The sequence below is a fragment of the Hylobates moloch genome, unplaced genomic scaffold, assembly GCF_009828535.3.
Source record: "Hylobates moloch isolate HMO894 unplaced genomic scaffold, HMol_V3 SCAFFOLD_1, whole genome shotgun sequence".
Taxonomy (NCBI): Eukaryota; Metazoa; Chordata; class Mammalia; order Primates; family Hylobatidae; genus Hylobates; species Hylobates moloch.
In genome coordinates this window covers 166,351,937-166,424,025 of record NW_026652276.1, presented here as the reverse complement: position 1 = coordinate 166,424,025, position 72,089 = coordinate 166,351,937, and the positions used below count along the sequence as shown (strand labels likewise).

Below are 72,089 nucleotides of genomic sequence, written 5' to 3'. Positions count from 1 at the left end.
TGTGTGTGTGTACACATACATTCAGCATCTGCAAAGCACAATAAAGCAAAACACAATAAGATGAAGTATACATGTACTCACTTAAAATGGCACAATGACCTTTTAACATAAGAATGTTTGATACTGTCATTTTTATTTAAACTTGTCAAGCTTGAATGCCAGCAGATTCTCTGAACAATAGTTTTCAGGTAAATAAAAAATGTAATTGTATTGTTCTTTAAAAATAGCAATGAACATAGCATTACAGTGCTGCTTTTTTGCCTCATATTTCATCTCACCTTGACCACATGTGGTTAATAAAAGAGTACTTATTATTATTTATTAAATTTTATTTCAATCGTTTTCGGAGAATAGATGGTGTTTGGATATAGGCATAAGTCCTTTAGTGGTGATTTCTGAGATTTTGGTGCACCCATTACCTGAGCAGCATACACTGTACCCAATGTGTAGTCTTTTATCCCTCACTACCCTCCCACACTTCCCCATGAGTCTCCAAAGTCCATTATATCATTCTTATGCCTTTGCGTCCTTCTGGCTTAGTTCTCACTTATAAGTGAGAAGAGAAGATATTTGGTTTAACATTTGTGTCTTACTTCACTTACAATAATGGTCTCTGACTCCATCCAGATTACTGCGAATGCCATTATTTTGTTCCCTTTTGTGGCTGAGATGTATCTATATCTATATCTATCTACATCTGTATCTTAATCGCATTTTCTTTGGATACTCCAACCTGAGCTCTTGTATCTTCCTTGTTAGTCAATCATAATCTGGATGAAGTTTCGTCTACTGTGCACAGATCTTTCAGCATCAAAGGTGTTGGAAGGGCTAGGTACGGTGGCTCATGCTTGTAATCTCAGCACTTTGGGAGGTCGAGGCAGGCAGATTACTTGAGGCCAGGAGTTCGAGATCAGCCTGGCCATCATGGTGAAACCCTGTCTCTACCATACATATGCAAAATTAGCAGGGCATGGTGGCAGGCACGTCTAGTCCCAGCTACTTGGGAGTCTCCTGAGGCAGGAGAACTGCTTGAGCCAGGGAGGCGGAGGTAACAGTGAGCCAAGATCATGCCACTGTACCCCAGCCTCGGTGACAGAGTAAGACTGTCAAAAAAAAAAAAAACAAAAACAAAAAAAACAAAAACAAAAAACAAGGGAAAAACCATTGGAGCAGTTTTCTTCATCAGTGACTTAGAATCTGCTTTAACCTGAAAAAATAGACTAGTACTTGGGATATTTCTTGTCTTTAAGATTTTTTGTCTTCATAAGTTTGAATTTTATTTGCAGGCATACCTCATTTTATTGCACTTTGCAGATTTTTCTTTTTCTTTTTCTTTTTTTTTTCTTTGAGACAGAGTCTCACTCTGTTTCCCAGGCTGGAGTGCATGATCTCGGCTCACTGCAACCTCTGTCTCTCGGGTTCAAGTGATTCTCCTGCCTCAGCCTCTCGAGTAGCTGGGCCTAAAATTGCCCACCACCATGCCCAGCTAATATTTTTTTTTGTATGTTTAGTAGATGCAGAGTTTTGCCATGTTGGCCAGGCTGGTCTCAAACTCCTAGCCTCAAATTATCCACCCACTTCAGCCTCCCAAAGTGCTGGGATTACGGGCATAAGCCACCGCACCCCACTGATGTTGTTATTTTTTTAAAAATGAAGCCTTGTGTGTGAACTGTACATTAAGCAAATCTATCAGTATCATTTTTTCCAATAGCACGTGCTCACTTTGTCTCTCTGTGTCACATTTTGGTAATTCTGACAGTATTTCAAACTTTTTCATTTTTATTATATGATCATGGTGACTTACAATCAGCGATCTTTGATATTACTATTGTAATTATTTTGGGGCACCACAAAACACACCAATATAAGATGGTAAATTTAATCAATATCTGTTGTATGTGTTCTGGCTGATCCACTGAGCAACCATTCCTCTACCTCTCTCCCTTTCCTAGGGTTTCCCTATTCACTGAGACACAACAATATTAAAACTATGCCAATTAATAACCCTACAATTGTCTGTAAGTGTTCAAGTGAAAGGAAGAGTTACACATCTCTCACTTTAAGTCAAAAGCTGAAAATGATTAAACTTAGTAAGGAAGACATGTCAAAAGTTGAGATAGGATGAAAGCTAGGCCTCTTGTGCCAATTAGCCAAGATGTGAATGCAAAGGAAAATTTCTTGAAGGAAATTGTAAGTGCTACTCCAGTGGATACGAGAACAATAAGAAAGTGAAACAGGCTTATTGCCCATATGGAGAAAATTTGAGTGGTCTGGATAGATTAAACTAGCCGCAACATTGCTTTAAACCAAAGCATAATCCAGAGCGAGGTCACAACTTTCTGGAAGTCTGTGAAGGCTGAGAAAAGTGAGGAAGCTGCAGAAGCAAAGTTTGAAGCTAGCAGAGATTGATCTGTGAGGTTTGAGGATAGAAGGTCTTCTCCATATCATAAAAGTGCAAGGTGAAGCAGCAAGTGCTAACGTTGAAGATGCAACAAGTTATCCAGAAGATCTGGCTAAGATCATTGATGAAAGTGGCCACAGTAAACAACAGGTTTTCAGTATACATGAAACAATCTTCTATTGGAAGGAGATGCCACGTAGGAATTTCACAGCTAGAAAGTCAATGCCTGTTTTCAAAGCATTCAATGACAGACTGACTCTCCTGTTAGGAGCAAATGCAGCTGGTGACTTTAAGTTGAAGCCATTGCTCATTTCCCATTGTGAAAATCCTAAGGACCTTAAGAATTATTCTACATATTCTCTACCTGTGCTCTATAAATGGAATAACAAACCCTGGACAACAACCTATCTCTTTACAACATGGTTAACTGAATATTTTAAGCCCAATGTTGATAACTAACGACTAGGAAAAAAAAAAAGATTTCTTTTAAAATATTACTGCTCATTGACAATGCATCGGGTCACCCAAGAGCTCTGATGGAAATGTGCCAGAAGATTAATGTTTTCATGCCCACTAACACAACATCCATTCTGCTTCCAAGGATCAAGGAGTAACTTTGATTTTCTCCTATTATTTAAGAAAGGCATTCCATAAGGCGATATCTGCCTCAGATAGGGATTCCTCTAATAGATCTGGGTAAAATAAATTAAAGATCTTCAGGAAAGGATTCACCACTCTAGAGGCTCTTAACAACATTTGTCATTCATGGGAGGAAGTTAAAGTGTCAACATTCACAGGAGTTTAGAAGAGGTTGTCTCCAACATTTATGGATGACTTTGAGGGGCTCAAAACATAGTGGAGGAAGTAGCTACAGATGTGTCAGAAGTAGCAGAAGAATTAGACTGGAAGTGGAACCTGAAGATATGACTGAAATGCTGCAATCCCATGATCAAACTTGTATGGAAGAGGAGGTGCTTCTTACGAATGAGCAGAGAAAGTGGTTTCTTGAGATGGACTCTACTCCTAGTGAAGATGCTGTGACAATTGTTGAAATGACAACAAAGGATTTAGAATACTGTATAAATCTAGTTAATAAGACAGCAACAGGGTTTGAGAGGATTGACTTCAATTTAGAAAGAAGTGCTACTGTGAGTAAAGTACTATCAAACAGTATAGCAAGCTACAGAGAAATCTTTCATGAAACGAAGAGTCAATTGATATGGCAAACTTCATTGATGTCTTATTTTAAGAAATTGCCACAACCACCCCATCTTCAGCAACCACCACCCTGATTCATCAACAGCAATCAACATCGAGGCAAGACTCTCCATTAGAAAAATTATGACTTACTAAAGGCTCATGTAATTATTAGCCTTTTACCAATAAAGTATTTTTAAATTAAGTTATGTACTTTTTTATACATAATGCTATTGCACACTTAATAGATTACAGTATGTTGTAAATATAACTTTTATATGCACTGGGAATCCTAAGAATTTGTGTGAGATGTTTTATTGTGATAGTCACTTTATTGTAGCTGTCTAAAACCAATCCTGCAATATCTCTGAGGTATACCTGTATGTTGAGTCAGGAGACTGGTACTTAATAGAGGAACTTTATCAAAGTTTTACATGCAGCTTAGTGGTAGAACTTTGCTATTGCATTTTTTAGAGATGGTTTTGTAATGAGGCATGTAAAATATACAACACCTCAAGGGGCATCAAGCTGAAAACTTTTGTAAGCAAGATACTTGTTCAGCTCGACCTGGATAATTTAGCCACTTTGGCAAATACTCTCCTAGATTAAGTAACTGAATTTGTATATTATTTGAACTGGAAGGAATATATTGTTAAATTATTTATTTCAGTAAAAATTATTACAGATATTTAAACTATTAATTACATTGTAGAAATGCAAATATCAGACTCATTTTTATTTTAATGTTTGAGAATTGATGACATATCTCAAGGGCACACATTCCAAGGTAATTGTAGTCAAGATTTTTTTTTCTCCTCCTTTAAAATGTCTCAGGCAATTGGGCTAAAATGCTTATTAACACTAATAATAAAATTCCCCAAAGGTTCTTATTGGTTGTTATTTTACTCATCAGATTTTATGCCAATGAAACTCACTACAATTGTTAGCACATGACCAGCGAAGTGTTTGTCTGCAGAGGCTCTGCTGAGCACAAGAATGTGAGTAGTTGAGAGTGAGTCAGTGAATGTGCTGGATGTCCTGCAGGTGCTGCTGATGTGCCATTTCATCAGGTTGGCCTCCACACCATCACATTTCCTATTTCCTCCGCCAAGCTCAATTGACCTCAAGCTTTTTGCTTGGCTGGCTCATCTCCATCCTCCCAGCCTCAGCCCCTCAGAGAGGCCTTTTCTGACCTCCCTGTCTAAAGGGCCTCCCCAGTAACTCTCACTCTTACTGCCCTGCTTATTTGTGTCTTTATCCAAATATGGTTATTTTTTAATCTATGAATTTTGCTTCTTTCTCGCCTGTTTTGCACTTCATTGTAGCACTAATGCCCAGCAATGTGAATGGCGCATAGAGTGGCTTATTAAATATTTTCCTTCGTGGGTGAATAAATAACCCCCTCAAAAGTTGTGTGATATAGATAAAACTATCCTCAGTTCAGAGAAAAGGATGCAGGGCCAGAGATGTTATATGACTTGCCAAACAGTCAAAAGTGGAAAAGCCAAAATTCACACCTAAGTGTTTCTGACTCAAACTTTCTCCTGCCCCACCAAAGCTTGCACTGACTGGCTTTTTAAGAAATGTGGGTAAATTTCATTCTTAAAATTGTCATAATATCATCAGGTTTAGTGCAAACAATTGTTCTCATATGCTAACCTTGTATAGGCTGTGTAGCACCTGGAAAAAAACTTAAACGTAAAAAAAAAAAAAAAACAAAAAACTTAAAACTCTTGTTTAAGTGAGTTAACATTGCACTTACTTCACTTGTGTGAAGGTGCAGTTTCTTTGGCTTCTACCCTTCTTTCTCCTAAAAACATAGTGTTGTTACTGATAGTCTTGATATTCCCACTCAAATGTTTAGACCTTCCATACACCTAGGGTAGTTAATTCTTTCTCAAGTTACTTTCTTGAGTTATGTGGTGGTTTTGCAATAAAACAGAAAAAATACCCATAGTACCATTCTCCGCACTGACTTCATTAATAAATTGGGCAAAACTAAATTGAGAGGAAAAGTAGCATTAGCCAATAACTTAACCAGTGTGTCTTTGAAGAAACTGAATCTTAAAATCATAATAGATTTTTAAAATATGGATTTAAGTTCCAGTTCTTTGCTTTATATGTTCTCCACTAATGAATCTGCTTATAATATATTTCATGAAGCAGATAGGTACAATCAGATATCAAATTTCATTAGCCTTCTGTTTCTGGTAGCATTTTCACAGATAAGTGAATGTTCATTATTCAATGAATATATAATGAAGTGAATATTTTTCCAGCAAATCTCAAAGAATAGCTGATATATATATATATATATATATATATATATATATGTCATTAATGCCGCCCACCAAATATTCAAATAGTTCTCTTTCCTTCTAGTCATATGGTAAGATTTTCCTTCTCTCCCCTCTTGAAGTTTGGGTGGTCGTGAGATGGACTTAATAGTGAAATGTGAACAGAATGTCATGGATCACTTCTGAACAAAAGTATAAAGCACTATTTGTGGCATTCTGTTTTTCCTTCCTTAGTGATTGTGAAGCTCAGAGATAGGACCTCCCTCAACATGGGTATTCAGGATAACATGGATCAGAGTTCCCCAGCCAATATATGATGGGCATGTAGCCTGAGCAAGAAATAGACGTTGACATTTTAAGCCATTGAGAATTTTGTGTGCTTTGTAACAGTTGCATAACCAAGCATTTCTTGCTGGATTAAAAAAAAAATCTTGTTGTTAATTGTATTTCCTTCAAGTAACATATATGTGTTTGAGAAGCTAAAGTGATTGAGAAGCAATCACAATTGAGATGGAATCCAGGTAATGATGCAGATAACAGCACTGGACTATAAGGCAACCAGTCATAGTTTCAACTTTGCCATCACCCACTTGTGTGATTGGTCAATTCAATTCATATAACCTTTTTGTTTTTATCATTTAAAAAATAATAGTATGAATTACATTGCTCCTAAAATACCTTCCACAACTATTAATATTTCTTATAATTATTATTATTGCTATTATTGTTTTACTGCTTCTTGTACTATTTGAAGCAGGTAGATGTTAAAAAAATATAATTTAAAGTTAACCATTTGATTTAATTCTTAAAGAATAAAAATTTATTGTGAATTTCACTTTATTCATAAATCTTTTTATGAAGTTTATGCAGTTGCAGATTAAAGAATTTTTAAATGTTGATAGTCTATTAAACATCTTCCTATGAGTTAAGAAGTTAATCTTGCATCACTTCTCAGCCTTTTGGCTAAGATCAAGTGAAGAGTTAATCTTACATATATTTTACATATATATTCAATCTCACATATATTTTATAGTTCTCTACTTTTAAGAAGCAATTTATACAGATAAGGAACTGCACTGTATATTATTGAGCTTGAAAACATTCATCTGGTCATTTAAAACTTTTTGATAAAGGCTATATTTCTCCTCTCTCCAAAACAGATCTTTAGTGGTTATTTTTGTGTGTCGATTCTTATTTATTTAAATTGCGATTTTAAAATAATTACATGTAAGTGGGCATAAAATCATCTCAAATAAATAGACAAGGACAGTTGCATGAATAGAAACTGTGAGGATATTCAATAGCTGCTGAATGACAATTAAGGATAAGTCAAAGGAGGGAGCCCATTTTCTCTTTGGATAGAGTTTTGGCACCAATTAATAATTAATTCTTCCTTAATTAAGGGAATAACATATTCCCTTATCTTTTAAAACCTATAATCACAAATTAATAGGGATAACTTGAGAATCCACCAATAATAAGGCTTTCTTTAAAAATATATATGTAGCAGAAGTAAAAGTCATTATGTTTTATTATCCAGACTTATGAAAAAGACTGTTGAGGGATAGCACCATGTCCTATTCCCACCCCTCAAAAATAAACCTAATGGTTTGTGGATTGACAGTCTTTTACAGGCCAAAAATTGCATTGTGTTGCCAATATGAATAATGATCAATATTTTTACACTGAGGCTCTTTGGAAAATAAACATTTGTTCTATATTTAATCTTCCTCCCACTTAAGTTTGGGTTTTGTTTATTGTTTTCATTATTAGAGTTTAAATTACTTTTGATATGGATATTTTCCTGAATTAATGAGTGAAAGAAAATTTAAGTGCAGTTGTAGGTATTGTAGAATCAGATTTTATTTGGTAGTATATAAATTTACTACTATATAATGGGTATATATATATATATATATATATATATATATATATCCATTTGGAATAGCATCCAGTTTTCTTCCTCTAGAACTATGATAGTAAAATGAAACTTTTTAAATCAGTTTATACAAATTAGTCTGTTTTATGTGTATGTAGGATGCAGAAAGATGTTGAAATGATGAATTAGCATCAGCATGTCCCTAATCAGCTGCTACTTATGACTCACAAAGGAAGAAGCATCAGTGGATGGACCAACAACATCATCAATATCATACTCCTAAGAGGTGAGTTATCTAGTTAAAAAGTGAAACACACTTCTCTGTAATAAGGACACATTGTCTGAAAAACAAAGTATATAATGCAGTATAGTCAGATTTTGAACAGAATATAGTCATCTGCAACTGTTATGATCGGCAGTCCTGTCTTCACAGATAATTGTTTATGTAGCATCAAGACAAATTATTAATCATTCTTAAATTGACAAATTACAAATTTTTTACAAATCATTCTTAAAAAAAAATTAACTCCACCCACAGTTCATGGGACTTTTTCTTCTCCAAGTTAAAGTGGCAAATATGTATAAGTAATATATATGTACTTATCATTTAATTCATTTACTGTAAGCATGAGCAACATTGCCACATCAGAATCATATTTTTATTATTTTTAATGAGGACAGCTAAATAAAAAGCCCATTTCTCAGGAAGTGTGTTTATTACTATTTAAGATGATCTAATGGGGCTCTGTTAAGTGGAATATTTATAAGATGAATTTGGAAAAATGACTAAAATATTAAGTGTGGTCCTGACTCTTGCTGTGATATTTTTGGTTGTTACTTTGTTTGTTTTTTGGGTTTCATCACTTTAGGAGTTCAATATTATAGTTAAATGAATTATATCTTCTGTAGTAATGAGTAGATAATATTTCACTATTGTATATTGACACAAATTTACTCAATCAACTTATTGAATATTTAATTTTTCATGTCATAGGACTATCTATTTCTTCTGCATTTTACAGTGGTTAGAAAAATCTGACTTTAACAATTATTCACATAAATATATTTTCTAAGGAACTGTGGTATTTTCTATTTGTTTTTAAATTTTTAGGTGAAAGAGGTGATAAGATTTTACTATTTGTGTCCAATAATGGCTCCAGAAATTTCTGTATGGAAGGATCTAAGGGGAAACCATCTGACTGGAAAGAGGGATTGAGTGAGAACCTGAAGCTGCATTTGCAAAGCACTTTAAATAAAACTGAAGAAATACCAAGTGCCAGATTTAAAAATTGGCTTCTGATATTTGGAAAGCTTCCATAACTTGTATAAGGCTAAATTCCTCCCTGGGCCCCATGCTTATAACTGTAAAACCTATGAGCTTAAGTTCCTAGTAGGATGTTAAGGGAATGTTGGAAACCTCCTATTATTGCTGGAGGAACCCCTTTCCCACCCTATGACCACAGGAGGGCTCAAAGGAGAGCTTCTTGGAGTCTATTTAGAGCTGCAGTCCCTAAGGAAAGGCCCCATGCCTTGAACAAGGTTAGAATCTCTCTTCACAAAGCCCACAATGGTGGTGGTGCCTACTAGAGTTGTGCTGTGCAACTGTGCTGCCTACATTTTGCCTAAATGGTAAACTCTAAGATACATGCTTCTTCTCTCTCTTCTCTCTCACCTCTTTCTTTTCATGTTGAATTTGAAAGCATATATTTGCTTAGTTTTTTGCCTGCCAGTCTAAGTCATTATTTAGCCTTCATTGGCTTTGCTACAGAATGCATTCTAATTAGATAAACCCCAAACAGATGTTACAGATTACAGGTAATAGCTCTGTATAAGTGAAACTAATTTGAGAAAAAATAAAAAATTGGTTTATAAATGAATCATCATATTTTAAATTATTTACTTAATAGGATTTAAGGATTAGAATAAAAACCCTATACTTTGGTCATTTACTCACTTCTGTCTGGCACAAGACTCAGACCTCGGCTCTCCGTTCCTCTCTCTCTAGCTCTTATTCTTGGCCACGGGACCAACCCTCACAGCGGCACTCTATGCAGAAACTTCCTTCCTAAATTGGAACTCCCACTTTGACCACTCTCCTTTGTAAACAGAAATAAAACTGAATTCTGCATGTTGTCCCAGAGGCCAGATGCTTGTGTCAGTCTTCCATTCTTCCAGCTTGAAAACATATCTGACACTTTCTTTAATGACCACCCCATCATATTTATTGACCAGTACCTGTGGAATCTTTCTTTGTGGTGGTTTCATTGACTCCTTTACCTGATTATATGCTACTTGCCCACTTAGGAACCTTCAATTCCCCCAGGTGTACAGGCTCAAATTCAAGCTCTTTACTAGCATCTGAGGCCGTAATGGAATGTTTCTTTTACTTAAACTCTTTGTCCTAGACTGGTTGTTATTGTCTGAAAATGTGGCATCTGCAACTTTGTTTCTTTTTTATTTTCCAGACAGGGTGTCACTCTGTTGCCCAGGTTGGAGTGCAGTGGTATGATTGGCTTACTGCAGCCTCCATCTCTGAGGCTAAATGATCCTCCCATCTCTCAGCCTCCCCATAGCTGGCACTAAAGGCATGTACCATGATGTCTGGTTAAGTTTGTATTTTTTTGTTGAGAGGGGTTTTGCTATGTTGCCCAGGCTGGTCTGGAGCTCCTGGGCTCAAGCAATCTGCCCACCTTGGCCTCCCAAAGTGCTGGCATTACAGGCGTGAGCCACTGTGCCTGACCTGCAATCTCATTTTTAAGTCTTTGCTCAGACCAGCACTTCCACTTGGAAAGATCTCTCTGGTTCTCTTCATCTATCTCCTTCTTGCATTTCCTATACAATATTGTCCATGTTTCATTTCCCCCTTGATGCATTTCTCATTACGTTATCATACATTGTTAGAGTTTCTGAAGTCTCTAAGAATTTGCCTTTACTAGTCTGTTGGCTTGTTTGACTATTTTCATATGCTTTCTTTTCCTCTTTAATATCTTGTTTAAATTTTCAGTTTATAGATTACTTAAAGTAAAAAACCATGCACCCATTTCCCAAGTTTTAGTAATTTAAAAATTACTGTTATATGCAAACTTACATAATGAAAATTAAGGGTATCAGTCAGAGTTTGATGTTAGAAAAAATGGTTTTGACAAACTTTTACAGAAAATGAATCTGTTTGAAGGGAGTCCACATATTCATTCTGGAAGCTTGGAGATCAAGAATAAAAAATGGATAAGGACAAACGAAGGTTGGCCAGAGAATAAGAAGTATAGCTGGTCATGGTTCAAAAGCACCCAATCACTGCAGCTGCCACTAGTGGACACTTAGGCTACTGTCTTCTCATGTCTGCCAGACTGTTCAGCACTAAATGCTCAAGGCCTCTGCCACTGGATGCCACAACTATCCCTGCAAAATAATTGATGCTGCTGCTTCTGCCATCGATAGTTTTTCAGATTCCTGAATCTTTGGAAGTCTAGTTGGTGGTATCCAACTGGTCAAGTCTGCATTCTGAGCCTATATTTGGCTTTCAGGAAGACAGGAAGGGAGTATCTTCAATCCCTTTGGCTTCTGGAGTGGGAAGGGATACACACACAACTAGGGAATGTCTCATAATAGGAAGGATTGTCTGGATGCTGGGTACATAAAAACAACCAATGTCTAACACACAGGCCTAGCTACGCCACTGTTCAGTGCAATGGCAGGGATTTACCACCAACTTAAAATGTTTTATACATACTTTTGTATAAAAGTATACTTTTATTTCCTGAAAGCAGTGACATTTTCCCATAAGTGTCATATCATAAATTAGTGAACTTTAACATTCTATCCTAATTTTCATAACCTTGTCTGCCTTTAAACATGACTACAAGATGGGAATGGTAATGTCAGCAAGAACCTTCCTTCTCCCCATGACACATCAGCAACCACATACGAACCAATTCTTGTTGTGAGAACTTCAGAAACTGAGGGGCTCCTGCACTCCAGGCAAGCATGAGACCGGCACATTGAAGCCAGTAAGAAAATTCGACTCTCCTTCTCACCGTAATCCCTACCCCCAGCATACTGCCATATGATTGGGAGGAAGTTTCCATCTCTCAGCTTCCCCCTGGGGAGTTAAGGAAAGGACTGGATCATATATCCAATGTTCTAATTCTTCTGAGGGTTGCTCAAGGAACTGGCTTCTGTCTCACTGGCCTTAGGTTCTGACCAGACCCAGTGTACTCTAGATGCTGGGAGCCACTGAGAAAGAACAAAGACTGTCATTTAGTGCAGCCCACATGCACTTGCCACAGCCCCTCCACCTGGCTCAGTGCAGAGCAAGTGGTAAAAAAAACCCAGGTTCCAGCTTCTCCCTGGGGAGGGAAAGAATTGGACCATGTGAGCAACATTCCAAATTTTCCTACCTACAAGAAATAGATAAATTCCTAGAAATCTACAATCTACCAATACGGAATCATGAAGAAATAGAAAACCTGAACAGATCTATAACTTGTAAGGAGATTGAATCAAGAATCGGAAATCTCCCAACAAAGAAAAGCCCAGGACCAGATGGCTTCACTGGTGAACTCTACCAACATTTAAAGAATTAATGTCAATCCTTCTCAAACTCCCTCAGAAAATTGAATAGGAGGAAGGCTTCCAAATCCATTTTGCAGGACCAGCATTATCCTGACACCAAAGCCAAAGACACTATTTTTTAACAGCAACAACAGCAAACAACTATAGGCCAATAATCCTGATGATCATAGATACAAAATTTCTCACCAAAAAACTAGCAAATTAAATTCAACAGCATATTAAAAGAATCATACACCAGGATCAAGTGAAATTTATCCTTGGGATTCAAGGATGGTTCAACATACAAAAATCAATTAACCTGATACATAATATTACCAAGATGAAGAATAAAAATCATATGAGAAAAGCATTTGATAAAATTTAACACATTTCCATCATAACTCTCAAAGAACTAGCAGTAGAAATAAATTACTTCAACATAATAAAGGCCATACATGGAAAGCCCACAGCCAGCATTATATTCAATGGGAAAAGTTGAAATATTTTCCTTTAGGACCCAGAACAAGGCCAGGATACCCACCATCGCCACTTCTATTCAACACAGTATTGGAAGTCCTAGTGAGAGCAATCAGGCAAGGAAACATTTTTAAACGCATCCATATCAGAAAGGAAGAAGTAAAACTGTGTGTGTTTGCTGATGATGTGATCTTATATATGTTGGCGTTCTCGTTTTACCATTTTTTTTTCTTTGAAGTGAATGGCAAAGAAGTTTTTACTGCAAAGCGAAAGTACACAAGAGTTCAAGTGTAATTGGGAAAGTCGCCATTTATGTATCTTAGTATCACTTTTAGTTTTCTGTTTTTGTCTCTGGGCTTCATTTTAGATAGTTTCTTCAATTCTGCCACCTGGAGATTTCCCCTTGTTTCATTTATTCCTATGTGAATTTTTTGTTAATATTTGTAGTATTTTATCTGTCATTTCTATGTGTTTGCTCTTGGGGGTGTTTCTACACAAATTCAGCCTACCTTTTAAATTTCTCCTAACTGCTTTTCATAGTGACCAACTCTTCCTGGGCTGCCCAGGATTTTCCCAGTTTCAGCACTGGAAGTCTCATGCCCTGGGAAATCCCTCAGTCCTCTACAGACTGGGATGATTTGTCATTGAATTGCTTTTTATCATTCCACACTGTGAGAGAAGCAAAAGGTCATTAATTGTTTGCATTACTTCAGTAGTGGGTTGTCTATGAATTCTTATAAATAGCAAAAAGCTATCATGTTCTCCCAAGTAAAATCTTTTCCAAGTAATGTTGTGGCCCACACTTCCTGAAAAACAAAGCCTGATTCAAGAGCTTATTGGGAAGTAAATTTGGGAAAAACAGCAGCAAGGCAGAGAAGAAAGGGGACCAAAATGCAAAGAGAGCATACTACTTAAGCTGTCCACAACCTCAAAGGAAAAACAATAGGTTGCTGATTCTCATATAAATTCTCCAGAAGGGCAATTCCTGGAATTCAAGTAATGTATCAGCTGGCTGCTGCTGTCTCTTTGTCTTTCATTGGTTGAAGTCCTCCTAGGAGTCATTAAATCCATTGTACTCCCAGATAGCATTCCCAGGCAGCCACTGGAGAGGAAACACCTTCTCTTGGCCCAATCTGGTGATGGAGCAGGCATTGCAGTCAGTAGTGCCAATGGGAACTGGTCCAAGGGTGTGCATGGCAGTGGCAGAAGTCATGGCATTAAACTATACGACCAGTGGGCAGTGCCAGGGTCCTTCCAGCTGGGAAGCAAAGAAAGTGGGGGATTGTGGGGAGAGTGGATAGGCAAAGCTGAGTGGCTCTGGTATGACACAGAGTCTGGATCTGATACAGATATTAAATAAAAACTACTCCCTCTTTATCCCACCACACACCTATTTGCACCTGCTTTATTGCTTAATTGTAGTGATGAATGTCAACATCTTTAGCTATGTCAGAACCTGCTAAAGGCAGGATTTGATATGTATTTTTCTATGATATCTAGTAGACTATTGGCAGAAGCTTAATAAATATTTTATGAAATCATGGCACACTGCTTGAGATATAGATATATAGCTCAGTCTATAATTATGAAGCTCATTGTACTATGTGACTTTCTAGCAAATAGAAACATAGTATAAGATGATAGTTCCAATGGTCTTGGTAGCCAGGAATTCTCTCTCACTCTGGCATCCCATTATAATTGACAACCCTCAGTCATAAACAAATTTACCTATCTGGGTGTCTAGAACTCTGTAATTTGGTGATTCTGGTTCAGCTGCCCCTTACTTTATGAATTTATTTATTCATTCAGTCCATTGAGTTTCTACTATGTGCCAGATACTATGTTGGGCTTGGATAATAAAGATTAAATGTGTATTCATCCTGTCCTTGCCCTCAAGAGACTGAAAGTATGGTTGGGAATTTACTCTCCACATGGAATTCTCCGTGTCTTTGTGCTCATCAAATGTCCTTCTTCTTGTAAGGACATTAGTCGTTGGATTAGGACTCACCCTAATCCAGTGTGGCTTCATCTTAACTAGATTATATCTGCAAAGACACTATTTCCAAATAAGGTCACATTTTGAGGTTCTGGTACACAAGAAATAGTAATAATTCTGAATAAATAATACAGAATTTTGTCCTTTATCTCCAAGAGAGGGGATAGTTTTGCTTGTTTGTCCAAATTGTGCTTAATACTATCAATACCTCTACATATTTCAGTAAGAATAGTTTTTTTTTATTCTGCTTGAGAAAAGAGTACGTACATTTCTCATAATACGAAGGTTCTGATGTTCTTTAGTGCTGACGTAATTGAGCCTACACTAGGGAAAGAACAGGGCAGATAAGGCATTCTTCAGACAATTCCCTCTTCTAGATCCAAAGTTGATCCTGATGCCAAAAAATCAGTACCAGAAAACCAGAGGTGGCCCAGGCCAGGAAATAAGAGAGTCATGGGAGATTCCCCTTTTAGCATTCACTCAATGATTAAGGCATGACCCATGGCTTCTTGATTATTTTTGACCTGTCATTGTCTATTTTCCTATCACTGATAGAAAAAGGTATTTGGTGTCACATTATTCTTCCCAGTTCTAGTTGGAACACATCCTCCCTTTCACTTCTTCATGGAGTACATCTCTATTAATTATTTCTTCATGCCATGACAAGATCAACTCTTGTCTTTAAAACATTATTGCATTGGTAGTTCATCTCAATATATTGAATTCCCTAAAAAGACATGAACTGATCTCCGATTCATGGGAAAAATCTCCAAAACTTGCAATATTTTAGGGGACTAAAATTTATAATAGTTCCTCTATGTTTAAGGATACATAACATGTTTTCTGCATCAATGGTTAAGTTTGATATACATTCATGGACCGAAAAAAATTTTAAGACCAAATTAAGATGAGCCATGACTCTGTACAAAATTGTAGTGGGAAAAAAAATGCTTACAGAATTACACTACATCAATTGGAAAGGGTTAGTGTCTTCTTATTAGTGGCTCCTCATTTCAGAATATTTTCCTTGATTTCAGCCTCATTTCAGGTTCTTGCTTCTACTAATCTGGGTGCATTATTTACCCAATTCAATTCTTCAGTCATGCATTGCAAAAAAGAAAAAAAGGAAAAGAAATAGTCTTTTCAGCAAATACTCCCTAGAATATCCACAGAGCTTGACTGCATTGGCAATAGCTGGCACTTAGAAGAATGTGGTAGCCAGAGCCCTGTATTTTGCTGTGCAGAATCTCACTCTCGTGCATCTGGATTTTCATCCCAGGCACTCCTAGCCAACCGATGATGCTGCAATGACTGATGTCTTAGTTTCCTAGGGACTCTAACAAATCGGTAGCTGAAAACAACAGAAATTGATTATCCCACAATTCAGGAGGCTAGAACTTCAAAATCAAAATGTTGGCAAGGCCATGCTTTTTCTGAGAGCTCATGGTTAGGATCCTTTCTTGCCTTCTCCTAGCTTCAGGTGGTTGCTGGCAATCCTTGGTGTTGCTTTGCTTGTAGGCATATTGCTCAATCTCTGCCTCTGTCTCCACATGGCATTTTCTGTGTCTCTGTGCCCATCAAATGTCCTTCTTCTTGTAAGGACATTAGTCATTGTATTAGGGCTCACCCTAACCCAGTGTGGCTTGATCTTACCTAGATTATATCTGCAATGATGCTATTTCCAAATAAGGTCATATTTTGAGGTTCTGGGTGCACATGAATCTTTAGGAACCATTATTCAACTCAGTATATCTGAGAAGAGTTGGTGGACAACTATGTCAAACCTTTTAGTACTGTTAAAATGTCATTCTGCCAAATAGGTGAACATTAATTGTAAGTTATTTGAGATGAAATTCCTTCTACTGAAGAAGGCCACTTTCTTTCCTGGAAATTGGATGAATCAGAAACAAAGATAAATGTCGTGGGTTAAAAAAAATGTTGTAATTAGGTGGCAAAACATAGCACTGATTAGCTTGTCACTCTTTCCTTTTGTGCTTCAGTATGCCTACTTGTATAATGAACTACAGAATAGCCTCCAGATTGTGTTTGCAAATGCTTGATGAAAATTTAAATCAGAGCACTATAAAGCATTGCGTGATTTAAAAAAAAAAAGTCTTTGAAGAAAATTCAGATATAAATATGGCTAAATGAATAAATATTTCTCCCTAGAAAACTTAGTCATGTATTAGTACTGTAATCCTCACAGGACAAAAGAAAATGTCAGATATCATGGAGTTACACAGATTTCTTTATGTCTAGTACAGTCTCTAGCCAAATTCAACTGCTGATTTACACATCAAATTCAGAAGCTAGGAGATTAAAATAGTTTGCTTTTTCAGAAGCTATAAAGAATGTATATTCTCACTCTATATTTTGAAAATTCAGAATTTTTAATGAGGCTCAATTCCCAGCAAAATAGTCTTACTATCCCATTCTCTCACCTCCATACCTCTGCCCTCCCCCACACTGTCTCTGCCACCTTCCCTAACCATGCTCCCAACTCCAGAAAGTTAGAAATATGGCTACTGTTGCTGGTCCTCTTTCAACTTTATAATTTACCTTGAGTCTGGGAAGACTTTCTATAAAGTTTCATGCTGAGCTACAAAAACAATGCTATATGTGATTAAGAATGCAGGCTTTGGAGGCAGACTGCCTGAATTCCAAACTTTATGTGACTTTGGGTTGTTAATGGCTCTGGGCCAGAATTTCATGTGTAACATAAAGCTATTACTAATACTCACCTTAAGGATATTGTGCAGGTTAAATGAGCTAGGTTACATCAAGTGTTCAGAACTGTCTCTCACCCAATAAATGGTTATTATTATTAACCTGTGTGATGCTGGTACGTAACAGAATACTTCAAACTAAATAATGTATTCAAACTAAACTGTATTGAAACTAAATAGTGGAGAGTTTATATTCAAACTAAACTGTATTGTAATGTATTCAAACTATATTGTAATGTATTCAAACTAAACTGTGTTCAAACCAAATAATGGAGAGTTTTAAGTACAAAACATCACCTCATATACTTAATATAAATGTGCTTTTAACAGAGCAATGATCCACCTCTTGTGAATGGTAGGTTGAGCTCAGTGGAATAGGACCCAATGAATAGGGACACTCCAACTAAATTTCAGGTTCAGATTGTCCCACAATAAGACACAATCATTCAAACAACACCCTCCAAGCTGATAAGCAATTAAGGGATCAAGGCAGAAACACACAGCCAAGGACCTAGAGCATCTTGGAGTTGGTGGTTGTAAAGTTAGCAATGGACCACAGTGGTCCTCCTGTGATACTGAGATTTAAATGTTTTTATCTTTTTTCCTGCTCCCCTCACCCCATTCTTCTTTCCTTACCATTTCTGCTGTTACCTTCTCAGCTAAAGTTAATGGTTAGAAATAATGAGAGTTGATGGTAGCCAGACCAGAAAAACAAATCTGTTCAATTTTTGTTATTCTACATATGTGCATCCTCTTGATTCAATTAGTCCTCAAGTATCTCTCAATTATACCTGTGAACATGTGCAGGACAGAAACTTGAATTTATAAAATAATGTTTGAATTAAATAGTGTCTCATTTGCAATTCAAAATTCTATAATCCAGGGAATAGACTGGAAAGTTTTAGCTCTGAAAATCCATGCTAGACCTAAAGAGCTGAGTTTCTAAGTTGCTAATATTTATCACTTGCCTTTCACAGATGAGAATTGATTGCCTGTCCTGAAAGTTGGAAATGAAAACTCTTCTCTCTGATTCCCTTATATCAGCATAACAAACATGAAGAAAGGTAATGACTGCATCATCAATGGCAGCAAAATGTGAACTACCCACGGATGCTAAGCTAACTAGGTGTGCCTAATTGCCGACACTAGGGATATGCCCCGCCTGTCACTTGAGTACATTCTTAGTTTATGTGCCACTGAAATTCCCTGGTAAGATGTCACCACTTACATTGTGGGCTAAGTGGATTACACATCTTGCTGTAGGGCTTTGAGTGAAATGCAGACTTCTTGGCTAAGGTCAACAATGGGCAACATATATAATGGTGGTCCCATAAGATTAATTGGAGCTGAAAAATTCCTATCCCCTAGTGATGTTGTAGCCATTGTAACATTGCAAAGATTCCTATAATCTAGTGATGTAGCTATTGTAACACCACAGTGCAATGCATTACCTTTTCTATGATTAGGTGTGTTCAGATACACAAACACTTCCCACTGTGTTACAATTGCCTACACCATTCCGTATAGCACATGCTGTACAGGTTTGTAGCCTGGAAGCAATGGGGTACACCTCAATAGCGTAAATGTACAGTAGAACATACCATGTAGGTTTGTGTATGCACACTCTAGGATGTTCTCACAAGGACAAAATCAATCACCTAACAATGCATTTCTCAGAATGTGTTTCTGAAACAGAAATAGAACATTTTTTTTTTTTTTTTTTTTTTTTTTTTTTTAATCTAGGCTTTCAGGAATGAAATGCCTGACTCACCAGATCAACTTGGGTCAGAGATACTGACAAACCTCTCATGCCTTGAAATTATGATGGAACGCAAGTTCAGCCACTTGCCGCTTGAGAAGCCGAATACACAAGAGGTGAGGTATAGTGGAAGGAAAGCAGCTTTATTAATCAAATGCTGGCAGTTGAGGAAATGGCTGAGGTTATGCCTCTACAAAACCATTTCAAATTTTTGGGCTGACTGTGGGGGTTTAAAAAGAGAAACTTGCAGGAGTTGTGCAAGGTGCGGGTCTGCATGTCTTGTTCCAATGGCTATCTTGAATTATTGTCTACCTGGACAGAATCAAAGCTGGCATCATCTTCACTGTGGCTGCGTCACAGATTATCCCCTCTGAGGTAATTTTCTAGGTGGGAGAGAGTTCTACAACTGGGTTTCCATATCTGGTTTGCTTCTAGAGTAGCCCCAGGAGCTTCTAAACAAGCATACCATTAAATAACTGTGCATGGTGCTAGGGAGTGTCTGGTGGGAAAGGGAGAGAAACAGAGTTTTAAAGTGCATTTCAAGGCTATATTCTGAGTTTAGAGAAAAAAAGTTTTTAAGTGCATTTTAAAGCTAAGATACTTGATTACAAAATGTGAATTTTGATGCAAGAAGAATATTAAACAGCTTTCCTCAATTGTTCTTCCACTTGTGCCTAAGTGGCACCCATACTTGACCCTGTAGACATGGCATTCAATTTTAACCCATCTTCCCGCAGCTTTACGGTAGCGAAAATCATAAGAAGAATTTTAATTTAGCAATAATTTTTGGCCCCCAATTAATCTAATGGCTAAAATATTGTACCTCTAATACTCAAAGAAGCTCAGCTAGTAAGTAAACTTGGTATGTTATTAATCAAGCCATATATTTTTATTAAGGGCCTTTTATGGTCTCAGCACTGGAATTTTAGTGAGAGGTGATTGAAAAGATACGTTCTCTAGCAGAAAAGATGAAAACCAAAGCATCAATTTATTCAGAAAACCCTTGTTGGGATCTACTACTGTGCCGAGTGCTTAATGGAAAACACGGGTGTTTAACATAAGGTCTTTTATGTTGATACACACCAAATATGTCTTTCCTAAATGAATTAAAGACAAATATTTTATTTTTTATACTAAAAATGTCCTTTTCTACATATAATTTTTATGTTCTTTATTATTAGGAATTCATATCTCTAAAAGAATTGGAAAACTGTTTATGTGCATAGGCCATCAAACACCACAGAGATATCTTTTGAAGATGTTAACAGTTTAAAATTCCTCACTGGTGAAGAAAAACATGAGTTTTACATAGCAGATGTTACAGTTTAAGATGGATGGATGTGTATAACCTCTCTAGGGAAGTACTAGAACAAAAATTTAAGTCATGAGTAAATATGCATGCTTATATTTAAAAAACCCATCTTGAGTTTACCTGGCATGGATTAGTACCAGTAGGAATTGTTTAATTAGTAATTAATTAAATTTTCTGAAAACATACATCATTTCATTACTAGAAACAAGAGCAAAACTGCATGTTGAATAAAGCAACACTCGTACACTTAATTAAAAAGCAAATAAGTTAACATATAATATTTTCATACTGCCCATCTGCCCTTAGAAGGTCTACATCCTCCAGAAAAAGCTGAATATAATTTAGGTAAAAGACTATGTTAATACAAAAAGGACTGGAGTTTAACTTTCTCCTGTCTCTCCTTCCTTTTCATTTTTGCCCACACACATTTCACTTATATTAAAACTTATTCCATCACAACTTCCTTGTGATTAATTCTAAGACACACAGTGGTAGAAAAAAGTTAAGCAAATATATATACATCTGTATATATATATATATATATATATACTGTTGTTGTGGTTGTTGTTGTTGTTGTTTTTGAGACGGAGTCACTCTGTCACCCAGGCTGGAGTGCAGTGGCGCGATCTCGGCTCACTGCAACCTCCGCCTCCTCGGTTCAAGCAATTCTCCTGTCTCAGCCTCCCGAGTAGCTGGAATTACAGGTGCCCGCCACCACGCCCTGGGTAATTTTTTTTATTTTTTTATTTTTTATTTTATTAAGTTTTAGGGTACATGTGCACAATGTGCAGGTTTGTTACGTATGTACACATGTGCCATGTTGGTGTGCTGCACCCATTAACTCGTCATTTAGCATTAGGTATATCTCCTAATGCTATCCCTCCCCGCTCCCCCCACCCCACAACAGTCCCCAGTGTGTGATGTTCCCCTTCCTGTGTCCATGTGTTCTCATTGTTCAACTCCCACCTATGAGTGAGAACATGCGCTGTTTGGTTTTTTGTCCTTGCGATAGTTTGCTGAGAATGATGGTTAATTTTTGTATTTTTAGTAGACATGGGGTTTCATCATGTTGGCCAGGCTGGTCTTGAACTACTGACCTCAAGTGATCCATCTACCTCGGCCTTCCAAAGTGCTGGGATTACAGGCGTGAGCCACTGCACCCGGCCAAAGCAAGTATATTAAAATCACTCTTAAATTCAAATATTAGAATGCTGTTGTTTTATGAAATAGATTTGTAGTTTCTTTTTTTAAAAACAATAAATTTAAGTTTTTTAAAGTTTAGAGAGAGGATTCTGTGAAACTGCCCTACGGTGGTTTGCTAGCCACGCCCAAAAGGTAGATTCAGATACACTGTGTGTAAGAGCAAGTGAACGAAACTTTGCAATTTGTCTTGTCCCATCTGTTACAAACTTCACAGTAGGGAGCCTGGCATTGTCAGTTGCCTTAAGTGACCGGTTGTGAATGCAAACAAAATTTGTGTGTACTTTTCTAGTTTTTTGCTAGAGTCAAAAAAATACGTCATGCTCTTGGTGCTCAGTTTTCACTGAGCCTGTGGAAATGGGGTTTATGGCAATTTTGAAGACAAAAGAGTGTGTAACCAATATAAAGAATGTTTTCTATATCCCCATTGATCTGGTTTAAAATGCTCTCTGTGTGAATCTAAAATTATTTTAGAAATAGTTTAAAATTAAATTTAAATTATTTAGCCATGAGAAACAAATGTAGACAAAGAGTTTAAGGGAGCTGACTAGCACGTACCATTCAGAAGTTTGTTTTTCTTTCAAGCAGTAACCTAGAAGATAATCCATTAATTAAGAAAATAATTTTAATCATGTAGTATGGATATCTTTAATAGACATCATTATAACATATTTGGACACCTTGAAATTGTCTTGTGTGTGAACAAAACAAACTCAGCTTGCCTTTTACAGATTTTAAATAATTTTGAAATAAGTTAAACATAAATATATATTAATGTAAAATTAACATATTAAAAGATCTTTGAAGAAACCAAGCATTAAATCTGTCTATAATCAGACTAAAGTATTTTATTCCAATAACTTTTCTGAAATACAAATTACCTCACATAAAACTCATGTTCTACTTTCCTTAAAAATAAGACAGTTTATCTTATGTGCTTTAAAGCAAATGGATTAATAATGTAAAAGCTTAATAAATTACCAGCTGGTCGAACTATTTATTAATTAATGAGATAAACTTGAGGAGAAAGCAATAATTATAAATATTCTTTTAAAATGTAAATTGATGACCTGACAAGGTTTTTCATTATAAATATATTAATATCTGTTGTATATAGACATTTTTATGCTATGTGTTTCATTTTCTCCTGCTCATTTCTAAATTAATTACAGGCATTAGAGAAGCTATAAATACTAAAAGTCAGATTCAGTAATCACACCACAATCATCGATCTTTGAGAAAACATAGTAGAAACAATTCTTTACATAATTGTATAATTATAACCCATGTTGAAATTAGCAAAGTTAGTCAAAAGAAAACATGAAGGTTTTTCTTTTCTAAATGTCATAAAGACTTTGTAGAATACTTATATTTATAATGGATAATGTGGTTACATTTTGCATTATACTTTAGCTACTAAAGTTATAAATGATTAAGCTTGAATGAATTTTGGAGTCTCACATCTAGTATATGCTTGTTTTTTTTTGGTCAGAAGCATTTTATGTTTATTTCTTTCTCTTCATTTTGAAGATTAAGGAAAGATTACTTTAAGACTTGAACTTGGCACTTTGCATATCTCTTTGGTTCATGCAATAGTCTTTCCAAGGCTTGTGAAAAATTCTTCTAAAAGGACAAGGTGAATTACTTGGCTAAGATATAGATGCCAATATATATACAAAGAGAACAAAGCTATATGAAATGTACGGAAGGATCCTGCTCTCCTGCTTGAACATTTAACTGAAAGGAAAAGAACAGAGAAAGCCATAACAATAGCCATGTGCCTTTTTCATATATGATTCTTGCACAGGATTTCAAATACCAGAAGATGGAAGGTCAATAAATGTAGGAAGATTTTATCCATACAAGTTGAGAAAAAGTTAACATATGCAAAATATGTAAATGATCTTCTAAGTGTCTATTGCCTTTGAAAGGTATCATTCTCAAGTTAATTCATCAGTTAATTTCATGTCATCTGAAGTTTCTCTACTAAAATTTAAGTAAGAGATTCTCATTTGGGAAACAAATAACTTCTAAATATTTCAGAAGAACACTTACCAACATAACCACAGTGTACTGAATTTAGCTTGTACCAACTCAAGAGAGCTAATTGTGCATGTATATTCACAATTCTTGTGTTTCAGTGCTGTCACAATAGGGCTTGGAATCGAGTGTGGTGGGAGATTTTACACCACAGAAATAAAAAATTAATATTTTTTAATATTTAATTATTCCTATCAGCCTATGAGCGTATTTCTATATTTTATACACTTTTTATTCCTGTTTTACAAACAGAGAAACTGAGATGGAGAGGTCATCAGCCCAAAGTCATAGTGTGAATGGTGGAGCCAGGATTTATGCTCAGGCAGTGTAACTTCATAGCCTTTGGTCTTAGCCACGATGCTACTCTGCTTCCCAATAAATATTTAGTCAAAGTTTATTCATCAGTATAGAATGATGACATTATTTATTGACGGCATAAACCCAAATTATCAGGCACTTTTCCAACATTCTCTCAAAGAAGTAAATTCAATATATCTAACTTGAAATTTAGGAGCATTAAAAAATTAGGAAAACTATTTTATAGAACCAGAGCTTTTCATGGGGACAGGTGCTAGGGTTCTCTGCTCCAGAATTCTGATGCTTAAAATGTTGCACATTTGTTTTAGATGGAAAAAGACGGTGCTGGCAGAAGGATCCCTGGTTGGGCAGGGACATGCCAGTGTGTCCAGAGGAGTTCCCGGCCTGCCAGGAATCTCAGCAGACACAGTGATGTGAAGGAGCAAGACAAAATGCCAGGTAGAGACCTACTTTAAATAGTACTTAGAAATAAAAATTGTAAGAAATGTTGAACCATGCAGTGATGAGAATCACTTTTGTACCACCCAAAATCCCTCTTCCTGAAATCTCTATCTGCTTGATGATACTGTCCACATTTAAAATTTTTAAATATTTTACAAAGTACTTTCATAAAATAGCCAAACGATCCTGAAATCCATCCTTCTCTTGCCATCATTGGTTTTCCTAAGGCTTTGATATCCTCTGCTTCCATTGTTGATTCTCCTGTTTTCGTTTTTAAGTCATTTTCTTTGGCCTTCTGCTCTTCCTGTTTTTCACAACTTTAATTATTGACAATGATTTCTAAGTCTCCTCTGAGCTCTGGTGTCACATACTTGACACAAAGTACAGTTAAAAACTTCTTGAATGAATGAGTCACTCTCCAATTGCCTGATGAAAATATCTACTTGGAGGTATTTCATCACCTTGAAGCCTGAAAACAACCTATTGTCTTGTCCTTAAAATAACTACCTTTTCTGAGAATTTCTGTTAATGATAGTGAGAACCAACATTTATTGAGTGATTATCACATGCCAGGCACTTTACGATATATTATCTACTTCTCACAACTATCCTATGAAATAGATGGTGTAATGAAGAAATCAAGGATAAAAGCAGTGAGCAAGTTAAGGAATAGAGATATGAACCCAGGTCATCTAACTCAAACCAGTGCCTCTCCCATGACACGTCAGGCTTATCTGTTTAAGTCCCTTAACCACACTCAGTTCCGGTGGTTTTAACCTGTCAGGTAGAGGCCCAAATAATGATGAACGAAGCCAGAAAAAATAGGACCCAAACTGACAGGTTATTAGGGATGAACAAAAAGAATTGAAAACTCGGTAAAATCCAAGAAAATAGATTCATAACCAAAAATAAAAGAATTAAAGAGATTTTTGAAATAGAGTCAAGATTTGCTTATTTGTTTGAAGCAAGTTCCAACAACACAAATATTAACTTTGCTTGATTTGGGTTGGAATCTGAGTTGTCAGGACCATTTCTCAGATTCTATTAAGAACGTAAAAGAGACTTAAAGAAGTAACACAGTCGACTAGTATATTTTATTTAAAAATTTACTTTTGAAGCCTATAAATGGATAAATTCCAAAATACAGAATATTTAACAATATTTAATATTTTCTACTCAACAATCTGCCTTTGTGTTTTTCTTTCCATAAACAAATACACTGGATTAAAGCAACAATACTCTTATCTTCAAGTTCAATGCCTGAGTTTCTTGCGTACTATTTCCATTTAGAGTTCAGTAATTACTTAACTTCACATTATTCTGTCACAAATGATAATCAAATGTCCTACCTATGTAGTAAAAATCATAAAACTATTATAAGCCAAGTCAAGAGAATTTATAAAGTTAATATGAAATAATAACTATACTGATACACATGTGCAATGAGCCCTACCAGAAATATGCCAAAATAACAAGCTTTATTTAAAGAATGAAGTCTTTGGGCAGAAAGAAATGAGAAGTCATTATCATCAAAAATTACTAGGAAGATTGTAGGTAAAAAGAAATCACCCTACGATTTTAACTAAATAAAGGAGGAGAAAGGAGTATATCATTACAGTTGATACAGTTAGGAAAATTCAATTACCATTCTACCACAAACTGGTTGACTACTTCAAGAGCTCAGAGTCAGGCTCTCCAGGCATTCTGTTACTCTCCCACTAAGTTTCCTTACATGGGACATAAACCTGCATTTATGATTACAACAAAATATTATAATGCTATTTAATCTGACAGTTGGCAAACAATAGAAAAACAAACTGGAAATTAGTGAAGCCACACCCTCTCGCTACCCCTGAAAATAGGGGGCTAAAATGAGTCATTAAGAAACAGTATTCAAAGACCACTGTATTAACTAATGTGATTTATAAAATAAGCAAAATTCAGCAATTTTCAATGGAAAATGCCACAGTATTTGAACACTAGGAATGTTTTGATGCTGATTTTTATCAAAGTCGTACTCCAAGCCATTAAGTTGGAACAAATTCCAATTCACAATTACATGCATCACCTCAGTTTAATAATCCAATAAATGATAAAAAAGACAAATAAAGAAAACAGCATCATATAGCACAGCAGCTTTGTTTGGCTCCCTCTGGATAAAATCTTCACTTTGCCCATAGTTTTACCTAGAAATCCAGTTGTGGAATCAAATTGTGAATCCTATCAGAGATAAAGGCAAATAAAATATAACAGTTAGATTCTACTAGTCTACATATGCATATCCAAGTAATTGAATAACTGTTACCATAGTACATTTGTAATGACAGTTTTGTGTTTAATCAATTCAGGAGCCTGTTAATAACCTTGGATTATCAGCCTGATTTCTCCACGCAAAATACAGTAATACTCTCAGTGAATAAAAAGCTCTTTCATTGTCCAATAAACACTTCTTTCAGCTCCACAGAGTAATTCAACAACTCAAAACTATTTAGGTGTTATTCCAATTATGGGGATTAAAAAACATTAACAATAAATGTAAGTACTTTGTGCATTATCGCACAGATTTTTTTCCCCACTCTTTGTTGTGCCATTGCTCTCCAAGGTCAAATGGCTGACTGCTACCCAAGTAGAGAATTCATCCAAAATGTAATATGGTTAGAAGTTAAATGTACCTTTATTTACTTATTCATTTATTTAGAGATGGAGTCTCGCTCTGTTGCCCAGGCTGGAGTGCAGTGGTGCAATCTCAGCTCACTACAACCTCTGCCTCCCCAGTTCAAGTGATTCTGCTGCCTCAGCCTCCCAAGTAGCTGAGACCACAGGCACATGCCACCACGCCCAGCTAATTTTTTTGTATTTTTAGTAGAGATGGGGTTTCACCATGTTGGCCAGGCTGGTCTTGGACTACTGACCTCAGGTAATCCACCCACCTCATCCTCCCAAAATGTTGGGAGTATAGGAGTGAGCTACCACACCCGGCCTTGGACCTTTACTTTTAATATCCTTTTGTTTAGACAGCTGACTTTGAAGTAGAGTCTATTAAGTTAAGAGAATATCATATAGAGGTAGTAAAATGTGATAAGGACTATAAATATGGATGGAGAAAAACTACCATATTAAAACATAGCTGGAAAATCCTAAAGATGAGAGAGGCTTAGGTATGGACTAGAAATATTACACATACTTTCACAGAAGTTTTAATATCCTGAGATGTAAAGACCCTGGCATAATAATATCCTTTGTATAGCTCAGTGTCTATGTGGCTCATACACTTTAGATCTATGGTTCTTCACCATGGTTACGCATCAGAATCACTGGAGATGCTTTTTTCAAAATATTTACATCTAGATCCCTCCTCACAAAATGCTAAATCAGTATATTTAAAGACAGAATCAGGCATATACATTTTTAAAGAGGTCCCTAGCTGATTATAATGTACAAGCTTAGCAAGAACACTGCTTTTGATGCCAAATTCATTTTTGAATAGCACAATTTTAAAAGCACATGGAACCAGAGAAGGTTCAGAGAAGCTTGACATTCAAGATAAATGTTAACAAATGGAAGGGGACCCTAACAAGAAAAGGTATATGTTGTTAGAGAGAAAAGGCTCCGGGCTGTTCAAATCTATGAGCACTTTTTTCAGAAGTGATCCTCAGGAAATCAAGCAAAAGAGTAAGTATCCATTAAGTGAATGACATTTGGTTGGCTGGATATCAAGTGCCTTTTGATTGCTTGGTTAATAAATTACTAATAGTCTCTACTATTGAGATTTCTAAGACTACTCAAAATAGTCATCTGTCTTGAGTTTTTAACAATCTTTCTAAAAACAGGATTAAAGATATATTGGCTTCCACTTGTTCCTCCCACTTACAGTGTGAGACGAGATGAAAAATGCAAAACCATGGCAAAAATAAACCTTATAGTTATTCCAAACACATTAGATACAAATGGATGGGAATCAAGGACTTAGGATCTCTGTGTCTATTTCAAAATGAATAAAAGTTGAAATTCTATTATTTGCAAATATTAGATCAAATTTTTTAAAGTTAAAACCATAACCACTTACCATTTCAGCTAATAATTTATTCTGGGTTTTAACTTCATGGCCTATTTCAATGGAAAGCTATAAAGAAGAAGGTATACACAGGATTACTCACATAAAAGTATTCAAGTGTTATAAAGTAAAAATAATGTCATTCTAAGCATATACATTTTCTGAAATGAAACAGTCTTCTAGACACATAAACTCTCTTCTTCTGATACTTTTTCCACCAAGATCAATAAAAAATAAATTTGGAATTTCTACTCCTCCCAATTATGGACATTTCCTCATTCCTCTTTATTTTAATTTCATCTTAATATTCAATTCCATCTTTTAATTTGGTATGTACTACTTCTCTCTGATTCTCTTAACCTTGCATGCTTTTATATCTTTATTATATTCCTACAAAAGCTACAAATTCCTACACATATCTGTATATTTCCTTCTTACATTTTATTTATTTATTATATTTTATAAATTATATATATTTTTATTTATTTTTTAACTTATTTTAGGTTTGGGGGTACAGGTGAAGGTTTGTTATACAGGTAAACTCATGTCACATGGATTTGTTGTGCAGATTATTTCGTCAACCAAGAATTAAGCCTAGTACCCAACCTTATTACATTTTGAAAGATCTACAAGTACCCATACAACCAATTCAAATCTGGACAAAAGTATTTCATATTTTCCTAATGAAATGTTACATTACTTTAAATATGTCTAAATTGATTATTTCCTTACATTTTAAACGTTTTTGCTTTAAAATATGATAATAAATTAAAAAAATATATATTAGTGTTACTTCCTGAAGCTCTGAAGAAAACAGCCATAGCTTACAAAACACAATACTATAGGTAATTATGACAACTATTCAAACCAAAATCTATCTAATACTTTATAGGACAGATTCATTAAAGGCTTCACTTTCAATATATTTAAATAAATAGAATCATCTACTGAAAATCTTGGTAAACCACTGCAAATATTGTTCTTCATCTGTGTGAAAGCACATGGGATAATACTGATACAAAACCACACTAGAATTCTATAGATCAGAACATGAGCTTTCCTCCCAGATTTAACAATTTGGAGATAATAAAGTAACCATGAAGTTAGACTGCCCACATTACTCAACTTCTTTCTATCACTGTCATTCATGCCGAGGAAAAATATTTCTAGGACATCACAACTTTCTTCTAACAAGTAATCTAAATTATCTACATGGGGGGGGCGTTTAAAGGCATTTAATTCTGAAGTCCTTCCAAGTGTTGTATTTTAAAAATTAACATTATACAATATTACTTAGTTCATAAATCAACTTTAGTTTAATATGACTTTGAAAACAATCCTGTTTCAAAATCTAAAGGTCTCCAGACTGAATGTAATTCGATTTTCCAAAGACTATAATGAAATACCAATTAAGTTTTATCAACATGGGCTTCTACTGAATGCTTTATAAGTGAACGTCACGTTCATTATAATGCAGTATCAATCACATATATTATTAAAATCATCTTTGTGTAATTCCTTTGTTCAATACAAATTTACTCAATACCACTGATAAGGAATTATGCTAAGTGCTATACAGAATACAAAGTAAGTACAATAAAAAACCTGCATTCTGGTAAATTCCTTTTACATACAAATAATGCCAATGCAACTCACTATGATTTGTGAATGAGTGCTACAGAAATGGCACAAATGTGGGATAAGGATTCCCTATTTAATAAATGGTGCTGGGAAAACTGGCTAGCCATATGTAGAAAGCTGAAACTGGATCCCTTCCTTACACCTTATACAAAAATTAATTCAAGATGGATTAAAGACTTACATGTTAGACCTAAAACCATTAAAATCCTACAAGAAAACCTAGGCAATACCATTCAGGACATAGGCGTGGGCAAGGACTTCATGTCTAAAACACCAAAAGCAATGGCAACAAAAGCCAAAATTCACAAATGGGATCTAATTAAACTAAAGAGCTTCTGCACAGCAAAAGAAACTACCATCAGAGTGAACAGGCAACCTACAAAATGGGAGAAAATTTTCGCAACCTACTCATCTGACAAAGGGCTAATATCCAGAATCTACAATGAACTCAAACAAATTTACAAGAAAAAACAAACAACCCCATCAAAAAGTGGGCGAAGAACATGAACAGACACTTCTCAAAGGAAGACATTTATGCAGCCAAAAAACACAAGAAAAAATGCTCATCATCCCTGGCCATCAGAGAAATGCAAATCAAAACCACAATGAGATACCATCTCAAACCAGTTAGAATGGCCATCATTAAAAAGTCAGGAAACAACAGGTTCTGGAGAGGATGTGGAGAAATAGGAACACTTTTACACTGTTGGTGGGACTGTAAACTAGTTCAACCATTGTGGAAGTCAGTGTGGCGATTCCTCAGGGATCTCGAACTAGAAATACCATTTGACCCAGCCATCCCATTACTGGGTATAGACCCAAAGGACTATAAATCATGCTGCTATAAAGACACATGCACATGTATGTTTATTGCGGCACTATTCACAATAGGAAAGACTTGGAACCAACCCACATGTCCAACAATGATAGACTGGATTAAGAAAATTTGGCACATATGCACCATGGAATACTATGCAGCCATAAAAAATGATGAGTTCATGTCCTTTGTAGGGACATAGATGAAACTGGAAACCATCATTCTCAGTAAACTATCACAAGGACAAAAAACCAAACACCGCATGTTCTCATTCATAGGTGGGAATTGAACAATGAGAAAAATCACACTCGGACTGTTGTGGGGTGGGGGGAGGGGAGGACATAGGAGATACACAATGGGTGCAGCACACCAACATGGCACGTGGATACATATGTAACAAACCTGCACATTGTGCACATGTACCCTAAAACTTAAAGTATAATAATAATAATAAAAAAAAAGAAAATGTGGCACATATACACCATGGAATACTATGCAGCCAAAAAAAATGATGAGTTCATGTCCTTTGTAGGGACATGGATGAAGCTGGAAACCATCATTCTCAGCAAACTATCACAAGGGCAAAAAACCAAACACCACATGTTCTCACTCATAGGTGGAAACTGAACAATGAGAACACATGGACACAGGAAGGGGAACATCACACACTGGGGACTGTTGTGGGGTGGGGGGAGGGGGGAGAGATAGCATTAGGAGATATACCTAATGCTAAATGACGAGTTAATGGGTGCAGCACACCAATATGGCACATGTATACATATGTAACAAACCTGCACATTGTGCACATGTACCCTAAAACTTAAAGTATAGTAATAATAAAATTTAAAAAAAGAATGGGGAAAAATAAAAAAAAAAATAAATAAAAGAAAATGTGGTACATATATACGTAGAATACTATGCAGCCATGAAAAGAACAAGACCATGTTCTTTGCAGCAATATGGATGCAGCTGGAGGCCATAATCCTTTTTTCTTTTAAAAAATGGAACACAAGGACTTAGCCATAATCCTAAGCACATTAATGCAGGAACAGAAAACCAAATACCACATGCTCTCTCTTATAAGTGGGAGCTAAACTTTAGGTACTTTTGGACATAAAAATGGCAAGAATAGACACTGGAGACGACTAGATGGGGGAGGTAGGGAGGAGGGTAAGGGTTGAAAAATGTTGCATACTATGCTTACTACCTAAGTGACAAGATCATGCATATCTCAGCATCATGCAATATACCCATGTAACAAATTTGCACATGTACTCCCTGAATCTAGAATAAAAGCTGAAATTATTAAAAAAAAAAAGAAAAAGAAATGGCACAAATGGTCTTATGTTCATAAGAAGAAAAGTTACTTTTGGATGTGGTAATCAGGTAAAAATTTGGAGGGGGGGGGTGCAACGAAGTGGGGCCCATGTGGATAAGCAGCACTTCAGTTGATCTAAGAAGGAAGTGGAGGCTTAAGGCAAAGGGATAGTGTGATATGGGGGTGGGAAAGTGACAGCATACACAGGACACAAAGTGCAATTTGTCTAGCAGGAAGCACATACAGATTCTGGAAGTGTGAGAGATAAGATCTCAAAAGCTAAGGCTAATTTTTGAAAGATCTATCTGATTTAATCAAGCTACAAAGCATGAACTTTATTAAATCGTGGAAAGACACTGAAGACTTCTGGGAGTGCAGGATGTAAGTTTTGAAATATTCTAAAAGAGGACTGTGGCAATGATTATATAGCTCAGATCATAATGTGCAAAAAAACAGGAACAAATAGGTTAAGAGGTTCTTCCAGTAGTTCACTAAGAAAACCAGGGGATAGGCCAGGTGCGGTGGCTCACACATATAATCCCAGCACTTTGGGAGGCCAAGGCGGGCGGATCACCTGAGATAAGGAGTTCAAGACCAGCCTGGCCAACATGATAAAACCCTGTCTCTACTAAAAATACAAAAATTAGCCAGGTGTGGTGGCGGGCGCCTGTAATCGCAGCTACTTGAGAGGCTGAGACAGGGGGATTGCTTCAACCCAGGAGGCAGAGGTTGCAGTGAGCCAAAACTGCAGCATTGCACTCCAGCCTGGGCAACAAGAGCAAAACTCCATCTCAAAAAGAAAAGAAAAGAAAAGAAAACCAGGGGATAGTATTAGAAATAGAAAGGCAAAGATAGAAACATCAGAAAGACATTGTAAGACTCAGTGACTGAAACGAAGTACAAAGGTAGAAATAAGAAAGACCAAGATTTATAGCTTAGAGGACTGGATTAAAAAAAGCAGAAGAGCTACTTGGGGGTGGAAGATGGACAGCGCTGTTTTGAGACATTACAGCAGACAGCATACAGTATACAAAAAACAGCTGGAGATTTTTCTTAAGTATTAAAAAAAAAACTATCTTTTGATGTGCCACATTTTTTAATTTACTCAAAGCACAGTCTAAATTTTGAGTGTACTTTGACCTAACAAAACCACAGTATCTGAGTAAATGAATTCCTTAGGATGACGTCAATAAGAATATATAGTTTATAATTATATGTATAGAAATCTATGAATTAAAACACATATAATATTTGTTATATACTTACAGATTTTATAGCAGTTACTTTGCTTCTCAGACTTTCAGTGAGCCTCTCATTTTCTTCTTCACAGGCACTATACCCACTATTAGCATAGCCATAGTTTCCATAGTTGCCAGGAGGTACTCCTTCACCTGCAAGGATCAGAGTCACAAAGGTGGTTCTAGAGAAGTCACTTTTGAAACACTGATAGTTAGGAAAGAACTGAAAAAGACCCCTGGAGGACCTTGCAAACCACATGTGTCTCTAATATTCATACTCCAAATGAATTTAAAAAATAACCAAACAGAGACCAGACCAATTCTTTCCATTACCCTCTGTTAACCAAACAATATTCAGTTCAGTTCATTTTGATATACATTTCTGGATTGCTTATTGATTGTCCAGAAGATACAAAAATAGGTACTAATACACAAGAATATTCAGGATACATTCCCTGCTCAAGAGAAACATATATTTTAATAAAAGTTCTAAAAGCAGTAACATCATCTACCCATTGAAGAAGCGTGGCTGTGAAGAGGAATGGAAAAGTGGTTAATACAGAAGGATGGGAGCTCACAGCAGCGAGGGTCCTTTACCGACATCTCTTTCTCTTAAATAGACAGTTGGACAGGAAAGAGCCAAAGCAGGGAGGGGGCAAACTGAAGCTCCAGGAAAGACATGCAATAACTTATGCAGAATGTTAGCTGAGAGTCAAGAGGGAGATTCACTTATTCTTCAACATGTATTTGAAGAATTACCATGTATCAGATCCATTGTTCTTTCTAGGTGCTACTTTTATGGAACTCTAAGGGATAAGAATGTACACCTCCCTGCCTAATATAGTACTTCATAGTCATCAGGCTATCAAACAACAGATGGAGTGGGCCTTAGACAGTGAATACATATATAAATATGTTGGGCGATTAAGAGGAAACGGCATAGTTCAGGGTGTTAGTTAACTATACTTTTTTTTTTTTTTGAGATGGAGTCTCGCTCTGTCGCCCAGGCTGGAGTGCAGTGGCGCAATCTCGGCTCACTGCAAGCTCCGCCTCCCGGGTTCACGCCATTCTCCTGCCTCAGCCTCCTGAGTAGCTGGGACTACAGGCGCCTGCCACCACGCCCGGCTAATTTTTTTTTTTTTTTTTGGTATTTTTTTAGCAGAGACAAGGTTTCACCGTGTTAGCCAGGATGGTCTCTATCTCCTGACCTCATGATCCGCCCGCCTCGGCCCCCCAGAGTGCTGGGATTACAGGCGTGAACTCTTTTTTAACATAATTATTGCCATCAATTTTCTCAGTAAAGGGAGAAAACGGGCTATCTGCTGAAGAATGGGTGATCATTCAGAATATACTGTAAGGAAAATGATGGAGGAAAGGGACTGGGACTGCACAGGATTAGTAAAGATAAAATAAACTTGTTTGAGGCAATATACTACGGTGGCTTCAATCGTCCCAGGTGTGTGGTTTTTTTCTACAGAAGAGTTCATTGGCCTGAGTTAGTCCAGGAGAAGCTGGATGGTTGGACTAATCTATAGTTGGAAGTTTATAATATTGGGGTTGCAGAAAAACAGAGCCCCAAGAGGTTGAGACTGCATGCCAAAAGAGCGGTTGAAGATCTGGATTATGGGGATTAGATTGGACAGATATTAAAGTAGATTCAACAGTGGCTTGAGAATGTGGGGAAAGGAATGATATCAAAACTAGAAGTCCCAGAGCCTGCTGGGCACGGTAGCTCGCACCTATAATCCCAGCTACTCGGGAAGCTGAGGGAGGCAGGATCACTTGAGGCCAGGAATTTGAGACCAGCCTGGGCAACATGGCAAGACCTCATCTATTAAAAACAAACAAAACTAGAGGTCTCCATATGCCCAATGAGCAGATGCAGCAGCAGTGACAGGAGGTAACAGCACTGATCAATGAAGGACAGTCAAGGTGTGAATAGGAAGTTCTTTCAAGGCACAACACAAATTTCATTTTCCCTATGAAGCAAAACTCTCACTGATTTCTTACAGCTCTGATTGTATGTAACATTAATATTGCACTCTGTACAGTACTCTAAGGGAAGAGACTAAGTTTGTTTGACTCAACACTGTATGTCCCCCCATAAATCTACAAACACACACTGTAAGTCACACTCAATGAATACATGATGTGAACTAATTAATGAAAAGAATCTGAGTTCACTGTTGTTGAACTTTTAATGTGCATACCTTTGTCCAGAATGGAATCATATGCTTCTCTGAAGGCAAAGACAGTATCTCATGCTTCCATATCCTCTCTGTACCTAATGAGTACTTTATATGCAGCAGATACCTATGCAATCTTCACCACCACAAAAACCACAACAAAATATTGAAGTATTTTCCAAACAGAAGAGAGTTGTACTATCTGAATTTTCCTGCTGACACACTATCCATGACACACTATCCATGAAGCTCTCCACATGTTTTATTATAAAAGAACTCAAGGAGTGGGCATATTTTTCCGCTCAGTCAAATATTAAAATCACCATTTAAAAATGCATTCTTACTCTATTAATCAATGATACTCTGTGCAAACTGTAGTTTAATAAGGGCCAAGATACTTAAAGAAAGAATAATGTCTTCTTATTTTGTATGGCTGAGGTTCTGAGTATATAACATTTACCCAATAAGTAATTACTGACTGGTTGAATTCAAACATTTGACAACTTCACCAAGGAATTTATTATAAATTAATTGCTATTTTTTCTTTCCTTTGTTTAGTTGCTTTTGCCTATCTTAATTTTAGAGTTCTTCCATGCTGTTCCATTTATTCAAAGTGAAATTCTCGTTGTATTTATTGTCCAGATATATATTCCTATTAAAGAGTTGATCTTCCCTCAAACTATGACCCATCCCAAATACAATGAAAAAAGTAAAAACCAAATAAAATGCTAGAATTGCTATTCCAAACAAAGCCACTTCTCTTCTGGTGGTGTACTGCTATGAAAAGTTGTAAGAAAGTTAGTGACTACTGAAGATCATCCTCAGCCTTTGTTTATTTAGATAAACGCTACTTTTTTTGCATAGGTTCTATCAGTAAGCTAACAAAACCATTTAGAGATTCAATGGGAAGTGTGGCAGCTTCTGCCTATGGATATGTATCAGATTCACTATGATCCCAAATTTAAAATTTCAGGTCAATATGCATTCATACTTTAAAAAAAAGAAAAGAAAAAATGTGTAACAAAAGCCCTTGTCACTTCACACCAATGTAAATTATAGCAATAGTAGTTACCTAGGTAATCACCTCTCCTCTCAGTCACAGAAAAGCTTTTTTAAAAAAAAGAAAAAAGAAAGAAAAAAAGGAGAAGGTAGTGGGCTCTAAATTGGTGAGATTCTAATTTAACTGGCTGAGCTGAGGTCCAGGTAACAATACTTTAAAAACTTCCCAAGGGATTCTAATGTACAGTCAGGGCTGAGAACCATTACTCAAGTCACTTTCCTGCAATTTAACATGGCACACTGCAGCAGGAAAATATTCAAAAGGGCCTAAAGGCCTACTGATGAAATCCAAACTCTTTAGCCTCGAATGCAAAGATCTCCACAGTGTGATCCTGCATCCCCTACTTCACCCAAACTGGCTTAATCATAATCCCTTACTTCTTTTGAGTTCCTCCTTTCTGGAACTCACTTCCCCCACTCTCCATTATTCAAGGTCTACTTCAAATTCCTATGTCTCCACAAAATACACAAGGATCTTCCCCACAAAGTACACAGTGATCTGTCTCTGAAACCTCTGAGACCATCCCTTATATGTAGAACTTACCTGGTATTTGGATGTATAGTGACACTTTGTACTACAATTTATCTTTGCACATATTCCTACTCCCCACCTAGACTGGAAGCTTTGGGGATCACAAACAGGGCAACAAACAACTGTATACCTACAGCTTACTCAAGCACACAATAAATCTTTTTTTCTGTTATTAATGATGATGAACAAGAAAAACATTTAGACATATAAAACTAAACTTTCTCAAAATCATTTATTTTTTTCTCTTCAATTTACCTGGCCCCATTTTCTATGATCCCAGTATTCATAAAAACTTCATTAAAAAAACAAAAAACTTTCTCATATTACAATTTATTGATCAATAAACAAGTCTATGGTTATTGGCAACTTTCACTGACTTTAAATATCTGACACTTTGGGGAATTTTTTTTTCTTTTTTCAATCTTATAATGACTGAGAAAGGTAACATCTTTTTTCAAATGTTTCATTTATTTTCTGAAGTATATTGCACTCTAATTTAGCGGGGTCTTCTTTTAAAAAAAAATCGTGTCCTAAGAGAAAGCTTCAGAACCAGAAAATGCCTTCTAGTAGCTGTGCGTTACTATAAGGGCCCATTAAAATTCCTTTTGTCTAACTTATTCTTGCTGATGAGCCAGTTTCCTAACCCCAAAGGTAAAGATCAAATGTTAAGTCGCCATACCGTACCACGTTCTACTGCCTTAACCGTGGCACAAGGTTCAGATTAAGAAATCGCCTTTGACCCAGAAGTTACAGTTCCAGGACCTTTAACAATAATGACACATACATTTACCTTTGTAACTCACTGTTACCAGATTAACGACCATTACTAGCGTGCTTTGCGTGCAACCACCCACTTTTCAAATTCCGCTTCTGAAGAAACTAAGAACCAGGGCCAGTAGAGAAACAGAAACCAGAATCGGGCTTTGGAAAACATAGCAATGTCCATAACCACGCTCGGTCAATAACACTAAAACACTCGACCACTGAGATGCCACCTGTACACACCCACCCCTAGTCCACTACTTTCTCTAGCCTACCATCCAAACTTGAATCTGACTCAAACTTAAGGAAATTCCAAAGATCTGGGACAAATGGTGTGTTTCCACTCGACATGGACCCCAAAGATCCCCTCTAGACATCCTATTTTTTGGACCAAATGCCAGAAACAGAAGACAGGTTCGATTTCCTCCCGCGCCCCAGCGCTCCCGGTTCTAGGGCCCCGAACTTCGAACCTCAGCCCTCTTACCCAGGCCTGCACGCCTCATCCTGCCAGAGGAGAGAGAGAAAAGGCGGGCGCGGGGGGTTGGGTGAGTAGGAAACAGCTAGGGGTGACCCGTACCGCGTCTTCAGTACCAGGGCCCCGCAAAACACCAACTTCTTCCCCTAAAGCGCCACGACATCAGTGGAGTCTAAACACCGCGCCGGCTGATGGCGTCACCAAGGCGCTCATTGGAGCCCTGGGAAGAAGGTTGAATGGTATTCTGGGAAATGTAGTTCACCGACGCTTAACGTGTTGCTGAAGGCGTGATGTGAAACCGGTCCCAGGAGCGGGCTGGGCGTCCGGAAAAGGGGGCGGCTTCGACTGCGGCTCTGATTCTGGGTTTCTGATCCAACGTTCCCGCTGTTCCGCTCGCGGCCCGTGGGTCGCTGCTTTCAGTTTGTTGACCACGAGGTTTAACACAGCAGATCTGCGCCTCCCGACCCACAAGAGGATGGTTGGGGTATCCTTCCTGATTCAGCCTTGAACTCCCGCTCACCTCCAGAGGCGATTCAGGGAAAGTTAGAGAAAACTTTGTCCAGGTTTCTCAGTTTACAAACAAGTAATCCGACACCCACAGAAGTAACCGATTTGTGCCTCGTAGTATCCAGTAAAGGAGAGAAAACCAGGTTCCTTTGAGTAGGACTCCTGCTCAGATGAGAGCGGACTAGGAAAGGCCGCGGGGTCTCGTCGGAGGCACTGAATAGTTAGTTCCCTGTTACTGCATCTGTTGTACTTCCTAGAAGGAACCAAGACTTTTAGTTGTTATGGGGACCAAAGGACCCCTAAACTCCCTCCCACTTTTTTTAACTTACACAAAGGTTATTGAAATACTGCTTACACAAGGCAGTGTGCCAGTTAGGGGTTTAAAACTTGTTGGCGAGTTGGAGGTGTTACTGATATCGAGGTTAATCCTAGAATTTCATTTTATCTCACAGGATTTATCGTGAGAATACGATGAAATCGTGGTTTTTGAAGGGAAAACACCTGATACACAGTAGATGATCAAAATTCAGTGTGGCGATTCCTCAGGGATCTAGAACTACAAATACCATTTGACCCAGCCATCCCATTACTGGGTATATACCCAAAGGACTATAAATCATGCTGCTATAAAGACACATGCACACGTATGTTTATTGCGGCACTATTCACAATAGCAAAGACTTGGAACCAACCCAAATGTCCAACAACGATAGACTGGATTAAGAAAACGTGGCACATATACACCGTGGAATACTATGCAGCCATAAAAAATGATGAGTTCATGTCCTTTGTAGGGACATGGATGAAACTGGAAAACATTATTCTCAGTAAACTATCGCAAGGACAAAAAACCAAACACTGCATGTTCTCACTCATAGGTAGGAATTGAACAATGAGAACTCATGGACACAGGAAGGGGAACATCACACTCCGGGGACTGTTGTGGGGTGGGGGGAGGGGGGAGGGACAGCATTAGGAGATATACCTAATGCTAACTGATGAGTTAATGGGTGCAGCAAAACAACATGGCACATGGATACATATGTAACAAACCTGCACATTGTGCACATGTACCCTAAAACCTAAAGTATAATAAAAAAAAATAAATAAATAAATTCACTGCATGTCTGCGGTTTTGTTGTTTCTGCTGTATATATGGCAGTGGAAACGTCTCCACACTACAGATTTCCGAATATGTGATCTCTGATCATTTAGCGTTTCCTCATAGTTTCCCAGGACATTATTAACATTGACTATAATACTGGCATAAGTCTCTGCGTTAAGTTGCTTTTGTAAAAAACACATGAAAACAATTTTTAATAAGAGTTATTAAGCTGGGAAGGAAGCTTTATCCAATAGTGTTTTGATAGAAAAAAAATCATTAAAATAAAACTGCCATTTTCTAAAAGCAATGACATTAAATGAGCATAATATCAGGGACAATTATTACAAATAAAAGATGGAGATTCAATAAAAGAAATGATAGCTAGGTATCCCTCTATGAGTTAAAATCTGTGACAGTCCTTTGGTTAAAAAAATGCATGTTCTATATTTAAAACATGTTTAAAAATTGTCTTACAGAAGGCTTGCTGATAGAAATGTAGAAATCGTTATTTTTGAAAATATGGTAATATTTACCAGAACTAATCATTTAGATTACATAAAATATACTGCTTCCTTTACATGGTAGGAAGACATAAGAATGAAATGTAGTTAAAAGGAAAACATATATAATGTACTAAGAATATAACTGAAGTAAGGCAAAGCCAGTTCATATTGAAGTTGTTACCTAAAAAATCCAATTATTGTTTTTAGCTAACATTGCTAGTATCGAATTAGGATAATGTTATCTGAAAAAAATTTGCACTCAAAAGAGGAGGCAGGAAAAATGAACTTAATGTGCAGAAAAAGAATTTTTAAATGTGACCATAGTTGACATTAGCGATCAGAGGGAATCATTTTCAATTTTCTCGTTGCACTTTTTCCCTTTTAAATTAAAATCCTTAACTTTTCTTACTGATTGAAAGCAAATAAACTTCGCAGAGATGAATAGCATTTAGAACCTCTATTCTCATAGGATAGTCTCACAGAAAACATCTAATGTTTGTAGGTCTCTAGGAGATAAAGGACTAAAAATTACTTAAAATAATATTAAGTATTCCTTCTAGTAATTACAAAAGCAAGAATATAAGCAGGAAATGTCTGAATCGAGGTGCAAAATTGGAACTTTTCTTTCTCCTATCTGTCTGCTTCCTGCCTGCCCATTTGTCCTATCTCTTCCTGGCCAAATTTCAAGTCCGATCCAAGGGAAAAGAGCATACCAAGCTCTCAAAACTGGTTCAATAAACATTAACACATTTTTCAATCATGAAGCAAATTGAGTATCTCGGGTATCATATTTGAACTGTCACAAAATGTAAACTAGAAACAAAAAGCTATTGATTTACAAACAAGCTATGGGACAAAGTTTGTTTCTAAGTTTGTTGTTTGGTATTTAAAGCACATTTTCCCTGAAGACTGAAATGATGGTCAGGTTCCCAACTCAGCCCAGAAAACACATGGCTGTTAGCATTACTGTGCTGGCCAATCAAAGTCTGTGTAACCCATAGGACAGCAGAAATACCGCGTATTTTCAAGAACAATAGAAGAAAAATAATGTTGTAATACTTGTGATAAAATAAAGCAATGCCATTAAAGAAGAAATAGAGTGTTTAAAAATTATTTTGGTTATTCATGTTTGAGAAAGAATGAGTTGTACTTAAAAGTTTTAAGAATGTGAAGAATATTTTCAAGGAGTTTGCAAAAAGTCGCCAATTTGATCTTTCTTTTCCATAATTTGGGAATATTAGCAGCACTGATGGCAAGCTTCTCAGCCATAGTTAATAAAAATTAGACACACAATTCCAACCTTAAAGTCCTCAGCAGAGCCAGACACATAATTTGTGGGGCTCAGGGCAAAGTGAAAATGTTGTGCCTCTAGTTCAGAAAATGGGAAAAGTTCAGTTAAAGGTATTAAGATATAAAACTTCTCTTTCTTCTGTTTTCTTCTGTAATCTCCCTACCATCATTCCTCCCCTCCCTACACCAACTTGTCATGGCGTTTTTATTTGCTATTTAATATTCTTCTGAGTAAAGAAAAAAATAAATTATTAGCATTAATTTTACCCTTGATCTTTATATTGTGCAATGACAGTTTTAAATGCAAACATAAGAGCACGCTACTCGTGAAATCACTAAAATTACACATTTTGTATTTTGTATTTTGTACTTTGATATGGTTTGGATATTTGTCCCAACTAAACGTCATGTTGAAATGTAATCCCCAGTGTTGGAAGTAAGTCCTGGTGGGAAATGTTTGGATCATGGAGGCAGATCCCACATGAATAACTTAGCACCATCCCCTTGAGTGAGTTCACATGAGATCTGATGTCTAAAAGTATGTGGCACCACCTCCTGTCTCTCTTGGTCCCACTCTCACCAAGCAACCTGCCCTCTCCCGCTTCACCTTCTGCTATGACTAAGAGCTCCCTGAGGCATTGCCAGAAGCTGAGCAGATGCTGGCACTATGCTTCCTGTACCACCTGCAGAAACGTGTCAATTAAACCTCTTTTCTTTATAAATTACCCAGTCTCAGGTATGTCTTTATAAAAATGCAAGAATGGTCTAAATAGAGACCTCACACATGAATCTGTATTGCATTCTTACCATGGCAGAGCAGTCAAAACACTGCATCAAAACTAAGTCAACTGATTTTATTTCATGTCTTGACAGGCACATATTCTACCAACATTCTACCTTCAGCCTACTGATGAAGTAGGAGGGACTTGAAAGAGAGCAAGGGGTTGCCTTATCTATTCTTTTCCTTTTATGCCATCATTTTTAATACAATTGGCTAATACAACAATGTAAGATAAAAAAGCATGTGATAGGGTTCCTTGGTCATTTTCTTCTTTCTGTGGAAGAAGTTGTGGTTCAAGCAGAACACGTGACCTTTTGGGGCTGCCAGTGTCCATACTTATTCTGACACAAACTTAACATACCTTGTACTCTCTTTGAGTGTTTCTGAACTCCCATGCATCATGGGTCCACTGGCATTCTGTGTTCCTGGGTCACTGCAAATGTAATATTCAAATGAAGTGGCAAAGAACAATGAAAATGCATGTTGTATATATCTCCTGCAATGGTGGGCAATCTCTCTTGTTCCATAAGACTTTATGTACAAAACTTAAGGCCAAAGGTAAAATTATTAAGAATTTCAAGACAGTGACCACAGAGCATTAAACCAGGTTGGGGGCCTTCTGATTAAGGAACCTTATGCAACTGCAAAGGTTGCAGGCCCCTGAACCTGGCCCTGGTCCTCAGAAAGAAATTTTCAAAGGAAATAGGGCCATAATTGGTAGAGAAAAAGGAGGGAATGAGTGAATACAGAGGACATATACGTCCACAGATAGAATTAAAGTGAAACATTTAAATTGAGCAGTGAAATTCACAGGGAAGCAAGAGAGTAGAGTATACAGGTATTGCCCCAAGGGAAAGGAAAGAAGAAAGGGAAGAGGTGGTAAATTGCACACATCTCTCAAACCACTGACCAAGCCAGTTTCTGTCTGAAGTAAATTATTATTGTGGTTGAGGAGCCATAGATGAGTAAAACTCTAGTGTGTATAAGCAGTAAGAAAAACTGTCCTCAATGTGGGCATGATGCCAGCAAACATGAGTGATGGGGCATGACTTCAGGGATGAGGCTTTTTCTGTGTTTCATGGCAAGATGTTTCACACTTTCAGCAATTCTAATGTATTACTAAGTTCTCATTCTGGGAAAAGATTCCTTCCTTAATATCAGTTAATCAGTAGCTGTGATTTTTTTTTGTCTGAATATCCGGCCCCACAGCAGAACAGTACTATAAAGCTAAATTTTAAAATGAGTACTTTGCATAGGCTGCCCTTTTAATATTCCAATTTTGAAGACATCTTTGACATTTCTAAAACATAATTTTAGATTAAAGAAGATAGGTTTAATTTTCATTGCCTAGAATATGTCGGTGTTGTATATTTTAAAATTCTCTGCATTATCTATCATTCAAGACTAATTTAGTCAAGTTGATAGTCATTTTATTTTAATAGCATTTATTATTCAATAAGTATATTGAATTATCATAGTGATACATTTAAACTACAAAATGAAAAATGAAGTATACAACTTAGTTTTATTCCTACAGCACTGTTAGACACTTTGACAGACATGTTATTACTCCGCTACTGACTTGTTTTTGTTCCCAGTGGTGATTAGTTGAGTTTATATCATAGACAAAACACTTCAATATGTTATTCAGATATTAAAATATGCTATCCATTTTTACGTAGTAGACATTCACTTCACCTAATTTTCCTGTTTTACTAGAGCTAATGATCTCATGACTTTTGATTTCTAGAATTAGGCCAAGACTGTGTCACAGATGTATGCAAGTCATCTCATTTCAATTTGCCTTGGCTATTGACACAGAAGCACTTCTTGGAGCCTAAATGATCCAGTTTTCTCAGCTTGTCTGATAACCATGATCCCACACTTAGTTGAAATGATCCAATTTTTTATCTTTAATACTTTGGTTTTTTTTCTTATAGGTTGAATTTAACTGCTTTGGAATATCAGATAGCATTAAAATGATTTAGTTATTGTATCAAGAATCATTATTATTTTACATCCCCATTCCAGGAGGATGGAATCTGGTATATCCTTTAAAACGCATTTGTGCTGGAGTAAAGTTTTCCTGTAACTAATTTGTACTGACTTCCTCTTCTTGATTTACTTTATGGTACATCTATATCAGGATATATAGATTGCATTACTTTGCTCACTCATTATGGGCAGTAATTCTGAAATCAGATATATGCTTTAGATTTTAACGTAATGGAGCATTTTCTTAATTTAAAATTCTTCTCTAGCAAGGTTTTGCTTTTTTCTTTTCCACAGGGAAACCATTCCTGATGGCACAAAACTTGAGTCATAATTTATAATCTTTGCAGTTATGAAATAAATGCCTTCTTTGTTTTATGGTTTACTCACCTGTAAAAGCTGTTTATTGCAAAATAGGAGACACTATGAATCGAATTTCTTCTCTTGCTGAAGTGCTTCCCCCACTAAAAATCTCTATTAATAGGGCCCCCCCAAGATCAAAATGATAGTTTGATCACTGTTAGCAAGGAGTTATGCGGAAATAAGAATTGTTACAGGGAGAATTAGAAAACTGGTTTTATAGCAGCAGAGGGGGGAGAATTTGCCACTACTGATCTGGCTGCTCAACCTTTATTAAAGTATTAATATGGCACTTTTGGGCACTTAGCTTGGATGCCTTATTCTAGGCCATTGTGAATTTTATGGCTCAGTTAGAAAACTTTGCAAACAGAAAAAAAAGTTTTTAAATAATATGTGACATTAATATTCATGCTTATACAATCCTATGAAATCTGGGTTTGATTTCTTTTCTTTCCTTCCTTTCTTTTTTCTTCCAGGTGCCACCCACAGAATATTTATCTAGTGCCTTAACCCTGTACTATAAAGAATTAAAAAAAAAAAAAAAAAACGAGTTGGGATGATACTTTCTCTACCAGATCATGAATGTCCTCCCTTATCCCAAGTGAAGGAGTTAAGTAGATGGGTCGTCAAGTATGTCATCACGGTACTCTACTAGTCTAATGGGTGAGGGTTAACTTTACTGATGAAACAAACAACCTGACAACACTCTAATGCTAGCGAAACAATGGAGTAGCTTGTCAGAGTATATTGAGACATCTCTTTATCCACAAGGCCTTAAGACAACGTTAGTTCAATTTTGCTCAGTATTCTGTTTGACTTAAGAGTTACAGGCATGCCTCAGCAGATGTCAGTCTCAATGTCAACACTTGGCCCTTCTCCTTCATTGCAATGCCAGCTTAGTGAACTGCTAACAAGATGGCACCACGATCATAATGCAACGAATAGATGTGGGAGAAATGAGACAGTGAGTAGCCACGTGTCATTTATCTGCAGCTGCTACTGACATCTTGTTTATCACTCTAGGCCTGCCTCCTTTTGTGTCCGGAATTGGTGGGTTCTTGATTTTACTGACTTCAAGAATTAAGCCAAGGACCCTTGCAGTGAGAGCTACAGTTCTTACAGGCTGCATGTCCGGGTGATGTTCGGATGTGTTCGGAGTTTATTCCTTCTGGTGGGTTCGTGGTCTACGCTGGCTTCAGGAGGGAAGCTGCAGACCTTGGCGGTGAGTGTTACAGCTCACAAGGTGGCACGTCTGGAGTTGTTCGTTCCTTCCAGTGGGCTCGTGGTCTCCCTGGCTTCAGGAGTGAAGCTGCAGACCTTCCCTGTGAGTGTTACAGCTCATAAAAGCAGTGTGGACCCAGAGTGAGCAGCGACAAAATTTATTGCAAACAGCAAAAGACCACAGCTTCCACACTGTGGAACAGGACCCCAGCAGGTTACCACCACGGGCTCAGGCAGCCTGCTTTTATTCCCTTATCTGGCCCCACCCACATCCTGCTGATTGGTCCATTTTACAGAGAGCCGATTGGTCCATTTTGACAGAGTGCTGATTGGTGTGTTTGCAACCCCTGAGCTAGACACAAAAGTTCTCCAAGTCTCCACTAGATTAGCTAGATACAGAGTGCTGATTGGTGCATCCACAAACCTTGAGCTAGACACAGAGCACTGATTGGTGCATTTACAAACCTTGAGCTAGACACAGAGTGCTGATTGGTGTATTCACAATCCCTTTGCTAGACATAAAGGTTCTCCAAGTTCCCACCAGACTCAGGAGCCCAGATGGCTTCACCTAGTGGATACTGCACTGGGGCCACAGGTGGAGCTGCCCGCCAGTCCTGCCGTGTGCCCGCACTCCTCAGCCCTTGGGTGGTTGATGGGAGGCGGCTGCAGAGCAGGGGGCGGCGCTCGTCGGGGAGGCTCCGGCTACGCAGCAGCTCATGGCAGCAGTGGGAGGCTCAGGCATGGTGGGCTGCAGGTCCCAATCCCTGCCCCACAGGGAGGCAGCTGAGGCCTGGTGAGAATTTGAGTGCAGCGCCAGCAGGCTGACACTGCTGGGGGACCCGGCGCACCCTCCACAGCTGCTGGCCCAGTTACTAAGCACCTCACTCCCTGAGGCCTGCGGCACCCAGCGGCCACTCCGAGTGTGGGACCGCTGAATCCACGCCCACCCGGAACTCACGCTGGCCCACAAGCACAGTGTAGCCCCGGTTCCCGCCCACGCCTCTCCCTCCACACCTCCCTGCAAGCTGAGGGAGCCGGCTCTGGCCTCCGCCAGCCCAGAAAGCGGATCCCACAGTGCAGCGGCAGGCTGAAGGGCTCCTCAAGTGCGGCTAGAGTGGGCGCTGAGGCCGAGGAGGCGCCAAGAGCGAGGACTGCCAGCACACTGTCACCTCTCACTTTCTTCACTTCCAATAACTTATTTCTACCATTTCTTTGGACATTCCTGTTTAGATATGTCACAATAATTTCAAACTCAATAATTTTCACTCCTAAACCAGCTTGCCTTCATGGGTTTTCTTGTCCCTGTTAAAAATACCATTAAGGCCCAAAGCCTCTGGGTTTTTTTGTTTTTTTTCTACTTTGCCTATTATAACAACCCACCTGCAAAGCCCTACTGAGACTCCATTTGAAGTTATCATTTTTGTCCTCTTTCTTTCCATTCCAAAACTAACAGTAGTAATACAAATTTCAAATACCTCAAATCTTACCAGAGCTTCTTAACTTCCTTGTTCTCCAGTCCATTTTCCCCAAACGCACCAGATTAAAATTTCAAGAACTCTAATCTCATCTCATTACTATTTAAAGACATTTAATGAATTCTCCATGACCTGTGTGGGGAAGCATAAAGAGGTATGTTTCAGTTTCCCTAAAGATACCACAGAAGTGGTGTTTGTGTTGGGTACAGACTGTAGGCTGGCAGTTGGCCAGGGAGTGCCTCCTATAGGCCAAAGGAGGCACAGAAGGCAGCAGCAATTGGATTGGAAGCCCATGTCTATAACTTTCCATTTAATCAGGATCCTCTGGATAGGATCACGGTTCTATAGGGTGCAGTCAACCACTCTCTTCCACAAGCTTTCTCCAGTTTCTGTCTTAATAGGATCCTACACTCTTTAATTTAGACACATTAATGTACATGTTGTTTCTCGCACATTTCAGAGAGGATACCAGTAGGTTAGCAGTGCAAAAGAACACAAAAGTTTCTTTCCTCTATTTTTTTCAACCATCATTATTCTTTCCCTTGCTGCAATTATTCACTTCACTTCTTCCTTTTTCTTCTCACTCTTCCTCTCACATCTTTCCATGCCTCATAATCTACAAAAAGCCCCTAAGTCTTTACCATGTAATCATTTCAATTAAAAAGTATCAAACCGCTGCACAGTGTTCTTAAATTTCTTTTTTTTTTTTTTTTTTGAGACGGAGTCTCGCTCTGTCGCCCAGGCTGGAGTGCAGGGGCGCAATCTCGGCTCACTGCAAGCTCTACCTCCCCGGTTCACGCCATTCTCCTGCCTCAGCCTCTCCGAGTAGCTGGGACTACAGGCGCCCACCACCACGCCCGGCTAATTTTCTTTAGACTTTACCATAGATGTTGTCCATAGCAATGACCTGAAAAATATTAATATGTTATGAATGACTTCTCCTTTCTTCATTCTCAATATTTTTTAATTCACATATCCTTATTTAACTTTGTATTAAACAAGAAGTTTATCTTGCTCTTCCAATTATAGTCACTGAAAGCCTCTCTTCTTTGACTTCTACAGCACAAAGAAAGTATGCAATAAATATCTACTGATTGGCTGTTCACAAATCAAGTCTCCTCATTGTGAGTTGTTGATATTGTCACTCCTCCTTGAGCAAACACATGGTTGTCTTTTAATATATTTTTAATGAGGTAAGTACATGGAATTTACTTAGGGCTTAGAGAGGCAAATCTAGGATCACTGAGCTTTTTTAGAGAGAGGGAGATAGATCTGTAATAAAAAGGCAACTATAGGGATGGAAAGAGTGGCATAGCTTAAGGATTAAAAAAAGATAATGAATAGAAAGGTACAGATAAAAGAAATAAAAAAGAAGGGAAACAAACACAGAAAGGCTTTATCTAGGAGAAAGTGAAATAAAGTGTGGAAGAATGGTTGGCTGTATGAGTTGTTAAATAAATCAAAATATTTTGTTTCCTGTCACAGGACCATTGTGTTTGGTCTTCTACTGGTTTATGGTGCATGATAGGAGTTTAGTATTCTTTGTTTCTGCCAGAATTTGAGAATGTCCTTGAGGCTAAGTTGTGGGAAAAGTAAGTTTGAGACAGCAGAGTTACTGTAGACCTCGATTTGGAACCTTGTAATAGTCTTGGCCTCCTCCACTCTCTGTAATGATACTGCTAGTCTCTAGACCTTAAGTGAACAGCCTAAACAGCCATTCCGCCATTCCTGTTTTTCATACCTTCTCACATTGGTGGTGCAAAGTGCTCCATTCTGAAATGTTCTAGAAGGACCATGCTCTAAGTTGTCTTTGTTCTACAACTTTTATTAATCAGCTAATCTCGAAATTATCCTTCCTTTTTTTTTTGTGTGTGACTTCAAAACAAAATTTCTTTTTTTTTCTTCTTCTTCTTTTTTTTTTTTTTTAGATGGAGTTTCACTCTTGTGGCCCAGGCTGGAGTGCAATGGCACGATCTCAGCTCACTGCAACCTCTGCCTCCCGGGTTCAAGCGATTCTCCTGCCTCAGCTCCCCCCAGTAGCTGGGATTACGGGCACCCACCACCACACCCAGCTAATTTTGTATTTTTAGTAGAGATGGGGTTTCACTATGTTGGCCAGGGTGGTCTTGAACTGCTAACGTCAGGTGATCCACCTGCCTCTGCCTCCCAAAGTGCTGGGATTACAGGCGTGAGCCACTGCACCCTGCCCAAAACCAAATTTCTATTACCGATGAACAGGTAAATAAAATGTGGTATTTCCATACAATGTCAACCTGCTGATAATGGAGATCTAATGCCAGTCTTATTTTACTATGCCAGAGATATCACTGGGAATTTTCCCTTTGATTTTAGAAACATGAGTATGACCTTTACTTGCCACACTTTCAAGGAACTGAGGAATAGATACCTGAATTTCTTCAGCACTCTGTTTAATTTCAGAGATGTTCTCCTCATTTCATGTGCCCCTGACTGGATTGTCAATCAAGTCACTCCATTTATGTCCTATCTACAGGAGATACCCATACATTTAGCACAGTGATTACTGTAAAACATGAGCACATAACACAAGCAAGTCCAGAGATCTTCCATAAGAGTGCTGTATGGACACTGGGAAAGAGTTGATCTATTCCTTTTATCTCACAAGCTGTAAAGGTATAATCTGAAGACTGCTAGAAGGCATTTTTCCTAACTCAAGAAGAAAAGGTATCCATAGTAGGATAGAGGCCAACACAGAGAAGCCTTGACACACAGAACTGATTATGATGGAGATAAAAACAGAGGTGGAGATGGAGATGGAAATAGAGAAATGAGATAGAGGATTATAATGATATTGTTTGGACTCTGAATCCATCCATGCCTAACCTCAGATTTGTACTAAGTTATGTGTCAGTAAACTCCTATAGTTTTGTTTGTTTTGTTTTTGCTTCAATTGCCATTAAATTAGATTTTTAACATTTAAAACCAAAAGAGTGTTCAATATTCAATCAGGTTGAGGAAATTTTGCTGATAGTACTTGTTTCTAGGCGTTTATCTACCCTGTTAAGTGTAATTTCCCGATTGTTGGCAAAAAAAAAAAATTCGTTTTTTTATAGTTCATGGATAAAATAAACATGACATGGATGCATAAATGGTCATGGATAGTTTAATATATAAGCATGATGTAATAGGCTGAAATTTAAAGTTGGTACTTTTTTTTTTTTTTTTTGAGAAGGAGTCTCGCTCTTTCACCCAGGCTGGAGTGCAGTGGCACGATCTTGGCTCACTGCAGGCTCTGCCCCCCTGGGGTTCACGCCATTCTCCTGCCTCAGCCTCCCGAGTAGCTGGAACTACAGGTGCCCGCCACCTCGCCCAGCTAATTTTTTTGTATTTTCAGTAGAGACGGGGTTTCACCATGTTAGCCAGGATGGTCTCAATCTCCTGACCTCGTGATCCGCCCGCCTCAGCCTCCCAAAGTGCTGGGATTACAGGCGTGAGCCACCGTGCCCGGCGGTTCTTTAGAAGTAAAAGGCTGCTCCCATATCTAATGCATCAATTCTGACATCTAAAACAAAAACTCTTAAGTAATGCAATGCACTATTCATTAATTTGAAGGACATTTTTGCAGTCATCATTTGAAATATTTCTTAAGAACAAAGGATGAAAGATAAAATATGGAAGAAAATATTACTTTTTGTGTGTACAATCCACCATTTTCCTTCTTACAGAAAATTATTTACTGTGATTCTTTATTTCAAAAGAAATTATTACTTCCATTTCAAAAGGAATTATACATAAAGAAAAAAGTCACATGCCCCAAACCTAGTCAAACACATAATATAAACAATCAGTATAACTTGGGAAAGAGATGTATTTATTTTTGGATTAACTACATGGAATAATATATTTCCTAATATTTTTATTTGATATGCTCATTGATCACAATAATATTCTCCAGCTAGAAGTGACTGATAAACGTGCATACTTACTTTAAAATTAGAAATAACTTTTTTCTGAAATTTTTTTTTTTTTTTTGAGACAGAGTCTCACTCTGTCGCCCAGGCTGGAGTGCAGTGGCGCGATCTCAGCTCACTGCAAGCTCCACCTCCCGGGTTCACGCCATTCTCCTGCCTCAGCCTCCCGAGTAGCTGGGACTACAGGCGCCCGCCACCACGCCCGGCTAATTCTTTGTATTTTTAGTAGAGATGGGGTGTTAGCCAGGATGGTCTTGATCTCCTGACCTCGTGATCCGCCCACCTCAGCCTCCCAAAGTGCTGGGATTACAGGCATGAGCCACTGTGCCCTGCCTGAACTCTTAAAATTAGCCATAATTGCCCCGTAAGGCTCAGGTTAAATTGTCTTTATCCCATAGAATTTATCTTTATCACTGTAAATAAGAGTAATCAATCTTCCTCTAAACTTCTAGCCACTTAAGACATATTCAAGAGACATTTACTAAATGTCTCCTATAAGCTTATCATTCTGGTGGATACAAAGAAATATAAGCCATGGTTCCTACTGTTAAAGATTTTACAAACCTATTAGTGAGATTAGGAGTCCCCATATAAAGAAAGTTAAACATTATCCAAGAGATTAATGCAATTCTGTATTGCAAGGCGATTGATAACCTCCAAGTTCCAAAGTAATAGTTCACATGCATGTGAAGTCTTAAAGCATGTATCCACAACTGAGCTTTATGCTTATTTACTCAAGGGTAACAATGAGTTGTAAAACCAGAGTATAGTTGGATCATGCAAATTATACCTATTGGAATGTACTTGAAACAGTTTCAGAAAAAAAAGAACATGAAAATCAACATAGTTTATAGTTTCTCAAAGTATGTAGTGGGAAACTAGAAATAAAGCAAATGTGCATCGTTAATGAAAAAAGCTAAATAAATTATGTCATATTCATGCTATTGAATATAGAAACCCATTAAATAAAATATATGTTTATATGAGTTCATTTGGAGGGATTTCTACAATGTATTTTAAGTAAGAAAAGAATGATACCTAAATTTAAAAATTGCCAGCCATCAGAATCAGGACAATTTGGCTGTCAATTTAAGTCATTAAATTTTGGGACAGCTATATGAATACGGTAACTGATAAGTTTTTATTAGAAAAAACTGTATTACTTATTATACCATTGTTTCAGAAAGATTTCTGTGAATATATTAATATAACTTTCAGAAAATACATAGATGAGTTAAATAACTGTCACAAGCAAAAAAAAAATGTAGGAATTTATTTAATGGTGAAAAGAGTCTCATCCCTCTTTCATATGATAATAAATCAGTTTGTATAAACCCATTATTGTAAAATACTACATATATAAAGAAAGTGCATATAACTCAGATATATGGCATAGCAAATTCTTATAAAGCAAACACCCGGGTAATAAAAACAGAATATTATCAACACCCCTTGTAGTGCTCTCATGTTAGAACTTTTACTTGTCCCTTTTAAATATAGCTTTATGATGGATTTTTCCTTCTTAAACATGATATTTTTTTCTTAAACGTGATAGTTTTGTTTGTATTCTGTGACTGATTTTTTTTGCTCAATGGTATGTTCTTAAAAATTCAACATTGGTATATATAGCTATATTTCATTATTTTTATTGCTGTATCACAGTTATGAATCTATTCTTTAATTATTAGACATCTGATTTGTTTCCAGTTTGGAATTGTTGCAAATAACTTGACTTTGAACAGTCTTGTCATTTTCACATGATACTGTTTCATGTATTTCTCTAGTGTATAAAATACAGGAGTGGAATTATTGGGTCATTGTATAGTTGTATTCTAAATGTATAAGATGATGCCAAACTCTTTATGAAATGAACAAATAATGGTAGATCTTTAATTGATTTTGCACTCCTATTATTACTAATGAGATTGAACACATTTCATTTTCATGTTTTTGAGCCATTTGAATGTCCTTTTATTAAATGCCTGTTTAAGTTTTCTGCCCCCTTTTTATTGTATCTGTCGTTATTTATTATTTGTTTGTAGGAGGTCTTCATATATTCCCTTTCCAAGTCCTATGTTTGCCATATGTGTTGCAAATAACTCTTTCCATTCTTTGTATTACCTTATTTTGCTACTAAATAATGCCCTTTGATGAACAGAAATTCTATTATTTTATAGTTAGAATATTCTATATTCTGTTTGAGGAAACTTTTTCCACCTTCAGGTCATATAGATATTCTCCTGTAATTCTAAATAATTAGTTTTTTGTCCTTCACATTTATACCTATACTTTAACTGTAATTGGTTTTATGTAGGAGATGAAGTAGGAATCAAGTTGTATTTTTTTTCAGTATGGATACCCAATTTTTTCATTATCATTCTTACTGAAAATATTGTCCTTTCCCCCAATCCTGTGTAATGGTAATTTTTGCATAAACCAAGTACCACAATATATGTGGCCTTTTTATGAACTCTCTACCTATTCCATTGGTCTATTCTTTTATATGTGCAGCAGCAATGCACTTTCTTAAATAGCTTTATAATATAACTTAACACTCAGTAAAGGGAGTCTCCCTACCATATATCCCTTCTTAAAAAATATCTCAGCTCTTCTTGCCCCTTTGTATTTCTGTATAACTTTTAGAAACAGGTGTCAAGTTTCACTTCAAAAATTTAGTATTTTGACTGGGATTGTATTGCATTAAAGCAGCAATAATATACTTAACAACATAGAGTTTTCCAATTCTTAAACACTATGTATCCATCCTAATTATGTTGAGATTGCTTACATACTGTTTTATAGTATTCTGTATAGGGATCTGGCAAAATTTTTACTACATGCATCCCTATGTATTGATATTTTTTATGTGATTGTAAATTATATCTTTCTTAAGTATTTCATTTTCCAACTGTCAATGTTACATAAAAATGAAATAAAAGATTATCCACTGATTAAAGTAAGTTGTCTCTAAAAAGTAAACAGTTTTACAAACCACTGTTCAACAAAATAAAAGAGGACACAAACAAATGGAAGAACATTCCATTCTCATGGATAGGAAGAATCAATATCATGAAAATGGCCATATCGCCCAAGGTAATTTATAGATTCAATGCCATCCGCATCAAGCTACCAATGACTTTCTTCACAGAATTGGAAAAAACTACTGTAAAGTTCATATGGAACCAAAAAAGAGCCTGCATTGCCAAGAAAATCCTAAGCCAAAAGAACAAAGCTGAAGGCATCATGCTACCTGACTTCAAACTATACTACAAGGTTACAGTAACCAAAACAGCATGGTACTGGTACCAAAACAGAGATATAGACAAATAGAACAGAACAGAGCCCTGAGAAATAATACCACATGTCTACAACCATCTGATCTTTGACAAACCTGACAAAAACAAGAAATGGGGAAAGTATTCCCTATTTAATAGATGGTGCTGGGAAAACTGGCTAGCCATATGTAGAGGGCTGAAACTGGATCCCTTCCTTACACATTATACAAAAATTAATTCAAGATGGATTAAAGACTTAAACATTAGACCTAAAACCGTAAAAACACTAGAAGAAAACCTAGACAATACCATTCAGGACATAGGCATGGGCAAGGACTTCATGACTAAAACACCAAAAGCAATGGCAACAAAAGCCAAAATTCACAAATGGGATCTAATTAAACTAAAGAGCTTCTTTACAGCAAAAGAAACTATCATCAGAGTGAACAGGCAACCTACAGAATGGGAGAAAATTTTTACAATCTACCCATCTGACAAAGAGCTAATACCCAGAATCTACAAAGAACTTAAGCAAGTTTACAAGAAAAAATCAAACAACCCCATCAAAAAGTGGGTGAAGGATATGAACAGACAGTTCTCAAAAGAAGACATTTATGCAGCCAAAAAACACATGAAAAAATGCTCATCATCACTGGCCATCAGAGAAATGCAAATTAAAACCACAATGAGATACCATCTCACACCATTTAGAATGGCGGTCATTAAAAAGTCAGGAAACAACAGGTGCTGGAGAGGATGTGGAGAAATAGGAACACTTTTACACTGTTGGTGGGACTGTAAACTAGTTCAACCATTGTGGAAGTCAGTGTGGCGATTCCTCAGGGATCTTGAACTAGAAATACCATTTGACCCAGCAATCCCATTACTGGGTATATACCCAAAGGATTATAAATCATGCTGCTATAAAGACACATGCACACGTATGTTTATTGCAGCACTATTCACAATAGCAAGGACTTGGAACCAACCCACATGTCCAACAGCGATAGACTGGATTAAGAAAATGTGGCACATATACATCGTGGAATACTATGCAGCCATAAAAAATGATGAGTTCATGTCCTTTGTAGGGACATAGATGAAGCCAGAAACCATCATTCTGAGCAAACTATTGCAAGGATAGAAAACCAAACACCACGTGTTCTCACTCATAGGTGGGAATTGAACAATGAGAACACTTGGACACAGGGTGGGGAACATCACACACTGGGGCCTGTCGTGGGGTTAGGGGAGGGGGAGGGATAGCATTAGGACAAATATCTAATGTAAATGATGAGTTAATGGGTGCAGCACACCCACATGGCACATGTATACATGCATAACAAAACTGCACATTGTGCACATGTACCCTAGAAGTTAAAGTATAATAAAAAAAAGAGAGAGAGAAAAAAAAATAAAGGGAGATAAATTATTCTAAAAAAAAAAAGTAAACAGTTTTATTTCTTCATTTATAATCCCTAGATATTTTGTTTATTTTCCTTTTTTTCCTTTATTTCACTGGCTAGGACCTCCACTATAATGTTGAACAATGGTGATCTCATTTTCAAATTCAACGTGAAAGCTTTGACTATTAAAACATTAAGTATAACATTTTCTTTATTTTTTTTAATAAACACTGTCAGATTAAAAAAGTTTATATTTCTAGCTTGCCAAGTGGTTGTTGAATTTTATCACATTCTGTTCTGAAGCAAATGAGATAATCAACTTGTAAAATCTTCTTTTAATTTGCTGAATTACATTGATCTTCAAATGTTGAAACAACTCTGCATTCCCAGGTTAAACTTAACTTGGCAGAATCTAGTACAGTAGTGGTTTTTATGTATTGTTGAATTTGATTTGAAAAATTGTTAAAGATTTATATATATTTATTAATGAGAGAAACTAATCTGTAATTTTCTTTTTCTGTAATAATGTCAGATGTTATAGTCAAGGTTAGGTGGCCTAATTCCTTATGTATATGGAAGAATTTACTGGTGAAGCTGTCTGATCCTCATGATTTTTCACCTATTTTAAAACATATTTGTTATGATTGTTTTAATGAGTAGGTTTAATGTCTGAGTCACTTGTGAGCCTATTTATATTACCTTTTTTCATCTGTTTTCAGTCTTGGTTCTTAGCATCTCTGCTAACTCTTTATGGGATTGTAGAGTTTTTGTAATGCCAATTCATAAAATTTGAAAAGTTTTTGATTAAAAGAAAAAAAGCATAAAATCTCAGCTTTTGCAATCTCAGCACATAGTATGTTGCATTGTCTGTTTTTTCCAATGCTTTTAAAGTTCAACATGAGATTGTCTTGAAATATGCATGGCCTGAAGCATCAAATATTTAGGTAAACAGGCAAAAGTAAAAATTAAAATAGGAACACATTAGTAAAAAGAGAATATCTATACATTTCAAAAGTAAAATACCCATAAAATTGAAATCCGTGCAGGTAAAATGAAATTATTTTGCAACTGATTTACCACACATTTGTGAACTGGTGCTGTTACAAAAAGAATAGAGTAGAATTAGCAAACTGTGCTTAAACTTTTAAAATTGAAATATGGCAGAAATACAGAATTAAAATTGTATTTATGTTCTCTGATGAGCCCAACTGTTCTTTTAGGAATATCTTATAAAATATTTCAAATAACTACAAAATAAGAAAGCTCTTTCAGAAATATCCTTAAACCAAAAGGATAGAACAAAAATACTTTCTCTCCAAATACCTCATGAGATCTATTCTACTTTTATATAAATTTTTTATGTTTATATAAATACCTTGTTATTTTAATCTGTATTTGACATGCATGGATACTTTCATTTCTCTGAGTGTATCGGGAGCAAGGGGGTCACGACAGGATTCCATGTTAGACCAGAGACTTGTTTTGATGCCACTAAGGAGACTAAATTTTAAATTGCGCTCTTATTTTCTACACACTCCCCACAATCCTGATATGGTTCAGCTGTGTCCCTACCCAAGTCTCATCTTGAATTGTAGTTCCAATAATCCCCACGTGTGGTGGGAGGGACCAGGTGGAGATAAATGAATCATGAGGGCGGTTCCCCCATCCGGTTCTCGTGATAGTGAGTAAGCTCTCATGAGATCTGATGGTTTTATAAGAGGCTTTCCCCTTCTCCGGGAACTCATTCTTCTCTCTCCTGCTACCACATGAAGAAGGATGTATTTGCTTCCCCTTCTGCCATGTTTGTAAGTTTCCTGAGGCCTCCACAGCCATTCGGAACTGTGAGTCAATTAAACCTCTTTCCTATATAAATTACCCAGTCTCCAGTATATCTTTATTAGCAGCATGAGAATGAACTGACACATTTCCCCACCAGAATAGTAGAAAGGGCTTATGCTCTTTCTGTTGCAAGCTTCATTTCCAGAATCTCACATTATATTTCTTAAAAATTCATTTTGCTCAAGTAATAAAATATACTTACTAAGACATACCTAGAATTTTTTTTTCAGAACAACACCTTCTACAGACAAATTCTCTTTATTTGTTGGAAACATGAAAAGTTCTGGCTGCTATGACTCTTTTTCTCTATACATATTTTTCATAGAAAATCAAAATGAGAAGTATTTTCAGATTAACAAAAATAATTTTTAAAGTTAGAAATGTGATTTCAAAACAAGAAAGTTGGTACACCCCACAGAAGCTGCTTAACTCATGGAAGATTACGCAAATCATATTCTGTGGGGGGAAAAAATGAAAAAAAAAAAAAAAAGCCAACCTGACAATTCCAAGGCAGTTCACCAGCATTATTTCAAAGGAAAAGCAAAGTTAAAAAAATAAAGTAAAATCAAGATAAAGGGAGGAGAGGGGGAAAATATTGAATCATTCTGGGTTCCCTGTAAATAGTTTATCACTCTGTTTATAAACAGACACAGAGAGCTTTTAGTGGAATTGCCAGATACTAATTTTTTTAAGAGATTTAATATTATTCTGGGAGGGAGCTATATCCAGTTGTATAGTTCTATTTTTTATTTGCCCCTACTCCTAGAGCATAGCTCCTTCAGGTTCTGAACAGGAAGCATGGGACATTCTTCTTTGGTTGGCCATGAACTTAAAATTCTGTTTTCCTGGTAACATCTAATTACAGTGTTCTCTGCTTAAAGGGTCAACCTTTTAGAAGCTACTTTCTGCTTGCTTTGTCAGACTTTCTCACCACACTTAAACCTGCTAGGAGTTAACAAATATATTGACGGCAGATTACAAGCAGAAAATCAGGCTCACTTCTCTGCAGTCCTCTTTTTTTCTGGGATCTTGGTCCTTCAAGTCCTGAATGGTTGTTTTGGGAGCTCTGAACTCCAATTTCTGTCTCCCCAGCCCAAAGAGAAAAGTGCTGCAAGTTCTAGGCTGCTGCTTCATGTCCCCATTCAGCGAATCAGGAAATATTTTGAGAGGAGAAAGAATGATTAACTTCAAAAAACATAATAGTGTATGCTTGCCAAAAACATCAGAAACAAGTTATGTCAGAAATGGTATCTCTACCTTAAATTTTGTTCATCCTTTCTATAGTGTACAGTTGTAGATGGAAGTAACAGCTCAGCTGGGGACTAAATTTCCGTATCCCATTTGCTACGAGATGTGGCCATATGACTTGTTTTTGCCAGTGAAATATGAATGAAAGTAATTCATGCCACCTTCTAGGTCATGGCTTATAAAAGGCTAGTGTGTCTCTTCCATACTCCCTTCCTGCCCCTACCTGGGTGTGGACAATGATAAGGCCTGAGGGGAGAGTGAAGTCACAAGATCAAAGGCATCTGGGCCCTAAAACCTCTTCATCAAATCATGCTATTATAAATGTAGTGCTCTTGTTGTTATGGTAATGTACTAATACACAAGGCTCAAAAATTACAAATTGAAAATATAGTCAGAATATATGAATTATAATCTGAAAAGTTTCAAAATCAATTGATAAAAGAGGAATATTTTAATAATTATTAGGATAAAGGCAATTCTCAAAAGAACGTATTATTAAGATAAGGATGATGTTAAGAAAAGAATGGTGTTCAAAACAACTACTGATGTTCAAGGTAGCTACTGATTTAATATTACACATTAACAATGGTATATGATATATAACCTATGAGATTAGTAATAAAAAATTTTAATGGACATGTCCAGGGTTGATTGATGAGAGAAATGAACTGCTAATGGAACTCTAAGTCAATAAAACCTGTATGACAGTTTGGCAATATGTTTCAGAATTTTAAGTAATTATATACTTTGAGGCAGAGTATACTTTTCCCAAGCGGATACTTTTCCCAAGAAGAGAATGAGTCCAAAAGGATGTAAACATCAGAATATTTATTTCATAATTTTTAAAGAACCCAAAACAAAAACATCAATGAGAATAACCAGTGTACAAATTGTGTTCGTATCATAAAATTATGTTTATAACATTTTAAGTATTCTTTTTATGAATATTTATTCATATGTAAATATATACATTTAACTTATAAATACATGCAGTGTGTGTGTGTGTAGAAAGAGAGAGAGAGACACGCACACACACACACACACACACACACACACAGAAGAATCAAGACAGATACTTACCAAATGGAAACAGTAATGATCAGTGATGATGGTATTCCTGCTTTCATGCTTATACCTCTTTGAACCAATTGATGTTTTTAAGAATTTTACAACAGGCCCGTATTAGCATTTTCATGGGGGAAAAGGGGAAAATAAAAATGGTTGTTTCTTCAAAATACGCAGATACAATTTGGTTGGAAAAATAGTTAGCAAGAGCAACTAATTCTCTGAACGGATGGGGTACCCAAGACTCAACATTTTATCTTATCCACTTCCATTGGCTCATTCATTCAGTCATCAAAAATTGCATTTTGGGGACTCTCTATGTGCCAGGAACAATATCCTTAGGAATCCTGTTATATACCTAAACTTGAGACTCACTGAGGGGGATTCTGGCCATCGCGTGCCCAGAGGATATTCTTGAACAATTAGGGGACACTTCAAAAAGTGTAATAATGTGGCATGGAATCTAAATGCGTGCTCCTCAATCCACTTCCATCAGCAATGCAGTGAGTAGATGTACTATCCAGAACTTTCACCTGTGGTTTTCTCTTCTCTTTAACATCCACTACTACTGATAGTTTCATCAAATCATTTTAGTCTCTATGGCTATTTTAAAATGTGAAAAAAGGACTTAACGCATATTTTATCTTCTAGTCATTTTAACTTAAAGGTTTTGAATTCACTTTCATGGCTTTACTGAAAATTAATTTGTTCAATCAGTCCCCATTGGAAGAGTTGAGAGAGAGAAAATGGAGATGGTTTCCCTATGGTGGTCACTTTTATGCTTTTTAGAGGCAGATAATTCTTTGATTAAAGCAATGGTCCCCTTTTCCCCCAAAAAAATGAGTATGGAAAATGGACCTACCTGGAAACCTTTGCAAGTAACATCAGGAGTTCCAGGCTACCTAAGAACACCTTCGCTAGCACAGAGAATTGTGTTTAGACTCAGGGCAGCACTCCCTCATAGACACTTTCCAAGGGCAAAATAGACTAATTATCTTACGTACTAATGATGCTCATGGGTGTCTCTCAGGACATTTCGATGCCAGAAAGAAAAAAATTTACTTCCATGTAACATTTGCTGATAATGATAAATTATCCTTTAAGAATTATCACATCAAATAGATAAAACTAGTTTGCCTGGGTAAGAAAAATAATGTGGAAGCCTTTATGTCTCCTACTAAAGCTTTCCATCTATTATTGTATCCTTCAGGAGCAGTGACCTTCCTTCTATTGACAGTTCTGGCAGAAATCTAGGAAACTTGAATATTACTTTAAGCATGCCCAGAAGTACATGAATTGTTATTACAAAGCAAAATAGTCACTTTAAAATGACTATTTTAAAGGGTTGAATATGTATGCACATTACTTAGATGAAAAGTTTGGAGTATATTTGCTTTAATGATTCCAGAATTTTTTATTTTAAGTTCTGGGATACATGTGCTGAACGTGCAGGTTTGTCACATGGGTATACATGTGCCATGGTTATTTGCTGCACCTGTCAACCGGTCATCTAGGTTTTGGGTCCACATGCATTAGATATTTGTCCTAATGCTCTCCCTCCCCTTTCCCCTCACCTTCTCCCCCTCCACAGGCCCTTGTGTGTGATGTTCCCCTCCCTGTGTTCATGTGTTCTCATGTTCATTTCCCACTTATGAGTGAGAACATGCAGTTTTTGGTTTTCTGTTTCTGTGTTAGTTTGCTAAGAGTGATGGTTTCCAGTTTCATCCATGTCCCTAAAAAGGACATGAACTCATCCCTTTTTGTGGCTGCATAGTATTCCATGGTGTATGTGTGCCACATTTTCTGTATCCAGTCTATCATTGATGGGCATTAAGGTTGGTTCCAAGTCTTTGCTATTGTTAATTGTGCTGGAATAAACATACCTGTGCTTATGTCTTTATAGTAGAATGATTTATAATCCTTTTGGTATATATCCAGTAATGGGCTTGCTGGGTCAAATGGTATTTCTGGTTCTACATCCTTAAGGAATCGCTACACTGTCTTCCACAATGGTTGAGCTAATTTACACTTCCACCAACAGTGTAAAAGCGTCCCTATTTCTTCTCATCCTCACCAGCATTTGTTGTTTCCAGACATTTTAATGATCGCCATTCTAACTGGTGTGAGATGGTATCTCATTGTGGTTTTGATTTGCATTTCTCTAATGACCAGTGATGAGTTTTTTTTCATGTTTGTTGGCTTCATAAATGTCTTCTTTTGGGAAGTGTCTGTTCATATCCTTTGCCCACTTTTTGATGGTTTTTTTTTTATTTTGTCTTGTAAAATTGTTTAAGTTCCTTGTAGATTCTGGATATTAAACCATTGTCAGATGGATAGATTGCAAAAACTTTGGTGGCTTTTTTTCCCATTCATCTCTTCTGCCAAAATTATGACCTCATTTAATTTGTTTGTACAGTTATTTCTTCTGGGGATCCCATCTCCAAATCACCATCCTCATCTTTTCTCAAACCTCAGGGAATACTGGCCTCTGTACGTCTTTTTAATTGCCTTGCTCTTGTCATTCCCTGGGTCTCTATGTATGTTGTTCATGGAACAGCACATGCTTGGAATATTCTTTCCCTTCTTTATACTCTGTTAAATTCATAACCTCTGTAGTAGGCAGAATACTCCAATGATGTTCACATCTTAGTCTCCAGAGCCTGTGGAAGTGTACATGGTAAAAGATAATTACGGTTGCAGATAGTATTACAGTTGCCAATCAACTCACCTTAAAATAGGCAAAGTAGCCTGGATTATACAGCTGGGCCCAATTTAATCAGAAGGGTCCTTACAAATAGAAGAGGGAGGTAGAAGAGGAGAGTCACAGGATGGTGTGACTATGGGAACAAGGCACAGAGAGAGATAATGTTGCTGGTGTTGAAGACAGAGGAAGAGGACCATGAGCCAAGGAATGAGGGCAGCTCCTGGAAGCTAGAAAAGACAGGGAAACAGATTCTCACCTAGAACCTCCAGGAAGGAATGCAGTCCTGCTGACACCTTTAGTCCAGGCACGTCAATGTCAGAATTCAGTGCAGTGATCTTGATGTCAGAATTTGATGCTATGGAATTGTAAACTAAAACATTTGTTTTCTCAAGACCACTAAGTTTGTGCTCTTCACACAGCCACGATAGAAAACTATTACATCATCCTTCAGATTGCAAGTTAAAAATAACTTATTAATTTCTCCAGAAATCCATGTTTGGAGACCTTTCAGCACAATACTTACTTTAAAAACTTTGAAGTATGTAAAATAGCCATAACTAATATTTAACTTAGGTGTTTATGGCTGTTTTTCCCTGCTAGTCTGTAAACTCCAAGAGTATAGTTCTTGTCTGTCTGTGCTTTCCAGTGTCAATAAATGTTTATTCAGGGATTGACTCTCCCCTTTCTTTTCCTTACATACATATGCTTCCAAAGGAAATCAGAGAAAATCGCCCAAACAAAATCCTCATAGGGCAAAGATCATCAGATTACATATAGTAACCCATTTAATTCTCATAGTGCTTAGCTTTCCTAGGTCATTAATTCTCAGGTGTAACCCCCTGACCAACAGCATTAGTATCACCTGGGAACTACTAAATTAGGGGTGGATCCTAGGATTTGTATTTTAATAAGCTGTCTCCGTGATCTGATGATGTACGCTGAAGTTCGAGAATTACTGCTTTAGTCCGGATTGTTGGGCCCCACGCACAGCATTTCTGAATTAGTAGGTGTGGAGTAGGGCCTAAGAATTTGCATTTCTAAAAATTCTAAGTGATTCTGATGCTGCTGTTCCTGGGACTTTACTTGGAGAATAACTGACCTAAACAACGTGTAGGCCAGGGGTCTTCTAGTGGAATTTTGTCAACAAAATCTCACAGCTTACAAGTTTTTTATGACTTAGCACTTTGTGGTTTATGTGTCATCCTAAACCCAAAGTCTATATTTATTTTTAGAGCAAGATTATTATGGCCCTTTATGAAATCCAGCTTACATCTGTATAACAGCAAATGGCAGTTAGGTTGAGCAATCCAATTAATGTATCTAAGACTACCTAGTTTTCAATCATACATATTTAAGATTGCATGATTTTCCGAAACAACAACAGTCTTTGCAAAAATGGATTAAAAGTGATTGTAAACCAGTTTGCCTTGCTCTACAACCTACTGTATGATTATTTTCCTAAAAAATGAATGTAAAATTCCCCGATGTTATTATATTTCTGACAAAGTGACAACAATTGCTTATAAAATATTTAATAGCGTGCTTTAAAAACTAGGAAATATAACATGCAGAACATAAATTACATTTTAAATAATGATTTGGTTTAATGCAAGATTGATGATGTATGGAGTTTATAAATCGTTTTGAAATCAGCCTTCACTCGACTGTTTCTGTAACTAAGAATGATTATGGCACCACTCTTGTGCAGGGAGGGTTCTCATGGAAAGTTAAGTTATTGTCTTAAATCAATATGCCCGGTGCTTGTGATGCTGATAAGGCAACATATTTCAACACACACAGTGACAAATGGTGGCCTCTTAAGCTGATTTCAAGGTGCAAATAGAATCTGCTTTTTATCCATTTCCCTTCTGTAGAGAACAAATCCTTACATTTCACAGTTGAGAGATACAACACTTGAAGTATCAATGACCTGGGACAGGTATCACATTGCTTTCCATTCTCTTATAATAGATTCCATTATTAAAAGAAGAAAAGGATGAGAGCCAAAGAGGGGAACACACCTCCAGGGGAAGCTGAAAGCCAGAAGACAGAAAGCAGATGGAGGGAGAATAAAAACATAACGAGGCATGAAAATGCTGGGGAGTGAGAGGACTTAGTTGACAAATTTGAGCATTTTGAAACAACTAGCAGTTGGTTTATGGTGACTGTAATGAGGTAATTAAGAAGGGAAATTAAGAATAGGTTTATTTAAAACCATGTAAGTTAAAATGGGGCAATTATTAACGTGAGAAAATATAAACACAATAAAACATCTGTCTCTAATGAACAATATATTTAACAAGTTACATTAATGTATAATGTGATTTTCTATAACTGAAATGATGATATAATTAGACTGGGTAGGAAGAGACAGGGAAATGGTCATGTGCAATGAGGCTGCATCTACCATAGCAGGAAGTATTCAGTTAGTATCCAAAAATTACAAATTTAGAAATAGCAGCATAAACCATTTATTTAGAAATATGAAAATAAGTACAATGACATAACCAAGAACAACTACACAGCTAAACATATTAAAAGTGATTTCTTTGCAAAGCAGAAATAGTGTGGGAATGGGGCAGAGTTGAGGTGCTTTTTATAATAACCCCTTTTAACTATGTTCATGTATTACTGATAAGATGAAACAGGTAACACCTAAAAAGAAAGACTATGGTGATTTTTTTGACAACTTAAAAAGTGATTTACAAATTTGTTCCATTTTCATTTGAAGAAGAATTTCATCTGTAATTTAAAATATATATATCATCAGCAAGAAGACTCAATCAGATATCTTTAACATTTGGGTGTTGAGTTCTAGTTCTGCCTCACAGAGTTGCATGAGCTTGGGCAGGTCATCTCATCTTCTGTGAACTTTAGTTTCCCCATCTATAAGAGTTACTGTGAGAACTTAATGAGATTATATCTTAAACCACTTGGGAGGTGCTTGCCACATTATTTCTTACACGACTTCTCAGCAACATTAGCCCCAACTTTATTCTTTTCTTCATGTTTATAGTGTCTGTTTTATCACAATCTTTGGCACTGGTTTCTATCACTATGACCACATCTTCTCAGTCTCTTTTGATGGTTTCTCCTCCTAGAAGCACTTTCCTAGAGACTCATCATTCTACAGCTTCACACCAGATGACTACAATTATTTTCCTGGTGTGAAGAGCCACACGCAAACAACTCCACATTTGTATTTCCAGCACAGATCATGCCTGTGACTTCCAGACCTCTATGTCTAACTGCCTTTTTGACATCTTTTTTGGGATTATTCAAGTGTGCTTCAAACTCAACCTATCTAAACCCAAACTCATAATCTATTTCACCCCAATTTTTTCTTCCACTGTTTCTTAATTTCATGAATAGCACCTTCATCCTTCCAGTTGCACACCCAGAAATCTAAGAGTTCCTTGACATCTCCTGCATTGACAGTTAAATCCTGCTCACATCCAAAATGCAATCCATCAACATAGACTGTGGATTTTACATACTAAATATCTCTCAAATTGGCCTCTCCTCTCTTCCTCCACCACCACTACAAACATAGTCTAATTCATGCTATAATCATTTCACACCTACGCCATAAAAGCTTTTCAACTATTCTTCGCCTATCCATTCTCACATCCTATAATCCATTTTCCATACAGAATCCTGAACTGTTGGCCTTTTATCACTGTCCCTTCCTCTGGCATATCACGAATTTTCAATGCATTTTTTAAAATAAATGCCTACTTGCCTGAGGTCTATTTAAGTAATTTTGAATGTCAAATAAACTAATGTAAGCACTGTAAATGAAATACTGTAAATGAAATATTGTGAAGCAGGATTTACAATGTTTGGGAATATTGACTTTGATACCTTAGAAGTAAATTCCATTAAGTGTAAAAAGCTCTACCACCTTTTAAGGGAAAATAAATTAGATTCAAACAGATAGAAAAGCAGGGAGAAAGATAAGATGTTTGAATAGAAGAAGGTCAGCGTTTTGACCCTTGCTATTTGTATCAGTGTGTTTGTTTTTTGCTTTTTGTGGCATCTGTTTTTTCCTCTATTTCTATGGATTTCTGGGATAGCTAGTGATTTAAGACATTTGATGTCAAGGTAAAAAATTATCCTCTGTGATAAAAGAGAGAACATGTTTATTAGTTTCACTCTGGGGGAGATTACAATTCAACCACACATTAATGAGTTAGCAAAATGGTCAGAATACGTAGTGTAAGGACCAATTTGAAAGCATAAGAAAAGAGAAAGAGACGCCACATATGAGAGAGGTCAGGGGGTGAGAACTGGCCATGTGAGACAAGGGCAAGGAAGAATCTCAGAGCCTGGTTGTACCACGTGACTGCAAACCACTGCACCATGTGGGGGAAGAGTCTGGGGGACCCACTTGAAAGCAGAGTTGTGGGGACTGTGAAACAATTATTTTGTTATGCTTTACACTGAGCAGACCTGGAATATTCTACTTTTCAAGGAAAGCAGGATGTGGGAAATGTGTGTGGAAGTTTGAAGGAAAGCCACAAACATGAGTAAATGCTGAGAACATTAAATCTGTGTGGACTATTTTCACACAAAAATCCTGAGAAAGTGTAGAAAAAAGAAGACCAAGTCTCTTGTAGCTAAACCTCCCTTTTGGTCAAAATGTAGAATTTCGGTTAGATTTCACAAGGAATGTCTAAAATCACATCTAAAATCCCTAAAGAAGCATTGCTTCCAAGTCATAGTCTGGCAGATTGTATGGGTTGGTTCAGGCCTGTGGCTTTGCTGAGGGATTTCATGGAAGGATTGAACACTGCAACCCCTCACTGTGAATGAAGAGCTTCTATTACAGGTATAAGGCAGTTGTTCAGCATGACACCTGTATATGAAGGGTCAGGAAGTTGATAATACAGAATGTGAGATTATCATTGTTCATTTTGCTAGTACAATTTGAAAGGCATGGCTAAGAAACTTAGTGTTTTGGTTAGTCATTCTGTGGATCCAGAGAACCCAAGAAAATATATTAGTTACAGAAAAAAGTTTTGGCCAGAATCTGACTTTTTATGATATCTCTCTTCATGTTAGTATATTATAGGGTGGGCTAGAGGGTGGAAAAGCTGAGACTTCCTTTGCAGGGCTACAGAGGGAGCTTCTGAGCAGAGACATGGGATAACATGAAATAGATGAGAGACGGCATCATGTGTAATGCATGGTTGGTTATTCTATGAGGTGAGGCTCTTCATTTTTTTTAATTTTTAATCTCTACCTCAATAGTACTTTTCAATTTTTTACACTATGGCAGAATAAAATATGACTTCTTATTCAGATTTTGCAGCAATTCCTCTGTCTTCTCAGTTTTATTATTCTATTAAATTTCTGGTAAGTACAATCCAACCCATCCCCCATCTGCAGGACATTGTGATCCGTGATGTTACAGTAGGAATTTGAGAAAGCTATGCTATAACGGAAGGCCATGCTGTCCCGTAGGATATGTGGGGCAGAGAGCAAAAACTATGACCCATCCCTGGGACCCAGATACTATTCTATGCTTTTTGGACCCCCCGTTTTCTTTCTTAGTAAAAGAAATGTCATGACAGCTTTTCTTACTAAACACATACTCATGTAGTATCTGTGAAATTAAAAGTTGACTAAGGTGTTAATTCATAGAGGTCTTCACAGTGCCCTAGATTTTGTTTGTTCCAGCTCATATTTCACATTTTGTCTTTCATTATACTTTGCAGAGGTTCTGTGTTATTCTTTTAGACATCTTGTAAGGAAGAGACTTACTGGATCTCTAATTACTATTTTGCGACCTAGAACTGCTACTTGAGAAGGAATGATCCTATATCATTCCTCTTGTAGCTTAAATGTAGTTTTCATTGATTTATAGCTTTTAAAAGTCTTCAGTGCAGGCTGTGTTCATTACAGACTTAACCTTTCTACCATTTTGTTTCCTGACTCTCAGATAGGTCATTTGGCTATAGTATTGCCAACCTACGGTTCTCCAGGACTGGTTCAACTGGAAGGCCAATTATTCTAATCCTTTTTCATGGCTCTGTGTGGTGCTCCCCAAAGCTGTCCATTTGGCCAACAAGGAAAATCTACCTATACAACAGACACCCTTTAGTATATAAGTAGAACCATCGACATATTATTTAACATAGACAGACAGTCTGTATTAGTCAGGGTTCTCTTGGTTACAATTCAAATGAATTTAAGCAAAAAAGTAATTTATTGGTTCACTTAACTGGGAAGCCCAGAAATGATGCCTTCAGGCATGACTGAATCTGCATTCATATTCTCTCTTTAACAGTATCTCTTACTCCCCATGTTGTTTGTCTGTCTCTTTTCTCTGCATGATGGTCTTCTTGCTGCTGGCAGCTTTTTCCATGTGGCCAGAGAAGATGGCCACTTGTAACCCCAACTATACAACGTCTTACCTTGACAACAAGCAGAAAGAAAGCAGCACTCTTCTCTGTAGCTCTGTATCAATCTGAGACAAGACTCTTATTGACATTACATGCCGCATGTGCTTATGTTTGCTCTACTCAGTATATTCAGGGGAATGGAGTACTGTGACTGACTAGGCCTAGGCCATCTGCTCAGCCCAGTTACAGAGATAAAGAAGCAAAACTGATACCCCATCAAAAGCATATAGAATGGAGGAAGTATTTTCTTTAAAAAATCCAGAGGATAGGAGAAGGGAAGTGTGCTACATAATAGAAATTACAATTGCTAGTTTGGCACATAAGTTGTTTCCTGTTAGTAACTCTTCTGAGGTTGAATACTGCTGTGGTCTAAATGTTTTTGTCCTCCCAAAATTCGTATTTTGAAATGTAATCCCCAATGTGATGTGTTAGAGTGCAGGGCCTTTGAGAGGTGATTAAGTCATCGGAGAAGAACCCTCATGAACAATATTAGCGCCATTATGAAAGAGACTGCAGAGAGCTAGCTAGCTCCTTTCATTATGGGTTATAATGGTTATAATGGAAAGGTGTTCATCTATGAAGAAGCAGGTCCTCTCTAGACACTGAATCAGCTGGTGCCTTGATCTTGGACTTCCCAGCCTCCAGAACTGTGAGAAATAAATTTCTGTTATTTATAAGCTACTCAGCCTAAGGTATTTTGTAATAGCAGCCCAAATGAACCAAGACAAATGCTAAACTCTCATAAGCTATCTGACAACAATTATCCTATTGTAGTTTGATTGGGGATATTTGGATGGCAGAGAAGAGAAAGTGTATCTGGACTATAAAATCAAAGTTGATGTCTTATCATTTAGCTTCAGTTTTCTGTCACGGGATATTTTTTTCTGACCTTCAGATTTCAAAAGTTACTACGTTGTTATACTGTTACCTGCCATAAGATGATTATTAAATATCAAAGTGAGAGATTTTTGTTTTGTAAATTCATGCCTTCCAAATGTAATTTTAGATATTATACCAGGCAAAAGAATAAACTCCACCAAATAACATAAAATCTTAAAAAATTTTCATACATTTTATATGTTATGTTCTGATTAAAATTCATATTTCCTTTCATAAGAACTCAAGATAAACCCAGAGGAGAAGAATTCAGTGCATTAATATTCCATGAATACTGGGGATCAGTAAATCTAGCAATTTTCTTTCAACTACGTGCTAGGATTGGAATAATATCATGTAGAAAAGACAATTCTGGTTTATACTTATAACTCATGAAAATATGTACATTACAAGCTTGGCAAACTACATTTTCCAATTTCTCAAAAATATGTTTTGAAATGAATTCAAAAGGGCATCAGTGGAAAAATAGAGGAAATACTCTTACCTTGTGAAAAACAGGAGATAAATGACAATTCTAAAATGTCATAGTGCCATATTACCAAAATCTCTTTCATGCCTTTTATTCACATGCCGCAATGAATGCATCTATATAAAGTTTCTTGGAAGCTGGAGATTTGAGGATCAGATGTAATGTCATTCTAAAATAATCCAGGAGCTGGCTGAGTCTGCTTAAATTTTGTTTTATTTTAGTTTGTTTTTCAGAGAGGATGACTTAATTTTTTTTTATTGCCTCCCCTTTAGGAGATAAAAACCAAGCATGCTTTTTGGAGCAGCAGTAAGAAAATTAACCATATATCAGAAACATTAGGGTCTTAGATTTTCTGTTCCAATTCTTAGAACATGGCTGTGCAATGTAATAATTGTGATTTTAGTTCCTCACACTAATTACAATTTTTAGGTGTACGTTACATTGCAGTTCTAATTGATAGAATACTGGGTAGAACAGTTTTTAACCATACTAACTTTGGTCGTCACAGGAAGGGGAACATCACACACCAGGGCCTGTTGTGGGGTGGGGGGATAGCATTAGGAGATATACCTAATGTTAATGACGAGTTAATGGGTGCAGCACACCAACATGGCACATGTAGACATATGTAACTAACCTGCACATTGTGCACATGTACCCTAAAACTTAAAGTATTAAAAAAAAAAAGAGAGAAAAGGAAACAGGCAAACAAACTTCCTGAATGGTTATAGAAAGTGATATCTGAGTAATAAATGTCAGGTCAGGCTCTATTAGACCAAACAAATACATAAATTGGAGAATTATCTAAAAAATTCAAACTGGACTTTAATTATATAAATGGAATTTGGGGTTGGAATTTCTCAAATCAAAGTTTCACTCTAATCTGTACCACCTGACCTCATAAGATTGAGTTCATTCC

At 36.8% G+C, this 72,089-nt stretch overlaps 1 protein-coding gene across 1 annotated transcript; it reads right to left on the bottom strand.

Annotated features, from left to right (window-relative positions):
• Nucleotides 1-25,684: 25,684 nt before the first annotated feature.
• On the bottom strand, nt 25,685-38,868 carry BET1 (Bet1 golgi vesicular membrane trafficking protein). Its single transcript, XM_032761040.2, has 4 exons — nt 38,686-38,868; nt 33,691-33,815; nt 28,661-28,717; nt 25,685-26,814 (listed from the first exon to the last, which is right to left on the bottom strand). The coding sequence occupies exons 1-4, from the start codon at nt 38,702-38,704 to the stop codon at nt 26,659-26,661; spliced, it is 357 nt and encodes a 118-aa protein (XP_032616931.1). The 5' UTR covers nt 38,705-38,868; the 3' UTR covers nt 25,685-26,658.
• Nucleotides 38,869-72,089: the final 33,221 nt, after the last annotated feature.

Coding starts and splice junctions, on each gene's coding strand:
- BET1 (XM_032761040.2), bottom strand. Junction 28,718..33,690: donor AAGTAACTGCTATAAAATCT/GTAAGTATATAA, acceptor TCTTCTTTATAG/CTTTCCATTGAAATAGGCCA. Junction 26,815..28,660: donor ATAAATTATTAGCTGAAATG/GTAAGTGGTTAT, acceptor TATCTCTGATAG/GATTCACAATTTGATTCCAC.